The 72,089-nt window shown below is 43.3% G+C and overlaps 1 protein-coding gene across 1 annotated transcript; it reads right to left on the bottom strand.

Moving 5' to 3' along the window:
* Positions 1 to 45,842: 45,842 nt before the first annotated feature.
* LOC119253263 (class I histocompatibility antigen, Gogo-B*0103 alpha chain-like) lies at positions 45,843 to 48,924 on the bottom strand. The gene is made up of 4 exons (XM_037520855.2): positions 48,687 to 48,924; positions 48,187 to 48,462; positions 47,658 to 47,672; positions 45,843 to 47,231 (listed from the first exon to the last, which is right to left on the bottom strand). The coding sequence occupies exons 1-4, from the start codon at positions 48,922 to 48,924 to the stop codon at positions 47,149 to 47,151; spliced, it is 612 nt and encodes a 203-aa protein (XP_037376752.1). The 3' UTR covers positions 45,843 to 47,148.
* Between the last annotated feature and the right edge of the window lie 23,165 nt (positions 48,925 to 72,089).

Genomic DNA, 72,089 nt, shown 5'->3' with positions numbered 1-72,089 from the left:
TTATCAATGCTCTACTGCAGGCACACGTGAAAGGTTAATAAAAGGTTTATTTACAAGGGAAAGGGAAATGAGGAAATGTACAGCTCTGGGAGAAAAGTGGGAGACAAAGTTTTAAATGAGTCCTACCCGATCCGCCGATCAGGAATCCCAAAATGGCGCTCTCAGAGTTGGCCGCCAGCCAGGAGCGGTGAAGCCAGGAGGCGAGCGATCGCGAGCCAGAGAGCGAGCAAGGCCCACGTGTTTGGTTTTTATATCCAACCTGGCTGCCCAACTCCACCCTCAGGTCCCAGCCACCCTCCCCTTGGTGGTGATGGGATTTGTCTTTCCCAATGTCCTGATGGCTTTAGTCTGGAGTGGGGGTGGAGTCCACAAAGCCTGTATGAGATTATCTCAGGACATCCTTTCCCCCTAACAAGAGCAGTAATACCTAAAATTAATGCAGCAACAAACCTTTTTGGGCGACTTAAACCTTGTTCAACCAACTGTAGAGCATACATGCCCGAATCATCATACCAGGTCTTATTTAAATTTACAGGAAGGACAACATAAGGAGGCTGATGAACAATGACGAAGGTGGTGGGGCCAATGGTAGAGTTAATGTAGTTAGTCAAAATACAATCAGTACAATTGACATGGAAGGCTTGCCTTGTATATTGAATATGTAAAACACCCTTGCCTTGAATAAGGAGAGCAAGGGGAGGTCCCACACAGGCAGTAATGAGAGAGACATTGTTGATACCTCTAGGTCTTTTAAAAAACACTTTGCCTGTGGCTGCAAGTACTTTGAATAGCTCAGGATACATATGAATGCCTTTGACTGTCTTAACAAAAAAGGTGGGTGTGATCCATCCTCCTGAATACCAAAGAGTAATTATTTCAGGGGGAGGAATAAGACTATCAGACCAGTTATAGAGGGTCAAGCGGTGAAAAATCTTTCTATAATCAGTAGGGAATATACCGGAATTAGGAGCAGCACCATGAGCAGAGAAATCATAAACAGTTGTATTGGAATTTTTGGGTAAAAACTGAAAACCTGCAGAAGGAACCACCGTGGAAATCCCTGCAAATGATTAATTTTATTCCACGGAGTATATTTGGAAGAGGATGAAAAGGAGCACGTAGGTAAGTTAGATGGGGCAGGAACATGAACAACAGTGCCTTGATAGTCAGTTTGTACAATAAGCATGATTTTAAGTATCCAAAGATCTTTGTGCTGAGTTTTAGGATTTGGAGAGTCAGCTATGAAACTTCGATAATTGAGGGGAAGACAACCATCGGGAATATAATTAACATTAGTACCAAAACACATGGGAGCAAAGGTCAATCTACCATGAAAAGAAAAATTATGATTAAATTTATGAATAATAAATGAATTTGAGTCTCCTCCTAAGAGATCAGTATAATTGGTGAAGACGCGAAATGAAGGGAAACCCCAAGGTGTGGGGTGTAGAATCGGAGGATCAGGGATACATGCCCAATACTGGGATGCAGAAGCAGACATCACCTGGCATAAGACAATCGCGAACATAGCCAAGAGCAAATTTTCAGGGGTCATAGCAAGATGTCGTCTTTCCAGGCTGAGCTGAGCTTGATAGGTAAGAGATTTAAGCTGTCCCCATGTAGGAGGGCGATGTTATTGGAGAAGGAGGCCGGTTGTCTCGGCGTGGAGGTGGTGGAGTCGAAGATGAAGACTGGCTCTCTCCCCGTTCGTTGAGACGCAGTCGCCGCATAGGAGGCACCAGAACATCAGATGAAGGTGTCGGAAGGGATTTACGTTTGGGGTGGGAGGGTGGCGGAGTCGCGTCGGACATGGTGCCAAATGAGTCTATCAGGAATACAAATTGGGGCGTCAGAGTCCTGTGGAAAAACACAAGCATAGCCTCGCCCGCAAGTTAACAGCACATCGGGTCCCTTCCAGGAACGGGTCAATAAATCTTTCCACATAACCAGTGCCTTTGGGTGGGAATTGTCAGGATTCCAATGTTGATTAGCTGGAGAAATATCGTGAGAATTGCAATTCAGGTAATTAATAACAAAGAGAGCATGGTTTAAAACATGATGTGCTGAGCTATATTTATATTCAGAATGCTGTAATTTAAAAATCTGGGCTTTCAAGGTTTGGTGGGCTCTTTCAACAATAGCTTGTCCTTGAGGATTATAAGGAATCCCCGTAGCATGAGAAATTTTAAATGAGGCACAAAATTTCTTAAAGGTGGCTGAAGTATATGCAGGAGCGTTGTCTGTTTTAATAGCCTTAGGTTTTCCTGCATAGGCAAAACAAAACATTAAATGCTGAGACACATTCTTAAAGGTTTTTCCCATTCTAGCTGTGGCCATAATTAAATGGGAAAAAGTATCCACAGCCACATGAACAAAACTGAGTTTTCCAAAGCTGGGAACATGAGTAACGTCCATTTGCCACAAGTCATTTGGCCTGAGTCCCAGGGGATTTACCCCCATAGGCAAGGAATTCTGAGTAGTGGGGCACATGGAACATTTCCGAACAATGTCCCTAGCAGCCTCACGAGTTATATGAAATTGCCGCCATAAAGAGGCTGCATTCTGATGATGTAAGGCATGATCAGCAATAGCTTCTTGCACCGTGAACACAGTGTCTTTAGTCAATGCATCAGCCAAATCATTCCCCGCAGTTAAAGGCCCAGGTAGTTTAGAATATCCTCGAATGCGGCCCACATAAACTTTACAAGATCTGTTCCTTATCAGGGTTTGTAGCTCCTGTAGATGGGGAGCAATGGTGGTTTTATTATCAGCAATGATAGCAGTCTCAATATCAGGAAATAGACGGACTATTGTAGGGTAAGGTAAAAGGTATCAGGCTTTTCTGCCCTTCCGCCATCAGGATAGATGAGAGAGCCCTGTGATCCTGGGTGCATGCCTGATGGCGGGCACCTGAAGTGGGTCCAAGTCCACCTGCGCTAAAAGACTGATATATAAGGGTGGTGCAGCAGAGTGCGGGGTGGTGGTAGTGCGGTGTCGAGGGTGGAGGAGTGGAGTGTACGAAGGAGTGTTGGAGCGACTACAAACCACAGCGAAGAGCATGTGGCTGCTAAAACCGTTCATAAACCTGCTCAGAATGGGTTGGTTGCTTTACAACTACATATTGGGAATCAGTAAAAAGATTAAAAGGCTGTTTATGCAGAATTTTAAAAACCTCTACAACAACTATGAGTTCAGTTTTTTTGCGCTGATGTCTCTAATGTTTGAATGAACTTCTGTTGGTCATTGATAACATAAGCAGCTCTTCCATTAGATGACCCATCTGTAAACACAAGGGCAGCCGGCTGTGGTAATGGCATTGTGCTAACAATTTTTGGAAAAATAAATGTCTGCTCCTTTAAAAATTGAAGAAAGGGGTCAGCAGGTAAATGATATTTTATTTCTCCAGTAAAAGACTGGATCGCAATCTGCCAATCTTCATTGAGCTGTAACAAGGTATCAAGCTGGTTCTTTTTATATGGGATAATGAGAGAATGAAACTCTCTCCCAAAGAGCTCCAACTCCGCTTTCTACCTTTAATTATTAAAAGGGAGACGAGAGTAGCATAAGCACTGACAACCTTTTTTGCAGTCACTGGAAGGTGAATCCATTCCAAAGGACCATTTTGCTATAACACTCCAATCGGAGTGTGAGAAGTGGGTAAAATTACATACTCCCACTGTTTGGTATAATCCAGTCTCGGTAAATGCTGCTTATTAATAGCTGTTTCAACTTTAGAGAGAACTTCCTTTGCTTCAGGAGTTAGTTGGCGGGGAGATTTAGGATCAGAGCTGCCCTGCAAAACATTAAAAAGAGGTTGGAGATCAGCAGTAGTTAATTTTAAACACGGTCTGACCCAATTAATGTCTCCAAGGAGCTTCTGAAAGTCATTTAAGGTACTTAAAGAATCAGTCCGCAGTTGTAACTGCTGAGGAGAAACAGTCATAGTTCTAATGACCCGTCCCAAATAGTTAAGTGGAGGGTCAGTTTGAATTTTTTCAGGCACAATAACCAAGCCAAAATTCTTCAAAGAGTTAGTTAGAACAGTCAAGGCTTGGTGCAGTAAGGAATACTGAGAATGACTAATTAAAATATCATCCATATAATGAACACAATATATTTGAGGAAACTTATTTCTAAATTGTATTAAAGCACAGTCCACAAATTTTTGACACAAAGTTGGGCTATTTTTCATGCCCTGAGGTAAAACCGCCCATTGAAACCTTTGATAAGGACGTTTGAAATTGGGAGATGGAACACTGAAAGCAAATCTCTTACAATCCTGGGGGGGCAAGGGAATAGTAAAGAAGCAATTCTGTAAATCAATCACAATAACATGATCTCCCTTGAGAATAGCAACAGGAGATGCCAATCCTGGCTGTAAACCTGCCATATCTTCCATAGTGACATTTATTGCTCTCAAGTCTTGCAATAATCTCCACTTTCCAGATTTCTTTTTGATAACAAAAATAGGAGTATTCCACAGACTATTGGAGGGCTCTATGTGCCCCTTTGCCAATTGTTCCTCTATGAGGTTTGTTACAGCCTCAATTTTTTCTTCTTGGAGGGGCCATTGCTCAACCCACACTGGCTTGTCATCTTTCCAGGTGATGGGATCGGCTGTAATTTTAGCAATGGCCCTTTTCATAAATTTTGGTCATACCCTAGTCCTTGTTGTGGCTCTCTTGGAGCTACTTCAATAGGAAACACCCTTCCTTCCTGGTTTTTACCCAGACCTCGGTCTGGGCTAAAACCCATTTGTAACATTTGACCAGTAACAATCTCACTAGGACTTAAAAGAAGTACTCCATTTGTGACAGGATATCTCATCCCCAGAAGGTCATAGGCAGATATGGGATGATGTACGGTTGAAAAGTACCTGAGGTTTCTCCATCAGTCCAAGTCAGAATCTCAGAGCTTTTTGCCACAGTAGAGGCACAGCCTACACCGACAAGTGTCGAGGGTGAACTCTTAGTTGGCCAGACGGCAGGCCAGTCACAGCCAGCAATACATGTAACATCTGCCCCCGTATCAAGGAGGCCTTCAATGTCGGCTCCCTGAACCTTAATAGTCCTAACAGGCCTAGTATCTTTGATTCGCTGAACCCAAAAAGCTGCATCATTTGACCGCAAGCTATGGTTTCCCTAGCATATTAGAAGCAACTTTATTACCCACGGATATTAAAGGTAAAAGGAGCAGTTGAGCTATTCTTTGTCCTGGGTGAATTTGTACAGTCTTTATAGGGGGTTCCAACATGATTTTTATTTCTCCAGTAAAATCAGAATCAATGACCCCAGGTACAATTTTAATGCCCTGCATGGATGTGGAACTACGGCCGATGACAATCCCAATAGTGCTAGGCGGGAGAGGCCCATACACTCCAGTGGGGATTACAATACATGATTGTTCAGAATATTGCTGAGGTGGTGGAACGCAAGTCCAGGCTTGCATTGCTTGAGTTGGCGCGGGCGAGATTTGAGACTGTTTGCTGTCCTGCTGAAGGGGTTCCCCTGTTATTTGAGGGGCCTGGGTCGGGCCCGCACCCAGTTTCCCGACTGCCAAGTCTTTTTTGGTGGAGCTACTGGGGAAGCACCCGCTAATTGTTGGTCATTACGTGGCAGTAAAAACCCATTCTGGTGAAATTTAGACCTACAATCTCTCTGCCAATGAAAGCCCTTATTGCATCGTGGGCATGGAGTCCTTGGAAGATTAGATCTTAAAGGGACTCCAGTCAGTGACGAGGGGTTGATTTTACCAGGGCAATCTGCTAAAATGCCCGGGCTGTCCACAGGAAAAGCAGGACAGGAAGCATTGGAATTTAGATTATTATTTGACTCGATTTTGGCTGATTCAATGACTCAAACCTTTGTAAACTAGTCTGGCCTTTAAGTGTTCCTGCTATAGCCACTCCCTGTAGATATGCGGGGGTAACATCTGAGCATACCCTAACATACTCATTAAGATCACCTGTCTTCTTTATAGGTCGAATTAGGGCCTGACAAGGAGGAGCGGCATTATCAAAGGCTAGCTGTTGAATTAAAATTTCAGCAGCTTCACTGTTAGAGACAGTCTTGTGGACAGCATCCATCAATCGAGAAAGAAAGTCTTTATAGCCTTCCTCTGGCCTCTGCTTAATACTAGCCAGACCTGACGTCTTTATGTTGGATGTTGGTAATTTTTGCCAAGCTTTAAGTGCCGCGTGTCATGCATAAGGCATAGTGCTGTGACAGGTAGGGCCACCTGATTTTGGGGAGTCTCCCACTCGTCTTCTCCCATCACCATCTCAAGGTCAACCTGATTTCTTTGCAAACTGCTCCTATTATGTTATTTTACTAATTGCTCAGCCTCGTCCTCATAATTTGCTTTCCACAATAAGTACATACCACCAGGAAGAGTGGATTTTACAGTCTGGTTCCAATCAGACGGGGTCAGATATTTACTGGCTATAGAATCGAATAGCTGGGAGACATACGGAGAGTCAGGTCCATAAGCGGACACGGAATGCTTTAATTCTTTTAAAAGTTTAAAAGGGATAGGGTCCCATCAAGCACCATCAAATTCATCACTGGCATATTGGACGGGGTAACACTGAAGAGTGAAGTCTCCCTGCTCCTCTGCCTGCCTAACAGCTCTGGCAAATTTTGCCTCACTTAATCCCTTTTGTTGCATTCCACAAGCAGGAGTGAGTGCTGAAGACCTCTCAACTGCTCCGATAAGCCGAGGTTGTGTTGATTGAGCCTCTTTTTTGGCCACGTCCTGCACATATCTTTTAACAATATTGGTTAAGTCAAGAGCAACCATAGAGTCCTTATCCTTATGGGACAGAGATTCATAGGGCGGAGCAGTTGCTTCTTCAAATGTAACTTTCTCAGCTTTTTAAAATATTATTTCTTCTTCCTCAGACAAGTCCGAGTCGTCTTTTTGAACCTCACTAACTAATTTTTCTTGATCCTTGTAGTTTAACTTTGGGTCATCTTCCTTTAACGTGATTTTCTCAACCTGGTCAGGCAAGTGTTTTATTTTAACGTCCTCCACCTTTTATGATGTCAAAAATTGTGTTTCTTGTAGTTTAGCATTTATTTTCTGGAGTTCAGACCCTTGATCTAGCATATCTTTTAGCAGTCCCCACAGAGAAAAGGCATCCACAGGGACCTTTTCAGGCCCAAAGGTCGAATAATATGTGGACATTTCCTCTCCTACCCTTGCCCATGTCTGTACATCAAGAGTGCCGTCCCTCCGGAACCATGGACAGCATGTTTCTACAAAGTTTAAAAAGGACGTCAATTGAGCATGGGAAGTTTTTATGTTTCTTTTACTAAGCGTGTACTTAATAATGTCTATAAAGAGTCTTCTTTCTTTAGACTCAATATGGCCCATAACTTCTCAAGATAAGACCCCCACTTGTCTGGTTCTGAATTACTGCTCTTCTCACTCCGCCTATCTCTACGGAGGGCCCCGGTACCCTAGAGCAGATCCTAGCCATTACCCGAAAACTGAGCACGATAAGACTTACCTGTCAGGTCCCTGTTCATGCACCACCTGTTGCGAGCCAGCCGCAGCAGTCTGTGTGTCAGGGGTTCCTGAAGGATGGGAAGGCGTCGGCGCAATTGTAGAGAAATGATAAGGGAAGGGGAATGAAGAGACTCAGACACTTGATCAGGGTGCTGACATCATCCTGCTGAGGGTCTCAGCAGCCCTTTATTTATACATTTCAAGCAAACCGTGAGTGCATAAGCATATGCATTAAGGCAGGAAGATAACAATCTTCACATCATTCTCAAGAATAGTCAAGTGTCTATTTGCCCACCTGCAGAGGTCATGACATTTATTATTTTTTGATTTAAAGAAGGCACAGTTGCTCAACAAAAGTGTTCTTAGAGTAGTCATTTACCTTAAACAACCAAACAGTCATTTTATTACTAGCAAAAAGCTTACTCTACTACTGCAACTAACATTTCTATGTTTGCCATAGTGAAGGTTTAACTAAGGGCTAGGGGAAACAAAGGCAAGAAGTTATCTGGGGGAAGGGAGACAAAGGGATTTTTTCTAACTAACCTACAAAGTTTAGACTAATATATAGCCAAATGATTAAAGCAAAAAACAGAAGGCTTTTATTTAGAAATCATCATCTATATTGTTTTAATATCCATTCGGTCTTAAAGAACCAAGGGCCTGGAGGGCGTTAATGCCAGGCAAGCCGCACTGACTCTTCCCTAGCCCCCAGCTCTCAATTAAGGGACGAATTCTCCTAATCTAACAAAAGGGTTTTCTACCTACTACTCCCCTACTTATCTAGTCAGCCTAGTTTCTGTATCTAACTTTAAGATTAAGGGACAATTCTTTTTTTCTGTAAGATTGCTGATTGTTGTTTTAAGGAACTACAAATATTTCATCAGGGGCAGGGTTGGAGATGGTACAGCTTTTGATTTTCAGAATGGTTAACATGTGACATATCAGTTGTTATAACATTGACTATTTCCAAGTGCATTATTTGTGCTGCCATGGTTATTAGCTCAACCAGTCATAAAATTGCTGTTGACTTATTCTTGAATGCATACTCTAACAGCTACCATACCAATTGTCACATCCAGGGGGGTCAGCCCTAAACAAACAGGAAGAATTTAGCAGGAGTCAGCTATGGCACCCCCTGGCTCATTAGGAATTTTTTTACAATTGGAGCATGGATCACGTCTACCCCCAACTGCTATCTTTAAAGTAATAAAATTTCCTTCTCAATTAGCCCTTGCCTCAAAAGACTACATCTCCATATTAAAGACTTGGCCAAGGGATGTTTATAGCCTTTTGTTCCCAGAAGTTTTTTCACTTGTTAATGTAAGGCCAAATGTTGAATTACTGCCTTTTGGCAGAGAAGGACTAATTTTATAAAAAATGTAATATTTGTATCATGCAGTGCCATTTGCCATCAAATTGGTTATTCAGTAATTGATCAGTATTTACAGTTTTGTAACAGGGTGGTGTGGAACCAAGCTTAGCCGAGGTTTCACCATTTTGTATATCCTCCACCTTGATATGTTAGTCCTTGTCCAGCCGCATTCCGGAGATAGTTTCAGCAGTCACAACCCTCACTCCACTTGGTGACGAAAAAGCAGACCACCCCGGCCGCCAATGAGGGCAGTCCTATCCATAACTGGGACAGCATCTCTAACCGTCCAATCAGTTTGAAACTGTAACCGCGCGTGCCAAAATGCCTTTGTAGTAGCCAGTGAGTAATTGCCAGCTTCTTGCAAAGTTCGCGCCACTCGCGACCCTATAAGATACCCCTGCTTCCTCTGTTCGGGGCTCTCGACCTCTGCCGTTGCATCGGTGTGTGTCGAGTGCCCAGTCTCGAGCCCGTAATAAACTCCCTTTTGCATTTACATCAGCTGTCTTTGGATTCTTGGAGGCTATGCTCGCCGAGTCTGCTGATCTTGGGCACAACATTTGGGGGCTCGTCCGGGATCGGCTAGCACAGACCCCAACCACCAAACAGCTGAAGGGAGCCATTAAAGCGCGCAGGTGAGTGGTGAGGTTTTAGTCTGCAGACCTGTAGTATTGAGTACCTGTATTTGTATTTTTTGTGCTCAGTACCTGTGGAATTGTTTGCAAACCTGTAGAAGTACTGAGTACCTGTATTTGTATTTTTTTGTGCTCAGTACCTGTGGAATTGTTTGCAAACCTGTAATTTTGGTAGCCAGACGCTTAAGTGGACGCGCTGGTAGGCGTCTTGGCGTGGACCAGGGGAGACGTCCCCCGACCTCCTGAATGGCTATCCCCTGTGGGGCAGCACTGGGGTAGCATTTGTATGGGGCCCATTTAAAAAATTTGTTTTTTGGTTCGTTTAGTGTGTTTGTTATTCTTAAAACTTTGGTGTTTGTCTCTACCCAGGGACCTCTAATTGGTTATCCATACCCCTTGTGGGGCAGCACTGGGGCAGGTTCCCCTTTTGGGAAAGTTAAAAAAAAAACAACTAATTTTGTTTTGTTCCTGGTGTTTGTTGTCTTTGTTGCGTTTGTGTGTTCGTAACCATGGGTCAGGCAATGCCTACTCCACTGTCTTTGGACACAGTCAAGGCAAAAAGTAAAATACTGGGGACTAAAAAGTCACCACAGCTGGCTGGTAAGAAACGCTGCCTCTGATCTCAACAAGCAGCTGCCTGGACATTTTCTCCAGTGTTGAGATCACTGGTATATCTCTGCTGCCTTCCAGCTGTGGGGAAATTAGTCTGTCCCTTTGTCCACCTTAAAAAAAAAAAAACAAAAAAAAAAAAACTGTTGTTTACTAAATTGTAGTTTCTCTGTGTTTTTGCAAATATTGGTAAAAATAACTGTTTCTTAAAATTAGTGCACGTGGCAAAAAAATTTCAAATGAAAATTAAGAGATCTCTTTATTCTTGCTTTTTGCCTCCGGAGAATTAATTATAAATGGCGCCTATAAAAAAAAATCCTAAAGTTTGAAATTGCGATCTAAAATTGTAGTAAACAAAAGCTAATTCAAAATTTAATAGTTTAGAGCATACATGCCTTAAGGTTTAAGTGTTAAAAAAAAAAATTGGTGCTTTGCTTTGTTTAAATATGTTTACTTGTGCTGTACGAAAAAAAATAATAATTAACCTGGCCTATGCTAACAAACTTACTTCTAGGCTTTTATCTAAACTTCTCTTGATAAGATCTTGTTCCAGGAAGACTGATCTAGTTGTCTTTTCCCCTTGGAAAAAAAAAACAATATATTCTCCCAGTAAAGGACTAGACTTCCTTGCAAAATTCAAGGTAACATCTAAAGCCATATGGACAAGTTACTGAAAAAATGTATATAGTATTAGGTGTCTATTTTTTTTCCTTTTCTTTCTTGCTTTTGTCAATCTATCTGTAACAGGGTGGTCCCCAGGAAAGGGGAAAATTCCAGGTTCCCTGCCCCACCCAAGGGAGGGAGGAAGAAAGCAGGATTAAAAAAAAAAAAAAATCCAGAAGGAGACCTGGAGGAGGCCCATGGAGCCTAGAGACACGTGAAGAAACTGCGCTTGCCTTTTGGCTGTGGACTGGGTAACACAGATGTGGGTGAGACCCGTGGGGAGGAGACAATGGCAACTTTTACCTTGATTTTAATTTTGCTCTTTTCCTTCCGAGCTTGTCTGGTTGTTTCTAACCCTTTCCTGTGGGTCCTCACTGGAAGAGGCCTTAAACTTGTGGCAGGCTTTGGGACCTGGCTTGGGCCAATCCCATTTGGACAGAGTTTTACCCACGAGGGGACAGAGTTTTACCCAGTTTGGTGCTTAATTTAGAAACTAGATTCTTTGCCTTTCCTGTATTGTCTCCTAATTGTATTAAAGTTCCTTCCCATTAAAGTCTTGCATGTTTTGTGTTGATGCAGCTGATGGCAGAACCTATTTAGAACAGGCAGGTTTGGGGGTCTGGGCTGCCCCTCTCCCTGCCCTGTAACGTATCTAGTGCTTGCCTAAGGAAAAAAACTTGGTATATAAAATTGTTACAGTGGCAACTCTGAAGTTGACTTAAAATTCCAGTTCTAAGGAAAAACTAAAACTAAACTAAGGTTTTGCTAAGTTTAATAATAAAAATTTGCTAACCATTTACTGAACTTTAAGGTTTACATTTTGTTCCTTATTGTAAGGAGACTAAAGTTTAATGTCATCTCAACTAAATTTTTAATTAAAAATGTGTCTAAGTTGTGCATTCTAAAGAGATGATAAACAGCTATTATGGTGTCTTACATGCAGAGATTAGAAACTAGGATGTAATAATTCTGAATACAAGTAAAGTGAAGGTAATGCCTTATAGTGTTGTGCGTGTTTTAACTTCTTTTCCCAGGAGTCCTGTATCTCTGTATTTTGGCCTTGACTCTATAAACTGTATAATGTTATAATTGTTTTTAATAGTCTGGACTCTGGTTAAAAATTAGTATAAAAATTTTAACTTCTTAAGTAAATCTAAAAATTTCAGTTTTGTATTTTATGAAATCCCTTGCCTTTTTGGTAATACATTGCTGGATTTTGGCAATTGCCAGCTTCTTGCAAAGTTCGCGCCACTCGCGACCCTATAAGATACCCCTGCTTCCTCTGTTCGGGGCTCTCGACCTCTGCCGTTGCATGTGTGTGTGTCGAGGGCCCGGTCTCGAGCCCGTAATAAACTCCCTTTTGCATTTACATCAGCTGTCTTTGGATTCTTGGAGGCTATGCTCGCCGAGTCTGCTGATCTTGGGCACAACAGGTGGTCCCCAGGAAAGGGGGAGGTTCCAAGGTTCCTGTCCCACCCAAGGGAAGGTGGAGCTGAGCAGGGAGAGAAGAAGCTGCAGAGGAGACTGAGGAAGGAAGGAAGCAGGATGGAGCCAGAAGGAGAACTGGAGGAGGCGCATGGAGCCTAGAGACACGTGAAGGAACTGTGCTTGTCTTTTGGTCGTGGACTGGGTGACACAGATGTGGGTGAGACCCGTGGGAGGTGACAATGGCAGCTTTTATCTTGATTTTGATTTTGCTCGTTTCCTTCCAGGCTTGTCTGGACCCTTTTCTGTGGGTCCCCACTGGAAGATGCCTTAGACTTGTGGCAGGCTTTGGGGCCTTGTTCTGGGCCGATCCCATATGGATGGACTTTAGCCATGAGGGGACGGGTAACTTTGGGTGCTTGATATAGAAATGATATTCTTTGCCTTTCCTGTATTGTTTCCAAATTGTATTAAAGTTCCTTCCCATTAAAGTCTCATATGTTTTGTGTTGATGCGGAGGATGGCAGAACCCTACATAGAATAGGCAGGTTTGTGGGGTTTGGGCTGCCCCTCTCCCTGCCCTATAATAGTTTTACTTTTAAATGTGTATTTTAGTAATGGTAGAAACTAGCCATAAACAAATGAGGAGAATCTTGGAGTCAGCTAAAGAGATTCCTGATTTTTCAGAAATCTGCCCCATGCCCGAACTTTTGTCAGACATGAGTAGCGCGGCTCCCAATAGGTACGGGGGAACAGAGCTCCTCCAATTTAGGAGGTCCCCAGTGCTAAAAGGACAGTGCGACCAAAAGTACCCAGCAGGTCGCCCTTGTTCATTCAAGCCACCCATCGGCAACTGGCGAAGAGGAAACTGTCCTGCTACAGGGCGATCCTTCCTGCCAAAATGGGTGCCACTTCCAATGTGGGGAGGAGACACCATTGCAGTTTCCTCCCTGGAGGGCAATGGAGGCTGTGAAGCCTCAGGATTCTGCGCAGGAAGGGCCTGGTCACGTGGCGAAGGCCTTTTTCCTGAAGTCTCAGGAGTCTGAGTGGGAGGGGCCTCTTCACGTGGAGAAGACCTTTGTCCCGATGTGTTTAAGGTATTTAGCAATGATACTCCTCCTCCTCCTCTTCTGACTCTGCCCTTCTGCAGTCCTCATGGGAAGGAGAAGGTTTATCTCTTCTCTGCGCCATTAGCCTAGCCTTCGCCTCCGCCATATCCAATTTATGGAGGGTGGCCTGTATCTGGTCCTGCATACTTTTAAAAGCTGACTCAAAAGTCTGATTTTGTTGTTGCACTTGATACTGCATGCTTTGATAAGCTGACTCAAAAACGTTATGATTTTCATCCCTTATACTCTTAATAGTTAAATCAAAAGCCTGATTTTGATGTTTCATAGCTAAGTTAAGAGCTTGAATTTGTTGCAGCACATTCTCAGTATGTGAAGTAGAACCTCTATTTCTCATAGAAACAAGAATGTAGCAAATGGCACCTATGCACATTACCAAAAAAAAACACCCAGAAGCACAGACTGCAAAGGGATGGTTTGGAAACCACACACATATGTATACAAAAGTAAAATCATGTGCCATACACTAGGTTTAATCCAATTATTTACACTTATCATTCTGGTGGTAATATTTAACGGAAAAAGGCTACTTAAATTCAAGGCCAGAAAAAAACTGAAAGAACTCAAGGTAGGGATAAAACCGCTGAAGTTCATGGTTGAGGCCATGTTTGTGTCAAAACCACACCCACAAGAGCCGGATGCACGGGGGAACAGACTTTTCAAGACGTGAAACAAAGATTTTCACTGCGAGTCCTGCAGACCTAGTGTGCTTTATGGTGACCAATGCAAGAAAAATTATTTTGGGCTTGTCAACCACGGGTGAAGCTTGGAAACCACGTTGGGTGCCAGCTGTTATAGGGCAGCCCCAATATTGAACGGGTTCCTGGCTGTGGGTCCTCACCCGTGTGCTTAAAAAGGACTTATTAATACTTCACTACAGGCATACACAAAAGGTTAATACAAGGTTTATTTACAAGGGAAAAGGAAATAAGGAAAATGTACAACTCAGGAGAAAATAGGGAAATAAAGTCTTTAATGCATCCTACCCGATGCGCCAACCTGAAAACCCAAAGTCACTCTCAGAGCTGGCCGGACGCTGCGACCTGGCCGAGAGCCAAATGGGGGACCCCTCCAAAGCCCACGTGTCTGCCTTTATACCAACCTGGCTGCTTAACCCCACGCTCAGGTCCCTGCCACCTTCCCTTTGGTGGTGATGGGATTTGGAGTTCCCAGTGTCTTTGGCTTTGGCCTGGGGTGGGGGTGGAGTCCACAAAGCCTGTATGGAATTAGCTTTGGGACATCCTTTTCCCCCTTACAAGTCCACCATGCTCCCCTTGTTAGGGGAAAAGGATGTCCTGCGCAAACTCCATACAGGCTTTGTGGACTCCACCCCACTCCATCAAGACACTGGGGACTGCAAATCCCATCATCACCAAAGGGAGGGTAGCGAGCATCTGAGGTGGAATTAACCAGCCAGGTGCTCTTTTTGGAAATATAAGCATCCATGTGGCCAGGGGTCACTCTATTGGCCACGAGGCATAGGCTATTTGCAGGCTCGACGGGTCTTTGGGATTCCAGGTCAACAGAACGGATAGGACGCATTTATGAACTTATCTTCCTCTTTTTCTCCCTGAGCTATTCATTTCTCCATTCCCCTTCCCTCGTAAATAAACCTTTTATCAACCTTTTGTGTGTGCCCACAGTTTAGCATAAATAAGTCCCCTTTAAGCACGCAGGTGAGGTCCCACAGTCAGGCAACCCGTTTCATATCGGGGTTGCCCTGTATACCCTCTCTGTTTTCTACCCCCCCAAAATATAAACTGGTTGCAAACTACATTTCACACACAGGCCTGCCTAGGGCTCAGTGTCACCAGTCAGAGACTGTGGCCTGGGGCAACCACCAGACTAGACTCCAGCTCTCTTCAGAAACCTGAGGTCAAAATAGAACTGATGAATGGGCTGGGGTGTGTGGGGGTGGGGAACCGGCAAAAAAGTCCTGGAGAGGGAAGAGGAGGAGCAGAGGTGGGGAAGAGAGCACAGCATGTGTGGTGAGACTATGGGTCTTTGCTGTCAAGGGAATCCAGTGACCACAGCTGAGGGGAGAAGTACTGTGTTGTTTAAAAAGAAACAAGGATGTAAAATAATGACATGTTATTAATATTAGGGGGAAAAAAAGAAATCTGAGATCAAGAGGGAAGACAAAAACATAAGAAATTCTGTTAAAAATCATACAATCTCACGTGTTATTTATTTTATTTTTTTTAAAATGCTTGCCATCTGTCTTTTTTTTTTTAATATTTATTTATTTATACAAGCACTGGGTACAGTCAGAAGCGCGGGAGGGTGAGAGAATTCACCAGAGCCAGAGCGGGGAGCAGAGCAGGCAGAAGGACCGAAGTACACCGCTGAGGGGAGCAGCGGGCAGCAGGAGAGGTCTGCGCACCGTGTGGGACACTCCTCTGTTGGCAGCCGGGCTCGAACCGGCGTTGAGGCTGCAGGCAGCTTCGCAACCCAGCGCTCAAACGCTGTGCCACAGGGGAGGCCCTCATGTGTTATTTAAATGTGTTATTTTCATAATCTGTGTAATGTTTGTACATATTTGTTAGCTGAGTTGCATTTTCATGAGATAGTATTGAAAGGATGAGTGATCAAAAGAATTGAAAGCCCAAGCTTCCAACCCGCAGCCCTGAGGGTCTGTGAAGCAGCAGGGCTCCCAGACAGAAGCAGGGCCATCCTGCAGCTCCTGCCTGGGGGCACCAGAAAGAGGGGCTGTTTGGTGGGGGAGGAGCCCAGGGGCCAATGGAAAGGCCACCAGGCTTGTCCCCAGGCTCTGGGGACAAGAGCCTGTTCCATGAGGCTCTGCTGCCCACTTGTGGCCAGTGCAGGGTGAACACTTAGGGAGGGAAAGGAGGATGCAGTCAAGGCAGCTTGGACATGGGGACAGGAGAGCAGGAAACACACACACACACACACACACACACGCACGGGGTGGGGGGGTGGGGAGAGAGAGAGAGAGAGATTCCGTGCAGGATTCTAGATATAAAAACAGATGAAATGAATCTGTGGGGGCAGAAGTCAGGTGAGGACTGTCAGGTGGCAGCTGTGAGAACAGGAAGGACACCAGGGAGGGTCCTGGATGGTGAGGCTTAACCACTTGCTTATTCACTGACTGAAGACTGAGCTCTCCTTTGTGTTCATTCTTCAATAACAAAAAACCGAGTTCCCACAGGGAAGCCCAAGACACAGTCAGCATCTCAGTCCACACAGGCCTCACCTTTTGGTCTTTCCCACAGGCTTCCCAATCTCACAGCTGCCCTGAGTCCTGAGAGGGTGAGGGGGTCTCCTCCCCTTTTACTGGAACACACACACACATACACACACACACAGACACACCTGCATCCTGAAACCAAAAGAATTTCTCTCCTCGAGACCCTCTCCTTTACCCCCAGCCATCCCATCCAGGAAGAACTCCCACCAGCATTTGCCGAGGACCAGCCTCGGCAATCTGGATGTCAGGGGTTCCTGAAGATTGGGACAGCGTCAGCGCAATAGAGGAATGAATTAGACACATGCAATGTCTTGTGTTAGTATATCTCTATCCGAGGGTCTCAGCCAGTCTTTATTTATACCCCAAGGCAAGCAGTGAGATCGCATTATCATGTGCACAGAAACAAAGCAGAAACAATCAGAGCATTCTTTTCCCTTATTTTTGTTGCTAGGTGCCTTCTGCAAGAAGGCAAACTTCAAGGTTAATAGATAAAAAACTAAGCCTTACACTAAAACTTATCATTTCAGTTAAACAATTACCTAAGACAGTTGATAGCCATCGGTACACTCCTATCAGCTAAAGCCTAAGCATCAAAACTTGTGACTTCACAGCAAACACATCCTTTACTAATGATAAAAAACCCAAGTCAAACCTTATACATTTTCTAAATAGTTACATAAGTTTGAATCTAATTACCAAAACTCTGTAATGCCCCATTGGATCAAAAGACATGACACACACCTTACTTATTTATGCTTAGTTTTTCAGAACAACAGAAGGAAAAATTTCATGCATAGTAGCTAAGGGTAAATCTTAAAAATGACAAATATCCCATCATAGGATCCAGAAGAAAAGTAGCACAACCAGGAGAGACGCATGTCCTTGGCTGTGACTGGAGTGTCCCCTCCAGGGCTCATCCTGACACTGTGCAGGAGGCCAAGGGACATGCTCCTGGGGTCCAGCTCCAGGTCACACAGGAGGGCACATGGGGGATGGGGGCCAGGAAGCAATGATGAGTGGGCAATGTGCACAGTATATACCTGTGACTACTCAGCTACTTACACACGATTCACACACATTTGAACAACCACACAACACAGTTGTATGTTTTTTAAATATCAAGAAGCTCTCTTTACACGTCTTCAAAACAGACAGCACCAATCTTTGTGTCTATATTGCTTATTTCTCAAGTTCAGTCACAATTCAATTTTATGTGTTACCCAAAAAATACATCATAGACATAAGGAATTCTTCAGCATCTGGATTCCTCAGCACAAGCTCAAGTTGGATAAACTCCAGTTAATTTAGGACAAGAATTCATAGCTCATTCCCTTCCTTGTCCAAAGAATATGAAAATGCCTTGAAATATTTTCTTTATGAAAAGAAAAATGATGTCCCATGGTAACATTCTTCCTGCCCCAAACAGGTTCAAGTCAGTCAATTTTACCATCTGTGGCCTCAGCACGAGGCCTGACCTGACTGTTCTCACAGCCACGGCAGTAAATGGGTGATGGAAGAGTCCACGCATTCCACTATTCAGCCCCACACTCACACAATGTATACACTACTTATTTTTAAATATCAAGAGAAGCTTCCTTTACAAGTGAAGAAGTGCTCACCTTTCCCCAACATGAGGGGACAGACAGCCCCAATTTTTGTATCTAACAGGCTATATTAGGTATTTTTCAAATTTGCTCACAATATCCTTATCTATTCAGTTTTTTTAAAAGATTTATTTATTTATGTATACAAGAACTGGAGTACAGGCCAGAGGTGCGGGGGGTGAGAGGATTCACCAGAGACAGAGTGGGGAACAGAACAGGTAGATTAGGGCCACTAAAAATGGAGCTGCCATAAGATCCCGGCAATTCCACTACTAGGGATCTATCCAAAGGACACAAAAACAGTGATTCAAAAGAGCACCTGTACACCTATGTTTATTGCAGCACTATTTACAATAGGTAAAACCTGGAAACAACCCAAATGCCCAAAAATAGATGACTGGATCAAGAAGATGTGGCATATATACACAGTGGAATATTATTCAGCAATCAAAAAGATAAACTCATGACATTCGCAGCAACGTGGATGGATCTAGAAGGAATTATGCTCATGAAGTAAGACAGAAGGAAAAAGAAAAATATCGGATGGTTTCACTTATAACAGGAATATAGGGGAACCAAATAGACATCAGTGTAAAAAAATAATAATAACAGTACAAAACACAACAAAGCAAAAACAGACAATTATAAACCAGAGACATCCTGCAGGATAGGGGGAGAGAGAGGGATGAGAGGGAGGGAGGGAGGAGCACAGGGGACTGTGGTGAGGGTGCACGGGTGCCTTGGGGAAGGAAATTCTATGGGGACTAAATCTGAAGGGGAGGGGGAAAGCAAATATTTTTTAAAAATTTAAAAAAATGATAAATGCTAAAATAAACAAACAAACAAACAAACAAATAAATAAATAAATAAAAGAACAGGTAGATTAATTGAAATACACTGCTGAGGGGAGCAGCGGGCAAGACAGGAGAGGTCTGCTGTACTATGCAGGTAGCTCCCTGGTTTGGGATAGTAGTTGGCTGCAGTGGCTACAGATAGCTTCATAGTGCTGTGCTTAAGCCCTTGTGACACCAGGGAGGCCCCGTTATCTATTCCGTTACCCGAAACTATATTATAAACATAAACTACATCAACTTGTATAAAATCACAAGGGAAGATGACAAATGAAGACAATGGGTAATAAATACAAATTAACACACACAAGAGAAATTGTTAAAACCATTACAGTCTCTTTATAGTCACACACCATTATGACATCTAACTCCCCCACTCCCCCTTCTCCATCTTCTCCTCCACCAGAACCATGTCAGTGTCCCCTGGGGGAGGATCACACCTTCCTCCCTGCAGGTCTGGGGCTCAGGATCCTGCTTCCTCTGGCAGCTGTGGTTCCCGTGATCAAGTCAGCACAGGGGTCCGTGGAACTCAAGTTCCAGCTCCCCAAGTCACCCCGAGTCTGAAAGTCTCCTTTTCATTCTCATTTTAATTCCCAAATGGTGTTTGATGATACAGTTAACAAGTTTGTCTTTTCCCCATTTCCTGCAATTCCCCCTTATCTAGCATTACCAGGATGAATAGCTTGTCTTTCCCATTTGTTGCAGCTTCCCCCTCTCCTTGAGAAGAAAACCAAGCTGGTGACCACCCATCTCTGTGCTGACACCTTCCCCTTCCCTTAAGATGGATGAGTTGACACCCATCGGCCTCTGTGAAGACCCCTCCCCTTCCCCGTCTCTTTCCCCCTCCCCTTGATGAACACCAGCTGTCGCCCATCCATCTCCCTGTTGAGCTGGCGTCCACTTGTCTCTGTGCGGACTCTTCCCCTCCCCTTCGCGGACCCCTACCCATCTCCCCCTGTATAAATACCCCTGCCCACTGCCAGAGAGCAGGACGGTGGTCTTTCGGACATGAGTCTGCCGCCCTCCTCATTTGTCGACAAATAAAACCGCTTTCCTTTTCCTCAAACTCAGTTTCCTTTTATTGGCTGAGGGAAACTGAGGCCAGCATTCGGTAACAATTTTGGCGAGCCAGCCAGGAGGTAGATACCACTTTGGCTCTCCCAACCCCAACTCTGACTTCCAAGGGACGGAGCTGTTGCCCGCTGCAGCGCACCAGGGCTCACCTGTCCATGCTGGTCTGTGCTGTCAGAGAGGGGCCTGGGCATCCCGGGTGGCATCCTGACCCTCCTGCTGAGAGGGAGCGCCCTCTCTCCAGGAGGATGAGGGAGAGTCCCAGCAGCTGCCGGAGTTCTTTTTCCTCCGGGGAACTTCCCAAGTCCTCCTCGGGAGAGGCACAGCTCTTCTCTGCACCCTGGATTTACCTTTGAGGAGATGGAAACTGGATGGAAAACCGCGGTCCCCTGGCGTTTGGTGTAAGTTCCCCTGGCGTGCAAGCCAAGACCTTGGCCTTCACACATTCGGGAGGAATCTGAGTCCCCTCGCAGAGGGAGTTCAGGTCTCCTCATTTGGGAGAGAGTCTATGAGTCTCCCTCAATTTGGAGCGCTCTTTGGTGTGTTAGGCCCGGTTGAGTGGGAATTGGGAAACATTTGGTATTTTTTACTTGATGTCTATTTGGTATCTGGTATTTTTAGTTTCCCATTTGGTTTTTGGAAGCCAGGGATTTAGTTAAACTTGTGAGAGGCGCCGTATTTGTTTCATCTGAAAGCCCCATGGGGAAAATATTAACTAAGTAGTCGACCTGTAGCTACAAACCTATGTCTAAGAAGCAACCCCTATCACGGTTTCCCTGCAGGAGCCCAGGAAAACTGATTGTGGGGAACATGTTATAGAGCAACCCCGATATTAAACGGGTTCCTGGCTGCGGGTCCTCACCCGCGCGCTTTAAAGGGACTTATGAATACTCTACTACAGACACACGCAAAAGGTTAATAAAAGGTTTATTTACAAGAGAAAAGGAAATAAGGAAAACTGTACAACTCAGGGAGAAAATCGGGAAATAAAGTCTTTAATGCGTCCTACCCGATCCGACGACCTGGAAACCCAAAGTCACTCTCAGAGCTGGCCAGACGCTGTGAGCTGGCAGGGAGCCAAAATGGGGTCCCCAAAGCCCACGTGTCTGCCTTTTATATCCACCTGGCTGCTTAACCCCACCCCCAGTTCCCAGCCACCTTCCCTTTGGTGGTGATGGGATTTGGAGTTCCCAGTGTCTTTGGCTTTGGCCTGGGGTGGGGGTGGAGTCCACAAAGCCTGTATGGAATTAGCTTTAGGACAGCCTTTTCCCCCTAACAATTCCCCCCTTTCACTTTTTGCCACCATTTCCATGGTGATGAAGATAGAATATATGGACGTGGGGATGCAGTTTCAGATGAACATTTTTCAGGTTCCAGTGTGAAAGAAACCAGTCTCTCCAGGTATTTGTCCATTGTGGAAAGCAAAAGTCCTCTACTCCAGGAAAAAAATAGTTCATCAGTTCAAGCCAAAAAAAAAAACATCTGGAGGCATTAGCCAAAACAAGACAGCAGATATGTAAAAATCACAGGAAAAAAATCTTAAAATGGTTCAACTGATGTAAAACACAAATTTTCTCAACCTTGATCCCAAATTTTTAACAGCATAGCAAAAGTTTGCAAACTAAATCTACTTTTAAACCATTTTTCCTATTTTTGCATAAAATCACAGGGCAGAAAATAACTAACAGCAATTTTAGCTGGCTTTATTGAAATACTCCATACAGGATCAGAGCGAACTGGTGGCATCCAGTCGATGTATGCTGCAGGTATAAAGTTGGTCTCATCAGACTCCACCTGGGCTTTCCTCTTCTCGAGGGTACCAGGGCATTTTCGTTGGCCGGGTTGTCCAGTCCTGCCAATGGAGGCAAGCTTCCTCACCTTCTTTGGAGGTCTCTGGAACCCTACAAACAAGGCAAACAGGTTCTCCTCTTCTTGGTTCAGCTCTTTTTCAACTTTTTGGAAGAACTCCACACAAAGCCACACAATCAAACTCATGTCCAATTTTTTTGTTTAAGCAGACAAAATCCCTATGGAAGTTATGCAAAAACAGACTCTGAGATACATAGCAAAAATTACTACCACTATGTGTATGCTGTGTTGGTATCAAGGGGAGAGAAAATGTGACAAGTTAGCTTTGCTGAAAAAAAATTGCAACCTTGCTGCAGATCCTGGTTACTCAAAACAAAACAAAAACTTTGTGGATTCAGGACAGAATGCATAAAAAAATTACCAGTATTATGTCAAAGAAAACTTAGTAAATGTCAGGTGTAAGCAACCCCTATCACGGTTTCCCTGCAGGAGCCTAGGAAAAACTGATTATGGGGAACAGACTGATTTTTTTTTTAACACGAGAGCCAGGCAATATACTCTCCTTTTCCACATTTGCTGGCTTGCCTGTGAGCTCCTTTTATCTATGCTCTGCTAAAACCTTACCCTGACATTCAGTGTCAGTCCAGATGCTTTGGCTTTAGGCAACCTGTCTTGTGGACACCTCCTTTTCAGTTTTTCTATTCTTGTCCTCCATCATACTTACCTTACATTTCCCCATTTTATGCAAATAGCTTTGTGAATCTGATCTTTGTGCCTGTGTAAGGAATTCAAGCAAGTATCTGGAATCAGGTCTTGGATAATTTAAAAATTTGGTATTTTTCTGCTTTTTATGTTTTAGTCAGACACCTAACTCAGTATTTACCAGTCACTGTAAAAATTGGATGTAAAGTAAGCTGAAGAGAGTGTTCTCCACTTTAAGGAGGTGTTTTCTTCCTCTAAATTCGCAGGCTTTTTCTGATCATGTGCTGAAACTTCTGGGATCAGGCTCAGTTGGTTTTGTCAAGATTACTTTGGACTTTCTAGTTAGCTATAAAGGAAGCTTGCTAGTTGGTTGGAAAATTTCTAAACTTCTTATTGACCATAAAATTTCAGGTTTCCTTGAAAATCTAAGTCTCTTAAAACAATCACTTTACTAATCAAACTACATAGTGGGTTTCTGTAAATAATATTCCTTATCAAATTTCTAGTAAGAATCTAAGAACAGATAAGCTGCCAAGTAAGATCTTAATCTGCCTCTTCTGTCCTTCTCGTGGCCCATGTATATCTCATGGCCCATGTTCTATCTTTCTTAGGACCAGGCCTCATCCATGAGGTCAAACAGAAGTTTTCTATGCTTGTCTTTAAAAATGGTTCCAATCTTGGGTTCTAGAGGTTTTAAAATGATTAAAATGGGATGTTTATTAGAACATGTAAGAACTTTAACTTCCATCTCTTATTGGAAACCTCCTATTAAAAAACAACAACAACAACAGAACTTAGATGGCTATATCAACTTAACTTGAAAACTTAAGTTGTTTTAGGAATTAGTCTATTTTTGTATTGAAAAGGGATATAGTTTTGGTGAAACTGTCTACCCATCCAATATCTCTTCTAGGAATTTAAAGGAATATGTGGCCTTAGAAAACTGATAGGGAATTTTATGCTCCACTTTCTTTAGAACCTAAGGGGCATTCTTACAAATATAACTTGAGAAATGTTTTCTTATCTGAAGGAGTTAGTAAGAAAGGATATTAAAAAGCAAATTAATAATTCTCAGTGTTGTCAGAAATATTGGTAAAATAACTATCTCTAAAAATTAGTGCAAATGGCCCAAAATTCTAAATGAAAGAGATGTCTGTGTCTATGTCTTTGCCTTTATGTTTTTTGTCTCTGGAGGGTTGCTGTGTTAAAAATCATTATAAATGGCGCCTATATAAATTCTAATAGAAAAGAACCCAAATTTTGAGATCGCGATCTAAAATTTTTGGTAAACAAAAACTAGTTCAAAATGTAATGGTTTAATTAAAGCACATATGTCTTAGATTTATAATGTTGGGAGTTAAAAGTTTTATTGTATGTTAAATGTGTTTTAAAAAGTTTGGAGTGATCAAAAGAAAAAAAAATATATTGACCTGGTCTATGTTAACAGAGATAAGTGTGGTTTTGTTTATACCTGGACTTCTTTTTGATAAAATTCTCTTCTAAAAAGACTGACCCACTATTTCTTTACCTTGAAAGAAGTACCTTTGTTCCCCAGGTAAGCACCTTAATTGATTTTTCCTTCCCTTGTCCTAGCCGAAGAAAAAAAGAAAAACCTCTGGTATATAAAATTGTTTCATTTATAACTCTGCAATTTGAACTTCCTATCCTAAGAAAAACTAGAGCTACAGTTGGTATCTCTGTTCTTCTTATCATTATTTAAATGGTGGTATATTTTTCCTATAAAACTAAGGATTTACTAAGTTTAATAACAAAAGTTTGTTGACTGCTTGATGAGCTTTTGGTGTATTTTTGCCTCTTATAGTAGGAAAACAAAATTTTATTGTTATCATCTAGGAAAAAATAAAACATGTGGGCCTCCCCGGTGGTGCAGCGGTTGAGCGCTGGGTTGCGAAGCTGCCCGTGGCCTCTGCGGCGCCGGTTCGATCCCCGGCTGCTCCCCGGCCACCAGAGGAGGGTCCCACATGGCGCGCAGACCTCCCCTGCCACCCGCTCCTCCCCTCAGCAGTGTACTTCGGTCCTTCTGCCTGCTCTGCTCCCCGCTCTGGCTCTGGTGAATTCTCTCACACTCCCGCTTCTGACTGTACCCAGTGCTTGTATAAACAAAAACAAACAAATAAATAAATAAAATAAAGCATGCCTCTATAAAAAAAAAATAAAATAAAACATGTGTTTATGTCTGAATTATCCAGTACAAAGAAATAATAGCATAACAGCTCTAACAATGTCTTAAAGTGAAAAATGTGAGGCTTACCTGTTAATTAGCTGAAGTTATGTTGGGACAAGGTCTCAGAGTGGACTAAAAGTTTCAGGAAATGACTGATGGACTTTCTCTGGCCAGGAGCCTGACTTGTGTGCCCCAGATGACCAGATGATCTCTTGGGAGTCTCCTGCTTCTATACTCCCAGCTTGCTTTAAAGTGGGAATGTGCCCCTGCTGGGGCAATGGATGCTGTGTTGCCTGATTGCTGGGGGCTTGGACTTTGGAAAAAGATCTCTGAGCCTGTGGGCATAAATAAAGACAAAAGTCTTCTATAACAGTCTTACAATTTAAAAATTAAAAACTAGAACGTTGTAACTAAATGCAAATAAAGCGAGATTGTGTTAAGATATGTATGTAAAATATATGTTAAAGTCTGAAAAATTTAGCGTCAAAACAAAATAGCTATCTTGGAAAAAAAAAGGGTTGTTGAAGCTTTGCAGGTCTGAGAGAGGTATCTTAGAAAAAATGCTATGTGCTAGAATGACTCGCTTTAGGAATATTCAAATTTATTATCAGTGGTGTACTTACGTAAAACCAAACTTTAATTTCTTTTCCATTTGCAGTAAAGGCTCAAATATTCTTAAACTGCTTTTACTAGTTCTTGATGACAAATTAAAAACTGTTTAGGTAATCTAAAATCTTGGTTCTCTTTTACCCTCGTACTTGGTAAACTGAAAAATATAGTCCTGTCAGCATTGTTGAGCACTGTGAAAATACATCTACTTTTAAAAACCTCTAGTTATCACTCTGGGTACCTTAGTGTTGTTTTATAAAAATCTGTATATATTATTAAGCCTGTGACAAAACTTTTCTTGGAGTCAAATTTCAGAAATGGTAAAGTTTTTTTTTTTGAATCAAGTAAAATTATTTGATGCGTCTTAGGACTCTTAATAAATTATTTTCCTTTTAGCAAAATGCTAAAATACGTTGGACCAATCTAGAAATGTTAAAACTTCATAAAAAATTGTCATTGAGGGAAAAAGTTATGCCTTTTCAGCATATATAAAATTGATTAAAGTGTTCTAAAATATATGCGATTTTTAAAACCTACCATGTTCTGTTATAATATTATTGGATGATTCCGATTATACTGAAATATATATGTGTATGTGTGTCACAAAATTGAGCAAACATCCTTGTCTTTTACCTTAAGCCATGATTTTAGGTATGGTCATTTTTGAGTTTTTGTTCTTTCTAAAATTTATATGCTGAGCTTTGTCTTCAGAAAACTCACAAAAAGAGACTAACGATATAGATATGTTTTGGAACTGAAAAGACCTACCGAGCCTATAAAAATTGGATTTATGAAAATTACCAACAGAAGATGGAGACTTACTATATGGAAAGTACACTGAGGAAGATTTGAATAATATTTCATGACTTTTAAAAAATTAGTTTTTAATGTTTTGGATTTTTTGGTCTCTAGAAACCTTGTCTTTAAGGTGGGCTATGATCTTAGCAGTGGCAATTTGCATCTTTTTATGAACAAGCTGAAGCATTTGCTTTTCTCTTGTCTCATCCGAAAAATTTATAGGAAATATTTGTACTTCTCAGGACAATGTCTATCTTTGCATAATCTCAATAGGGAATTTTATTTATTTCTCCTTAAGCTGGTAAATTAAACATGTTTTGTTACAAGGCTTTCATTGAAATTCTTCTGGGAATAAACTGTGCTGAGCTGAGAAGAGCAAGCCAAGAAGAGCCTGTCACCTTGCTTACTGGGTTCCAGAGACCTCCATGAAAGGTGAGGAAGCTGCCTCCATGGACAGGACTGAGGAAAACCCTGGAAAAAGTCCTGGGAACCTTGAGAAGAGGAAATCTCAGGTGAAGTTTGGTGAGACTGTGACTTTGATAAAGCCGGCATGGACTGGATGTTAAAAAGCTCACGCTAAGGCCTGTGGAATTTTCAACGAAGCCAACAACACTCTACTTGTTTACTCTGCCCAATGAGTTTATGCAAATATAGGGAAAATTGTTAAAATTAGATTTGATTTACTATTTTACAGAATTGGGATGACAGTAGAGAAAAATTATGTCTCAGTAATTATTTATATTATTCTCTGGTCCTCTCCAGTGAGGGCTATAGCTTTAATGTCATCATCTTGAGGAAGAGAAAAAGTAATCCCTCTTACATTTAGGACTCCGCTATGTTGTATATCTTGTCGCTGCCACACCAGCACCAAGACCTAAACATCATGTCAGGAACTATGGCACCAGTAAGTGCAGGTCTTCCATAGTAAACCCCCACCACGACGACCCTGTTCAGCAGGAAGCAGCCAGATGACACGATGCCCCTTTTCCCATAGAAATGGAAGGTCATAACTGAGAGTGGGGATTATGATACAGTTAACAAGTTTGTCTTTTCCCCATTTCTTGCAATTCCCCTTATCTAGCATTAACAGGATGAATAGCTTGTCTTTCCCATTTGTTGCAGCCTCCCCCTCCCCTTGAGAAGAAAACCAAGCTGGTGCCCACTGGTTTCCTGCAGACCCTTCCCCCTCCCCCTAAGGAAAACAAGCTGGCGAGCACCCTTCTCTGTGCTGACACCTTCCCCTTCCCTGAAGATGAATGAGTTGACACCCATAGGCCTCTGTGAAGACCCCCTCCCCTTACCCGTCTCTGTGCTGACACTTTCCCCCTCCCCTTGATGAAAACCAGCTGGTACCCATCCAGCTCCCTATTGAGCTGGCGCCCACTTGTCTCTGTGCGGACCCTTCCTCTTCCCCTTCGCGTACCCCTGCCACCTCCCCCTGTATAAATACCCCTGCCCACTGCCAGAGAGCAGGACGGTGGTTTTTCGGACATGAGTCTGCCACCCTCCTCATTTGTCGACAAATAAAACCGCTTTCCTTTTCCTCAAACTCAGTTTCCTTTTATTGGCTGTGGGAAACTAGGCCGGCGTTCGGTAACAAGAGGCCAGGTGTGGAGAATTAGAAACTTGATCAGGTACCTAGATGTAGAGGGCAGGGATTCTTGCTACAGAGGTTTAGCAGGATTTTTGCTAAAATAAGTGGATGCAAAGATGAACGCAGAAGCTCAAGACAGTAGCCTGGTTAAAATGGCTGCTCCAGGGGCCTCAGCTGATTCAGACTGATGGCAACATTAAAGTGAATTTTTAAGTGGTTTTCCTTTTTAAAATTTCATAGATTTCCACCCTGTTTTTTATTATTTCTCTTCTTCTCCTTAGTTTAGGTACACATTGGTTTTCTGTATCTAGTTTTGTTTTTTGTTTTTAAGATTTATTTTATTTTATTTATTTATTTATACAAGCACTGGGTACAGTCAGAAGCGCAGGAGGGTGAGAGAATTCACCAGAGCCAGAGCAGGGAGCAGAGCAGGCAGAAGGACCGAAGTACACTGCTGAGGGGAGCAGCGGGCGGCAGGAGAGGTCTGCGCGCCATGCGGGACCCTCCTCCGGTGGCCAGGGAGCAGCCGGGGATCGAACCGGCGCCATAGAGGCTGCGGGCAGCTTCGCAACTCAGCGCTCAACCGCTGTGCCACCGGGGAGGCCCTCAATAGTTTTTATTGCCAATTAGTTTTTATTCGTAACTCATTTAACACTGTTTGAGTTCCAACTTCATAAATTTGAGAAGGATCAGACTCTTATTATTTTCTTCCAAATTAACTTCTGCGTACTAAAATCCTGTTCCTCTATTGTTCCTTTGTGTATGCAGTCTAATGGAATCTCAGTTTCCACATAAGAATGTGCACATGTCAATTATATACTATGAAGCCTTTTTTTAAAAAAAAAAGATTTATTTGTTTATTTACTTATACAGTCAGAAGCGCGGGAGGGTGAGAGAATTCACCAGAGCCAGAGAGGGGAGCAGAGCAGGCAGAGGGACCGAAGTACACTGCTGAGGGAGCAGCGGGCGGCAGGAGAGGTCTGTGCGCCATGTGGGACCCTCCTCCGGTGGGCGGGGAGCGGCCGGGGATTGAACCGGCGCTGCAGAGGCTGCGGGCAGCTTCGCAACCCAACGCTCAACCGCTGCGCCACCGAGGAGGCCCCTATGAAGCCTATTTAAAAGCATTTAAAATTATAAATGAAATTTTCTTTCTAATCGGTAAATCAGTAACTTTAATACTTTCACCTAACTACCAGAATATGACTATTATCTATCTATGAAAGAAGTTTATATATGTTTATAGTATATATATATATATATATGCTATCTCTCATCCATTCTTTATAAATTACTATAAAAGGAAAACATATCTGGATTATAAAAATTAAATAAAAACTTATATATACCTCTATATTATCCTATTAACAGATATAGGATCATGAATATAAGAGATCATTTTAAAAGAGACTTTTTAAAAAGATTTATTTATTTATGCATACAAGAACTGGGGTGTAGGCCACAGGTGTGAGGGGTCAAAGGATTCACCAGAGACAGAGTGGGGAGCAGAACAGGCAGATCTACTGAAACACACTGCTGAGGGTAGAAGCAGGCAAGGCAGGGGAGTTCTGGCGGGCCCTGTGGGTTGCTCCCCGGCCTGCAGGGGATTGAACTCCTGCTGCAATGGCTGCTGATAGCTTGATAGCACTGCCTTTAACCCCTGTGTCACCAGGGAGGCCCCATTTTAAAGTAATATCTAAATTTTAAAATAGCATAAAGTGACAATTAGGAAAGAACAGTTTTAACCTGCATAACTTTACACATTAAAATCCCACAGTATTTTACTATTGTAATTGCTATTCAATGCAGGCTATTTCTATTATTCAAAAGCATGATAAACATGATGCAAACAATTAAATATAAATACAAGCTAACTGTTTCAACTGTTGTTACTGGGAAGATAACAGATCATACACCACTTCAAGCCTGGAATAATTGTGTAGACACACTGTGTAGTTGGAGATTGAGTTTTGGGATGAGGTACGTTTGACATGGGTAGTTTCTTTTCCAACAGCTGTGCCAATACAGAGACAAGCTGATCATTAAAGAAACTTCTTGGCAAACCACTTCTTGTTAAGTGGGGAATGCAGAATGCTTGGCATCTGTAATTGAAGTAATTTGTAAGAAACCACATTATTTAGCCAGCTGTAACATCTAATATTTCATGATTAAGATTATAATCCATTAATCAATTTATAGACACAAATACATTATTGTTCAAAATAAATAAGAATTTAAAAACACTCAAATCAATAAATATAATTACAACAATAGTCTGTTCCATTCATTTGTCTTCCAGATGTTTGGTGAAATTACAGCAGCCTGGAGCCAAACAACTAACACCATCTTTAGTTTTGTCTATTGTAATAAAATGTGTTAATGAAAAAGTGCAAAGATAGATAATAGAAATTAATGTACTGTGACATAAAATTTGGCTTGAAAATCAAGGCAAGTACAGTAAAAGCTAATATGTTTAAATGAGCATTGCATAATGTATATCTAACAACTATAAAAATCATTTTTATTGAAGTATATCTGCAAATCATACAACATGAAAAATGACAGCAATATGCTCGAGACAGACTAAGTCTAGTCTATGGAAATAAATTTTGATCAGTATTTAAAAGTTATTCTGGATAATCACAGGAAACGGGAGTTTAAAACTATCTGCATATACTCTATTTTTTCCAGTTTGTATCCAAGTATCATTAAATCTAACTCTAGTATTGTAAATTATTATACTCAATTCCTTTATAAAACATCATTTTGATTCAAATAAAAATAAACCCTCACTATCACTTACATAATAGGATACATAGGTGTACACAGACAGTATATCGTATATGGTATAAGAACAATATATGGTATAAGACAGTATATGGTATAAGAACACATTATACAGTATATCATTTGTATTGTTTTAAATAGTACATTTTAAAATATGCTCACTTACCAACCAATAAATCTTAAATGAATTAGGAAAATGTATAACAAATTCAGTCCTATATTTAAGATTTTTCAAATAAGCACATTATGATTTAGTATCAAAAATACATTTCTTTACTCTTTTTTTTTCTAATTACTGGAAAAATTAATGAACATCAACATAAGCATTTGTTGGAACTAAATTAAATAACAATTTGAGGTCATTGCTTCTATGAAATGTTCGAATACAGTAAACAAAAATCGTTGTTATATTTCAAAGTAAGGATATCTCGTTTTGAATATTGAGCATTAAAATTGATGGCAAATTGAATAATACCCTTTTTTAAAAGATTTGTTTAATTATGCATGCAAGAACTGGAGTGTAGGCCAGAGGTGCAGTGGGTAAGAGGACGCAACAGAGTGGGGAGCAGAACAGGTGGATCCACTGAAATCCACAACTGAGGGGAGCAGTGGGGAGATAGGAGAGGTCTCCTGCCCTCTCCTGTGTGAGTCAGCTCCTGGGCTGGGGATCAAACTCCTGAACTTGTGCCTCAGTGTCTGGTGAAAGCTTCATAGCACGGCGACTTTAACTCCTGCACCCCCAGGGAGGGCCCGAATAATACAATTATAAACCAGAATAAACTAGGGTTTGATGGGTTAATTCTACCAAACTTTAAAATTTTTTTAAAGGTTTATTTATTTATGCACACAAGAACTGAGATACAGGCCAGAGGTACAGGAGGTGAGAGGATTCCGCAGAGACAGAGCGGGGAGCAGAAAAGGCAGACTGACTAAAATCCACTGCTGAGGGGAACAGCGGGGAGACAGGAGAGGTCTGCTGTGCCCTGTGGGTAGCTCCCTGGCCAACCAGGGATGGAACTCGTGCTGCAGAGACGGCCCATAGCTTCGCAGTGCTGTGCTGAACCCCTTGTGCCACCAGGGTGGCCCCACTTTTGAAGACATTGTACCAATTCTCTACAGCTCTCTGAGTGTCTTTCTGACAGTAGAAGGTACATGAACGCTTCAACATATAGAAGCACCCACATACACACACATGTACAGGCTCACATGCACACACTTGCACAGACACTGTGAAATGCACATACACCTAAAGAACAGAGTGCAAATACCTAATGACATACTCATTGGCAGCTCTGCGCCACTTTCCTATCTCACTGTGCTATCACCGTGTGATCCACCTGACTTCTAAAATTTTCTAAATGCTTTCTAAAATTTTCTAAATTTTCTTAAATTTCCAGTGCTGAAATATATGTCATTTGAGTTAAGAAATTAATACAGTTACACAAAATGCAGCTCAGGAGGACTTCTTATTTCTGGTAATGACTGTTAGGACATTTCCATCAAACACATACTGAAAATAATGTCTGTTGGTGGCATTTACCCTCCTTAAGAACACAAAGATTTCAGATTTATCAAGGGCTATTATGTGAAGATTTATCCTTATTCTGTTTGAACCCAGGGTCAGAACCTGGTCATGTCTGCAGCAGTCTCAGGCCCAGCCTCTGTCATCACCTCCTCTCTCCCCTCGTCTCCCTCCATCACAAGAGCAACATCAGGAGGAATTTTAAATTCAACTTAATCACATATGGCTGCCTGGGCTGGAAGTGGGCGCCCCTCACTAAGAGGACCCAACCCTCACTCTGGATGTTTCCAGGGGATGTGACCACACTGAGGCCTCAGCCCCCTCAGCCCTGAGACCCTTCCTCACTGCAGCTCCACAGCAGGTGCCCTGAGGCAAAATGTTTATTTTCTTTCATTTTTGCCTTTTTGTCCTGCTTTTATTGTTTGCTTGGGTTAACATTTTCTCCCTTCCCCACAATTTTCTATTTCACATCATTATAATGACAAAAAATAATAGAACTTTTACAGTAAAAAAGAAAACACTATGTCCAGTCCCGGTAGCTAATGTGGTAACAACACTCTCTTTCTGCCTCCTCTTCCAGTGGGGACCAGGACAGTCATCCTGAGCACAGCGGTGAGCAAGGGAGGGAGGGAGGTGGGGGAACCAGCCTGGGTTTATCTGAGATCCTCTCCCTGCTGCACATGGAGGGTGACCCTGGGGAGATGGGAGAACCCCAGAAATGAAAAACAAGCATTTCACCCTAACATTCTAACTTTCCCTTCCTCCAGGAGCTGAAGTAGACTCTGCTCCATCTCTCCCTCCCTTCCTGGACTGTGGACAAAGGCTCAGCTCAGTAACTGGGGTGACCTGGGGTTACCTGCCTCTGGGCCTGGCCAGCAGGGCACACAATCCTCCCTCCTCGCCTGTGTTACTCCTTCTGTTATAGGGCAGCCCCGATATTGAAAGGGTTCCTGGCTGTGGGTCCTCACCCGCGCGCTTAAAAGGGACTTATTAATACTCCACTACAGGCACACACAAAAGGTTAATAAAAGGTTTATTTACAAGGGAAAAGGAAATAAGGAAAATGCACAACTCAGGGAGAAAATAGGGAAATAAAGTCTTTAATGCGTCCTACCCGATCCGACGACCTGGAAACCCAAAGTCACTCTCAGAGCTGGCCGGACGCTGCGAGCTGGTGGAGAGCCAAAATGGGGAACCCCCCCAAAGCCCAAGTGTCTGTCTTTATACTCACTTGGCTGCTTAACCTCACCCTCAGGTCCCAGCCACCTTCCCTTTGGTGGTGATGGGATTTGGAGTTCCCAGTGTCTTTGGCTTTGGCCTGGGGTGGGGATGGAGTCCACAAAGCCTGTATGGAATTAGCTTTAGGACATCCTTTTCCCCCTAACACTTCCAGCTTTGTTCTGAAGTGGCTGAAGCCCACGGAGGAAGTGACCCCTGGGAAACAGAGGGTGTGCCAGCCTGGAGCTCCCTGACTCCAAAGGAGACTAGCCTGGAGTGAGCATTAGAGGAGGGGAGAGGGAGCTGTGGGGGGCGGGCAGGGGTGGCTACCCCCACAGCCCAGCAGGGTCCCACCTAGGTTCCTTACATCTAACATGAGAATATTCCCAAATCCCTTCCTGTCTCCAGCTCCCCTGCTGCCTCAAGTCCTATTCCAACCTGCTTCTCAATGGAACTGTACTGATGGGGTGTTGCCTGACACTCTTCACTCTGTGGGATTTGAATTCATTTATGCTGGAGCTTGCAATTGTCCTCCCATTGCCTTATGTTGAGTGCCCCATCTCTCCTGTCACACACACACACACACACACACACACACACACACTCCCCTCTCCTTGGGAACCAGATCCTCACTCAGCACTGGGGGTTACTCTGACCCTCTGTCTCTGGTCCCCTCAGAGCCGCCCTCTCTGCAGTGTCTCTACTCAGCCGGGTCTGAGCAGCCCCAGGAGTCCCTGCACCTCCTGCCTCTGCCCTTGTGGGCAACCAGCCCTTCACCCTGCATGACAGTGAGCAGGTGAAGACGAAGTCCTTAGGTCAGTGATGGATGGAGAAGACAAGTTTTTTTTTTCTCTTGGTTTGAAATAGTATTTTTATTACTGTATATTTTGAAGTAACACTTGTTTACACACTCCACATACTCAAAGTCGGAGACTCACCTCCTCAGATGCAGGTTCCCTCACCCCCCACCTCCAATGCCCCCAGAGTCTTCCCCTGTGTCCTCTGGGCCTTCTTGCTCCTTTTGCTCCCCACCCTCAACCCCCTCTGATGCCTCAGTTCTGCTGCCAGACTCCAAGTGTTTGGTTAGGTTTTATCTGTTCCTTTGCTGGGTTTCTGTATATTGCGCACATGAGTCCTGTCATCTGGCATTTGTGGTTCTCCTGATTTATTTCACTTAGCATACTTTTACCCATTTCCATCCATGTTGTTGTAAATTCAAGATTTCATGTACAGGCCACAATAGTTCCCATCATCTATTTTATGCACAGACTGTTTCCATAATTTGGCTATTGTAAATATTGTTGCAGTGAGCACAAGAGTGCACATAGCCCTTGAAAGGAGCTTTTGCATTCTTTGGATAACTCCCAACGAGTAGAAGCTGGGGCCTCTGGCAGGTCTATGTTTAATATTTTGAGGAAACTCCATACTGTTTTCCGTAGGGGCTGGATCATGTCCCACAATAGTGTATGAAGGTTCCTTTCCCCCCACACCTTGCCAAAACTTGTTGTCTCTGGTCTTGTTAATATGAGCCCCTCACAGGTGCAAGGTGGTGTCTCATTGTGGTTCTGATCTGCATCCCCTAATGACGTATGATGGGAGCATTTTCCATGTGCCTGTGGCCATCTGCATCTTCTTTGGAGAAGTGTCCACTCAGGTCCTCTCCACATTTTTGATTGGGTTGTTTTCTGGGTGTTGAGTTATATGTATTATTCGTATATCTTGGATGTATGATGTGCAAATTATCCCCCCCCCCAGGGTGTCTTTTCATTTAATGACAGTTTCCTTTGCTGGATAGGAGCTTGCAGTTTGATGTGTCCCCACTGGTCTCTCTTTGCTTCTGTTTCCTTGGAGCACAGACAATATTGAGGGCAGTGAGTCTACTGTGTAGGGCACAATATGGTGTCCACGTCATTGCACATTTGTCTAAAAGCACGGACACCACCAAGAGTGACCCCAATGTGTGGCCGCGGGCCATGAGAGATGATGATGAGCAGGTTTATCACGTGACAGACATGCCACTCTGGGCTTAGCATGTGATTAGGACATGATGCAGTTGAAGGGGTTTTCGTAGGATTTGATTTTGAAAGTATTATTTCATGAGCACAGAAGAAAATCTTATATCAAGAATTTCCATAGCTAAATGAATAACCCCCTTCCCACCATAGCCCTCCAGTGAGCCAAGTCACCTGCTCAAAACCAGTTAGAAGTTATCATTTCTCTTTCCAGAAAAATGTATCTATGCCCACATCTAGTTACGAGTGTATAATATTGTATAAGAGTATAAGACAGAGTTGGAGAAATGATTGTAAATCAGATCATGTATCTGATAAAGGACTTGTATTCAGAATTGATATTATAAACGAAGTCTTACAACTCAACAATAGAAAAAAAAAATGATCCAATGCAAACAATGGGCAAAAGACTTCACCAATGAAGGTTACAGATGCCAAATAACTGTGATGCTCAATATCACAGGTCATTAGGGAAAGAGACTAAAAACAACAGTGATGCCACTGCATGCTTATTGGAAGGCAAAAGTCCCCCTAAAATGGGCCACACCAAGTGCTGACTGCAGCAACAGGACATGGCAGGATAGGATGACCCAGTCACTAGGAGGGTCTGACAGTATCTTTTAAAGCCAAACACAGACCGACCATACAGTCCAGGGAGCACTGTCCCTGCTATTTACCCAACTAATCGAAAACTTGTATTTGCAAAACTTGCAAAAAGATACCAAACCAAAAACTCTGCACAGAAATAAATGTTTGTAGCAGAACCCCCACTAAGTGCAAGCTGCCCATAGTGACTTCCTTCCAAAGACAATAACTAAAGAAAAACAAAAGTGGATTTTTGCACATTGGATGTGTTAATGGAGAATGGCCTCAAAAGGAGGCCATTGTGCCTGAGCAGCTCTGCTCACAGGTGTCATCAGCAGAAGAAAGTTTGAGAAACTGTCAGCCAGAGGCACTTAGGAGACATGGTTGGAACTTCATGTGGTGTCCTGGGTGGGATCGGAGCATGGAAAGAGCATTAGAAAAATTAATGAAATCCAAGTACAGTGCAGAGTTTAGTGAAAGTGCATCAAATATTGCTTCCCTAACTGCTCAAATGCACTGTGGTCATGTGAGATGTTAACAATTGGAAATGATGTGGGTCATACAGGAACTCTACTGCCTTTGCCATGTCTGTAAATCTAACAGTATTTTTTAAAATGTTTTTTGAAATTAAATTTTAAATTAAAATAACATTTAAAAAAATAGCCCTCAACAAACTATAGTTTGTGGAAGGAAATCATACAAACTATATATATTTCCCCAGGTATTGCATTCAAGGGACTGGAGAGAGACTGGGAGAAAAGCTGGAAACCTCACACACAGGGCAGGCTCCGGAGCCTCCTCTCCTCTGAGTCCTGCTTCTCTGACTCCTCACAGAGCATCTCAACCCCAGGACCCTGCCCTCCAGGACCCCCAACTCTGCCCAACTCAGACCCCGCCCCGTCCTGGCGGCTCCACCAGAATCCAGAACAGCGCGGCAGCGCCCCCATGTGGCCACAGGGCTGAGCACAGGAGACCAGAGCTGCCCTTTTTTCTGCTCAGCCAGGCCCTCCCCAGGCTCCCTGGGCTCCCAGGGGCAGGACAGGGTCCACTGCCACGTTAGGGGCCCTCAAATTGACCCCCTAGTGATAAACTATGGGTACAGGCCTCAAGGAAAATCCAGGTGTCTAGGTCATAACAGTTGCTCTCCCAGGTCTGAGTCCCCAAATTATAGTTTCCCTCAATCTTTTTGGATGGGAACTTGGACTCCAGGGATGAAAGTTCCTCTGCCTGAGCATCAGCCCTAAATTCTCCATCCCTAGGGTCGGGGAAGGGCCAAGTAACAGGCTCTCAGGCTCAGTTCTAGACCTTTTGAGTCTTCATGAGCATCCAGGTTGACTGCTGTGCTCATTGAAGTGGGGGCTCCCTGGTCTCCGTGTCTTCTCCATGTGGGGTCAGACTGTGCAGTTGGCTCTAGGGGGGTGTCTGCTCCGATTGGTCATCACTGTGGAATCTGGGGTTCAATGCTGCTCCTTTCTCTTAGTCATCTCTTTCTGGGTGATCCTTACCTGCTCAAAACTGTAAATATCATTGACATCACATCACCTCCCAGATCTCTTTCTCACCTCAGACATTTCACCTGTGCCCCAGACTAGTCTGTCCAACTGCCAACATCACTTTCAATTCTAATGGATCTGATTCAACTTTCCTAAAGTGAGTGCTTGGGATGCCCACATATGGGTCTTCTGGGTCTTCCCCATGTCACTGAGGTTCCACCTGTCTGCCTGCACAGTCTGAGACACTGAGTGTCATCCTTGACCCTTTCTCACAGCCCAGCAATAGGAAACACTGTAAAGTCCATGTCTAAATGTTCACAGTCCTGTCACTTCCTGTTAATTTCCCTGCTCACCCAATTAAGCCATCAACCTCTCTGTCCTGGGACCTGCACTGGCTTCCTCCATTTCTCTTCCCACCGCTCACCCTTCCATGCTGCACAGCAGCCAGACTGAGGCTACCAGAGAGAAGTCCCACAGGTGTGTATCTGTTCAGGTCTTGTCACCCTACATCTTACTCAGAGAGTGAAACCCTCACAACATCCTCAAGGCCTGAATGATGTGGGTGCACACAGATCCCATCTCAGTTGGCCTCTGCTCAGTCCTTGGCCTCCTTGCTCATGTCAGTCACACAGACACATTCCTGCTTGGGCATCTGCACTGGAGGTTGTCCTGCCTGGACTGAACTTCCCTGCACATCACATCCTTGTGGGCAATGTGTCCATCAGACTTTTTCTCAAAGGTCACTTCAGTGAGACCCACACTGACCACACTGGGAAGAAAACCAACCTGTCACCTTTTCACATCCTTTACCCTTTATCCTTCTCACATCCTTCTAACCAGACACACATGGTTTACTGTCTGGTCTACTGTCATACACAGTCCCCAGCCTCCCCTCCCCACTAGGACACACTCTCCACAGGCATCAAGTTGTTGTGCGTGTTTTTAGTTCATTGAGGTTTCCTAGTTGCATAAACAGTCAGTCACACATCTGGTGCAACAATTATCAGTTGTGTCATCAGTGCAGAGTACCTCCCTGTTGTAGAGACAGTGTCTGTACTAATGTGACACATTACGCAGGTGTATTTCTTTTGAAAAGGGGTTTGTAGTTTTTTTTAAATATTTATTTATATTTGCATAAAAGAACTGGGGTGTATATCAGAGTGCTTGGATGGGGTTGGTAAGAGGATTCACCAGAGAGAGTGGGGAGCAGAACAGGCACATTTAATGGAATACACCGCTAAGGGGAGCAGCGGGCGAAACAGGAGAGGTCTGCTGCACCATAAGTGGGTATCTCCCTGGCTGGGGATTGAACTCAGGGTGTAGAGGTGATAGCGCTGAGACTTAACCCCTGTGCCACCAGGGAGGCCCAGGTTCCTAGGCTTATGGGTCCTATTTTTCAGCCAACTATGATGGTAACTGACTCCATCAACCCATGGGTCTCGATTAGCACCAGCACGGGGGTTACTACATTTAAGGTCAGGGTTATGGGGAGAAGCTGTAGAGAAAAATAGAAATCTATCAGGAACTTATCTAAATCCATCAGGAAATTATCAAATTCTCCTCTCTGTTAATATCAGGATTTTGTTGGAAAAGATGGAAAGAATAATCTGAAAAAAAGTCCTAAATGAGGCCAAAAATCAGATGAGTCTGCAAATCCATCTCACCAGACTCCTGTGTGCAGGGGACACCCTTGTGGGCCTTGTGGGAACAATGACAGATGCTCCTGCTGCTGTTGAGACAGGGACCAAGAGGACATGTGGCCTTGTCTCTAAACATCAAAGAGAATGGGCATAAAGAAAAAAAAAAAGAAACAAAAAACAAAGAAGCAAGTAGGAATCCATAGGAAGGCTAGACCCTGAGCTGAGCCTGGGCTGACCCGGCCACACAAGCACTCCCTGCCCAGACTACACAAGGCCAGGTGGGGTCTGACCCTGTGATCACAGGCCTTGGTGGCACAAGGTGCTACTAAAGGACAAGGACAAAGGAGCGGAGAGATGACCCCTGAGGAGTGACCACATCAAAGCCCACGATGCACTGAGCACCGACTGGACACAGGCCCCGTCCCCCTCGGCTCCTCACAGCCTCTCCTGCCCCCACCTGCAGACTCAGCACAGCAAACACATGATTCTGAAAGGTTTCCCATTCATTTCATCTCAAATTTTAGGAATCATTTTTATTAGCCCACCAAACCCATCAGGCAAGTTTACAAACAGTAATTTCAGAACTCACTTATTATTTCACGGCGGAAGTAGTTATTATTCTTGAGGAAAACACAAAGACAGGTAGACACAGACTAAGCTGGTTCTGCTGGAACAGGGAAATCATGAAGGAGAGACACAGGTCAGCATGGGTGGGGCCTGGTGGGCAGGGCTGGGCCAGTCTTTCCCCTCCTCACATTATCTAATAAGAACAGAAACACATTCTGATGCCTTTTGCAGCAAAGGAAATCAGAGGTCACAAAGTGGGGATTCGAAGAAATCCTGCATCACTCAGCCCCAACAGGGCAACTGGCTAGAAATCCTGCATCACTCAGCCCCAACAAGGCAACTGGCTCACACTGTGAAGGAAATGAATCATAAAAGAATTCAAAGTGGGCCTCCCCTGGTGGCGCAGGTGGTTGAGCACTGCACTGTGAAGCTCTCCAGTCTCTGCAGAGCTAATTTGATCCTGACTGGCTGGAGAGGGTCCCACATGGCGCAGCAGAACTCTCCTGTCTTGCCCGCTGCTCCCCTCAGCAGTGTATTTCGTCAGTCTGCCTTTTCTGTTCCCCGCTCTGTCTCTGGTGAATCCTCTCACCCTCCCGTGCATCTGGCCTGTACCCCGGTTCTTGTATAAATAGATCTAAAAAAAAAAAAAAGAATTCAAAGAAACAGGTAAGTGTCAACATTCTCGATAGTCCACCACATCCTCAGAATGTCCCCCTCACAGTTTCCCCAGAACCTGGTTCCATCCTCTCTGCCCCAACCCCTCCCACCACAGGCCTCCAGGGTCTCACCTTTAGCAGCTGTGAGAGACACATCAGAGCCCTGGGCACTGTCGCTGCCTGGAGGAGAACAAAACAGAACCTGGTCAGAGCCATGAGAGATGAGACCACAGGAGGGACTTATGTGGGTGACTCCCCCATGGGATCCTTCTACACTGTCCCCAGGGGCTCAGGGATAAACCCATGATCCACACTGTAGCACCAAGAATGGCACAGTGCAGGGTCTCTATGACATGAGCAGAATTGGAAAGGCGAGGCATTCTGGAGTCCTCGGTGGCTTTTTCAGGCATTATTTGGCATTTTACCAGGTACGTGGCAGGCAGGGGTTCTGGGGGGCCGGGAGGCTGGCAGGCGTCCCAGGCTCTGTGAATCTTCACTCTTTACTGGTCTCTCTCTTGTTCTCCTGGTGATTCTGTTCCCCAACACCTCCCTTATAAGCCCTGTTTCAGCCAGCTGAATCCCACCCACATATGCCCACACCCTACTCCAGGTGCCCTCTATCAGGCAGGGATCCATCATTAATCCTAATGGCAAGAGGAAAGAAAAGCCTGACAATCATTTACCCTACACACACTGACCTGCAGCCTGAGTGTAGCTTCCTCCTTTTCCTCCTGTGGGAGGGAGCATCATAGGAGACCAAGGAGGAGTCAGGCTATGAAGCCCTAACGGACTCCCCAAGTCTGGACCACAGGGAAGTTTCCAGAACTGTGACTGGACACTTAGGACAAGACCAGGAATATGAAGAGAGGAGATGAGAGGGGACTGGACCAACTGCCTCCTGGGTCTGCCCTCAGCAGGGACCTTCCCCTCTGCCATTTACCGGAATCAGGGCCCCATCACCAGAATTATCAAGGTGAACAATGTGACTCATTGTATGGACGGGAAGGGACACAGTGCAGGTTTTCTGATCCAGCAGACTGGGTAAAGGAGGAGTCAGAGTCATGGAGCCCTCACTGGCTTTTGCAGGCTTTTATTGGGATTACCAGGTACACAGCAGGCAGGGGCACTTGGGGGCCGGGAGGCTGGCAGGCCTCCCAGCCCCCAGCAAGTCTTCACTCTGTCTGGGCTCTCTGGTGATCTCTGCTGCTCTGCTTTCTCGTGGTTCTGCTTCTCAGCTTCTACTGCTTCTCTTCTCTTGGCTTCTGCTGGCGGTCCCCGTGACGCCGCCCTTAAAACCTGGTCTTAGCCCAAGTGAATCCCATCTACATATGCCCACACCCTACTCCAGGTATCTGCCATCAGGCATGCATTCAGGACCGCAGGGTTCTGTCATCTATCCTAATGGCCGGAGGGCAGAAAAGCCTGACACTTTTTACCTTACCTTACAGTCCACTCCCTCAGGGTTTTCTGCCATACAATCTACATATACACAATTTTGTTTCTTAGCAAACATAAACAATGCAGCATGGCCCACAAAAACAAATACATCACAATGTAACAACAAAATACATAAAATACAACAGAACACAAATCCAGGCAGGGCACACCAACCTAGTGGCAAAAGACAATTATTGGCACCAGCAGATGAGCCATCAAATCTGCTGCCGAAGGCACTGCTCATACGAGGAAGGGAAAATCACTCAGACATCTGTTATATGCCAGGAGCCGTCAGGCTTCCTGGCCTTCTCTGGCTGTAGTCTCGGCTACAAGCCACACACAGCATCCACCCCCAGGATGCACTCACTCTGGGATTGGCGATTCTATTCTCTTTGGGCTAAACCGCCCAGCCCTCAGGGTTTCTGTCTGCAGTCGCTCCAACTCTCGGCTTTCATAGCCACCAATGCAACACACAGACCCCTGCACTCAGGACAACCCACTGCACAAGCACATGGGTCGGGGATCCAAACTCTACATGCGGCCTCTCTCAGGTCCCCTCTTCGGCTTGGGCTCCACCCCAAGCCACGTTCCCCACCCGTCCCCCAAGGACGGGTTCCTCAGCTCCTCACCCTCACTCAAGAACGAGCAGGGCATCACCCACAGGTGATTTTACGAGACTCACTGGCCTTCCTCAGCTTACTTAGTGCTTAACAGCCACTCAGGGCTTCCCATACTTAGCATCAGCACCAGCTTTTGCCTTCTCAGTTGGCTTTTCTCCTCTGCCTGGCTGCTGGGCATACACAGGCTGCTTTTGGCCATCAAGGCCCACTAGCCACCCCCAGATTCCCATCTCCTGGGGTGTACAAACGAAACTGTTCCACCCCCGGGTCCCAAAACATATCAACAAGGTCCTCCGCCTTCTGGCAGGATTGTCAGTCCAACTCCATTAATCCAAGTCCATCAGGCATCTCCCTGCATCAGCATTGGCGAGCTCTGAATCGTGGTCCTTTCTTTCCCCAATGATTTTGCTGCCTCAGGGGTCGTTGGCTGGTCCTCTCGGGCTGTCTCCTTCAAGCGAGGTCTCGTCCTGTAGCTCTCGGACCTAGTCCATCTCCTGTGTCACCGTGACACCTTCAGCATTGTCAGAGGCGAAGTCTGTTACTCCTTAGTCCCTTCAGGTCTTCGGAGGGTTCCATACCCGTCTGCATGGATCATCTTGCCGATTTATGCCAATTGTAGAGGGCAGGAATGGACACAGTGCAGGTTTTCTTTGATCCCATGCAATGGGGTAAAGGAGGAGTCAGAGTCCTCAGTGGCTTTTTGCAGGTTTTTCTTGGGATTACCAGGTACACAGCAGGCAGGGGCGCTGGGGAGCCGGAAGGCTGGCAGGCCTCCCAGCCCCCAGCAAGTCTTCTCTGTCTGGGCTCTCTGGTGATCTCTGCTGCTCTGCTCTCTCGTGGTTCTGCTTCTCAGCTTCTGCTGCTTCTCTTCTCTCGGCTTCTGCTGGCATCCCCGCGACGCCGCCCTTAAAACCTACTCTTAGCCTGCTGGGTCTCCAGCTTGAAGTCATGTCAGGAATCTCAGAAAGGAGAGGACGGAGTTGGTGAAATTTTTTCTCTTTCTCTCGGAGGGCTGAGGGGAAGTGGAGCGAGGTAGGAGTGAGGAAGACACAGATACCTTATTTCGTGCAAGTATCTCCTGCTGAGGGTCTCAGCGGGTCTTTATTTATACCTTAAGGTGAGCAGTGGGATTACATCAGTGTAAGCATTGAGGCAGAACAGAAACAATCAATATATATTTTCTCATGATCATGCAAAGACTCCCTAGGTCTCACACCTAAAGGGCAATTCTCTGGTAACCTTAAGAACAATTAGTTTCCTAGGTACAGCTTATTTGCTAATATGATCAATCATATATGACAGCACAACATTTGTCAGCAATTAAGCTTTCCCAGTTATAAAGTGGGTGTAAAATTCCTATTCTATATTCAATTACTAAAATCAATCTATCTCCTAGCACTCAATTAACTCGATTAATATATTGATTACTTCAGAGTGGTGTGAAACAACTCATCAAATTTAAGTAAGTTCTACTGAAGTCTAACTCCTAACTAGAAATTCTGAACCTCCACACGGCCTGTGAACTATTGACCTCTTGCAAACACCAGGAAATGTACTGCTGGTGCAAACATGCACCCCCCCCTCCACCTCCCGTGTCAGGCCATGGCTTCCAAGCACAGTTGGTTCAGGGCAGCTTGTTCTCCATAGTTCTCAGGGCCAGAACATTTCTTTCCTAATTATACCTTGTAAGGGCAGGACAGGACCACAGTGCAGGTTTTCTGATCCCATGCAGACCGGGTAAAGGAGGAGTCAGAGTCCTCAGTAGTTTTGCAGGTCTTTTATTTGGGGTTCACCAGGCATATGGCAGGCAGGGGTGCTGGCTGGGGGGCTGGGAGGCTGGCAGGCCTCCCAGCCCCCAGCAAGTCTTTATCTGGGCTCTCTGGCGTTCTTTCTGCTGCTTCTCGGCTTCGGCTGCTGCTACTGGTGCTGCTGGCGTCCCCCCGAGACGCCACCCTTAAAAAGCACAGTCTTGCTCAGCTGAATCCCATCTACCTATGCCCCACACCCTATTCCAGGTGCCCGCCATCAGGCATGCATTCAGGACAAGGATCCATCATCTATCCTGATGGCGGAAGGGCAGAAAAGCCTGACATTTTCTTTACCCTACAGTCCACCCCCTCAGGGTTTTCTGCCATACAGTCTATACATATATATACAATTTTCTAAGCAAGCAAACAATGCAGCCATGGCCCACAAAAGCAAATACATCAAATATAACAAAATACAATATAACAAAATACAACAGAACACAAATAAGTCCAGGCAGGGCACCAACCAAGTGCAAAAGACAATTATTGGTACCAGCAGATGAGCCACCAAATCTGCTGCCGAAGGCACTGCTCATACGAGGAAGGGGAAATCACACACGGCATCTGCTATAACACACCAGGAGCCGTCAGGCTTCCTGGCCTTCTCTGGCTGTAGTCTCGGCTACAAGCCACACACAGCATCCACCCCCAGGATGCACTAGCTCTGGGATTGGCAATTTTATTCTGTTGGGGGTAATCGCCAACCCTCAGGGTTTCTGTCTGCAGTCGCTCCAACACTCGGCCTTCATGGCCACCCATGCGACTCACAGACCCCTGCACTCAAGCCAACCCACTGCACAAGCACATGGTTGGGGATCCAAACTTTGCATTCAGCTTGGGCTCCACCCCAAGCCACATTCCCCACCCGTCCCCCAAGGACAGGTTCCTCAGCTCCTCACCCTCACTCAAGAATGAGCAGGGCATCACCCACAGGTGATTTTACGAGACTCACAGTTCTTCAGCATACTAAGGCTGCTTAACAGCCGCTTAGGGCTTCTCAACTTAGCATCAGTACCAGCTTTTGCTGCCTTAGTTGGCTTTTCTCCTCCACCTGGCTGCTGGGCATGCACAGGCTGCTTTTGGCCATCAAGGCCCACTGGTCACCCCCAGATTCTCAAAAAAAAAAACAAACCATAACCTGCCAAGGTCCTCCGCCTTCTGGCGGGATTGTCAGTCCAAGTTTATCAGTCCATGTCCATCAGTTGAAGTCCATTGGCCTCTCCCTGCTTCAGCAACGGCCTGCTGCCTCAGGGGTCATTGGCTGGTCCTTTCCGGTGTCATTGGCTGGTCCTTTCCGGTTTCGTTGGCTGGTCCTTTCCGGTGTCGTTGCCTGGTCCTCTCGGGCGTCTCCTCCATGAGAGGTCTCGTCCCACAGCTCCGGACCGTATCCACCTTCTGTGCCGCCATGGCACCTCCAGCGTCATCACAGGCAAACAGTCTGTTCTCCTTACTCCCTCCAGGTCTTCGGAGGGCTCCATACCCGTCTACATGGATCTTGCTGACTTACGCCAATTGTAAGGGGCAGGAACTGGACCACAGTGCAGGTTTTCTGATCCCATGCAGACCGGGTAAAGGAGGAGTCAGAGTCCTCAGTAGTTTTGCAGGTCTTTTATTTGGGGTTCACCAGGCATATGGCAGGCAGGGGTGCTGGCTGCCATATGTCTTTACTCTATCTGGGCTCTCTGGCGTTCTTTCTGCTGCTTCTCGGCTTCTGCTGCTGCTACTGCGGCTGCTGCTACTGGTGCTGCTGGCGTCCCCCCGAGACGCCACCCTTAAAAAGCACAGTCTTGCTCAGCTGAATCCCATCTACCTATGCCCACACCCTATTCCAGGTGCCCGCCATCAGGCATGCATTCAGGACAAGGATCCATCATCTATCCTGATGGCGGAAGGGCAGAAAAGCCTGACATTTTCTTTACCCTACAACCTTTTGCATTATTTACTTTCTATGATACTAATTCAAGTGCAAGAATAACAAATCAATTAATGTCTAGGTCTGAAATGAGTTTTCATATGCCAATTAATGACTAACTTCTGCATTAACCAAGAACAAAGAGGAGAGATTTAGCAGGCGTTGCCGTGGAGACTCCCTAGTTCAGATCTTCTTTGGAAGTGCAAGAACTCCCCTCTTCTGGGAAGTACAACTTTCCCTCTTCGGGGGAGCACAGGAACTCCCTGCTTCTCGGGAGTCTCCCCCAATGCCTGGATCATGTCAAGAGACAGCATGGGAGGCACAGCCTGCCGCATTAGCCCAGGTGAATCCCATCTACCTATACCCACACCCTACTCCAGGTGCCTGCCAACAAGCATGCACTCAGGACCACAGGGTTCCGTCATCTATTCTAATGGCTGGAGGGCACAAAAGCCTGATACTTTTTACCTTACCCTACACTCATTTTCAAAAATGCTTTACAAAAGAGGGTTAGCAATCAGCTCCCGACTGGGCAACACAAGTGTGTGGATGGTTGTAGGGTAAGTAAAATCCATATCAGGCTTTTCGCCTTCCCGCCATTAGATTAAATGCATGCCTGATGGTGGGCTCCTGGAGTAGGGTGTGGGCATGCATAGGTGGGATACACCTGGGCTGAGACTGCACTTGTAAGGGTGGCGTCATGGGGACGCCAGGGGAACAGCAGAACCACCAGAAGGAGAACAAGCAAGAGAGCAGTACCAGCAGAGAAGCGGAAGCTACTGGAAAACACAGGACAGTCCAGAAAGAGTGAAGACTTGCTGGGAGCTGAAAGCCAGCCAGAGCCTGCCAGCCTCCTGACCCCACCACCCCACACCCCTACCTTTCCTGTACCTGGTAAACTCAACAAAAGCCTGAAAAAGCCACCGAGGGCTCCAGGACTCCTCCTTCACCAGAACTGCTCCTTCACCTGTCAGCTTGGGTCATAGAGAGCCTGCACTGTGCTCATCCTCCCCTTACAAGGGTACTTCCCATTACCATGTAGGGCTAGTTCTACCTGTGGCCTCAAAGCCCCCAGTGGACATGATCCCCCCACTTCCCTCCCTATCTGAGCGCTTCTTCCTCCACATCACAGCTGCACCAGTGCAACTCCAGTGAGCACAGGTCCAAGGAGACCCAGGCCAGCAATGATGTCCACGGCGGAGTTGGGGGCTGACTCAAGGGATCTGGAAGGGAAGGGGAGACCCTGAGCCCCAGGCCTCATCTTGAACCTCTGAAGGTCTCCAGAAGGGCTTCTGATGCCCCTGAGAAGCTCTGTGCCCACATGTCCTTCCTTACCCCAAGTCAGGACTCGGGGTTCCAGCAGCCCCTCATGTTGTACATGGCATGTGCATCTCTGCTCCTCTCCAGGAGGCACCACCACAGCAGCCCACTTCTGGAAGGTTCTGTCCCCACCAGGCCGGTCTCCACCAGCTCCATGTCCTGGGTCAGGTCTTTCCCATCACACTGCCAGGTCAGGGTGATGTCCGCAGGGTAGAAGCCCAGGGCCCAGCATGTCAGGATGACCTTCTGGTCAAAGTTCGGGAGGCGGGTCACCTGTGTCTTTGGGGCCTCTGAGGAGAAGGGTGGAACTTACACACTCTGGGTTTTTCTCTCATGGATCCTTAAGAACCCCCCTGTGACCATCCTCAGAATGGACAGGGCAGTGGGTTTGGAAAGAGGAAGCGCAAAATCTAGAAACCAGCCTGGTCTGGTCTTAGAAAGTTCTAGAATTAGGGAGACAACTCTGGATAGGAGGACGCAGCTCTCTAAGGAGGAGAGCACAGACGTTTGCTCCTGACCTGGGGACTCAGAAAAGCAGGAGTCAGATCAGAAAAATGTCCTCAGACCAATAACAACACCCTGAGAGAAAAACTGGTGGTTCCCAAGAGGGCTGCAGGGTCAAAAGGATCCGTGAAGGGAGATTCCAGGGCTGGTCTCCCCTCAGGCTCAGGAGACACTGGATTCCCTAACTGTTCTGAGGAAAAGTGGGGTCCTCTGGGGAGTCAGGAAACCCAGGGGGGCTCCTCCCCCCCTGACCAAAGAGGGGGCGCTGCTGTGACCCTGACTCCACCCTCCCCGCCTTGCCGGCCTGAGTGGGGTTGGGAGACCTCGCGGCGCTTCTTACCTACGCGGTGCAGCGTCTCCTTCCCGTGCTCCAGGTGTCTGCGCAGCCACTCCGGGCACTCCCCCTCCAGGTAGTTCCTGACGCGCTCCGCCACTCCATCCGCCTCCCACTTGCGCCGGGAGATCTGAGCGGCCGTGTCCGCCGCGGTCCAGGAGCGCAGGTCCCCGTTCAGGGCCAGGTAATCAGCGCCGTGGTAGGCGGACTGATGGTACCCGCGGAGGAGGCGCCCGTCGGGCTCCATGTCGCAGCCAGACAACCCCTGGAGGGTGTGAGAGCCTGTCCCCGCCCCGTCACCCCGCGTCACCCCGCGGTCACCCCGCCCGCCCCCGCCGGGAATAAACCGAAACTGACGCGGGAACCTCGCGGGGAACGTCCAGGGGCTCGTCCCGGGTCGAGGGTCCGGCGGGTCCCCCTGCCTCGGGGGACGCTCGGGCCGGGGTCTGGGGTCCCCGCCCGCCCGCGGGGGTGGGGTCGTGAGCGCCCCGGCCCGCCCCGCTCACCGGCCGCGCTCTGGTTGTAGTAGCCGCGCAGGACGTGCAGGTTCTCTGGGAACGCCAGTGCAGCGGCCTTCGCGGTCCGCGTCTCCAGCTCCCAGTACTCCCGCCCCTCCCACCCCGCCCAGGGCGCCGGCGCCTCCATCCTCGGCCCCGCCGCGTAGCTGTCGAACCGCACGAACTGCGTGTCGTCCACGTACCCGATGGCCATGAAGCGGGGCTCCCCGAGGCCGGGCCGGGACATTGCGGTGGAGAAATATCTCAGGGAGTGGGAGCCTGGGGGCGGGAGGGAGACCCGGGCTGGGGAGACGGGGCGGGAGGGGAGGGGGCTCCTGAGACTGAAATGGGGCAGCGGATGAGAAGGCTGGAGACTCAGGGGGGCAGCTGGAGGCTGAGAGGGACAAAAAGGGTCAGGGCTGGGTGGGGTCAAGGGGGACAACAGGGTAAGCAGTGGGGGAGAGGAGTCTTTCCTGGGTCCTGCCCCCCCCCCTCCCCGCCCGCCCGGGGTTCTTCTACTACCTGCCTCCTCAGTGGCCTTTTCTCTCTAGAGCCCGCACTAACCCGCCCAGGTCTCTGTCAGGGCCAGGGCCCCTGTGAGCAGCAGCAGGAGGGTTGGGGCCTCATGACGGGTGCTCTTGAGGTCTGGGGAGAACGAGTCCAGACTGGTGGCAGCTGTAATGTTGATTGGAGTCTTTGGAGACCTCCAGGCAATGGGGAGTGAGAACTGGGGGTGAGTCACCAGTATTCAAAGGAGGTCTTGACACCTGTTATGGAAGAGAGATGTGAAACTGTGGGGAGAGGATCCCCAACAGTAACCTTCCCTGCCCCCTGCACAGCCCACAGGGCTGAGACCCTGAGAACCACACCAGATACCTGGGACTTTGCCGCCCCCGCCTCTCCTGCTCCAAGGCCATTGTCACACGGTTGCCTTCCTTAGTCCGGCAGCGATTTTTCAAGCTTTTTTGTTTCAGGATCTCTGCAGTTTTACAAATTAGCCAGAACCCAGGTATAAGTTTAGGAGGTTATAGCTCAGTATTTACTACATGAGGAATAAAAACAATTTAAAGATATTTTTATTTAATTTAAAATAATATTAATAACCCAATGTGTGTTCAAAGTGCCTTAAAGAAATGTGGATATTTAGGGCCTCCCCTGGTGGCACAGCATTTGAGCACTGGGCTGCAAAGCTGCCCGCAGCCTCTGCAGCATCGGTTCGATCCCTGGCCGCTGGCGAGGGTCCCACATGGCGCACAGACCTCTCCAGCCGCCTGCTGCTCCCCTCAGCAGTGTATTTCGTCAGTCTGCCTGTTCTGTTCCCCGCTCTGGCTCTGGTGAATTCTCTCACCCTCCCGTGCTTCTGATTGTACCCAGTGCTTGTATAAATAAATTAAAAAAAAAAAGAAATGTAGATATTTAATGAAAATAATCAGGGTCTGCCGAAGACAGACCTCGGCAAACTGGGTGTAAGGGGTTCCTGAAGGATGGGACTGCGTTGGCGCAATTGAGGAATGGATCAGACAAGTTGATAGCCGCCAGTGCACTTCTATCAGCTAAAGCCCAAGCATCAAAAGATTCTTCTATTCTGATGGTCTTCAGCCAGAGACCAGCTGCTTTTTGGTTATCAGCTAACAGTTTTCTACCTAGAAACTTCTTAACACAATGAACTTCATTTAAAAACTTTCCTAAGAAACTTCTAAAAAAAGCAAAAGAAGGACTTACTATAATCGTTGTCCTGAATTGCTTGTCAGGCATGTTCATGTATAACAAACTCTTTCCCATTGTCAGGCAGGCCAAATTTACAGTGTTTAATTTTTAAGCAGGTATTTATTTGTGCCATTTACTTACAGTATTCTATATGTTTAATTTATTGCCCAGTGTACTTTCCAAGAAGTTTTTTCTTATATGACCAAGAACAAAAAACAAAGGGATGATTAAAGGTTATAGACTAATCTTTAGCACCATGGTGTGAGGCACAAGGAATCTTCAGCCCCACGGTGTGAGGCTCTTTTTCTTAGCTGCTTGCCAGTGTCTTATCTGGCTGGGGCTGTAAGGCCCCCGCAAAGGTCATGAGTGGATCTTTTACAGCTGACATTTTTGCAGTTATTTTTCTTCTCTGTCTCACTAGAGGCATGTTGGATTGCCCTAGTTTCTCCTGCATTTACTCTTTGTTTTGGTGGGTCAATGAAAAACTATATAGCCGCTCTGAAATATGTGAAAATAGCATTTTAAGTGCTTTTCACATAATTGTGACTAATTTCGTTCCACTTCTGCAATAAATTGAAACTATATAAGTGGTGGTTTTTCAAATGTTATTTGCAAAGTGAATGGTAGAACAGTATCATTGAATGTTTTCTATTCTGTTATATTAATTCCATAGGCCTCTCTTGATTATTAATCTTGTACTAATACGTGACGTTAAAAAGTGATGCATTGTCTTACCAGGTTATATGATCTTTATGTTAATTATTCGAGAATCAAATTTTGAAAATCATACGTTTCATGTTCCAAAAATCCCCAAAGAAAAGTAAGCGGCTACTGGAAGTTGTCAAGTTTATAGTGATGGGACACAATTTTCCACTATCTGGTTTTCACTTGGAGCTTGTACTTTATCAAGGCAGTTAATTACTATCAGTTGTCAACTGTCACTTGATTTTCTTAAAGGGATAGATCATATCCATTTTCTAGAAAGTGTGTACAGATTAACCAAATCTAAATAATGATAGTTTTTGTCATTCATCCCTTCAAGTAAAGATGGTAGTACCCCCCTCCCAAAAGGTCTAATTCTTCTTATATAAATTAGTTTCCTTGGCACATAGTACTTTGGATTGTGGCAGAAGTGACTTATATGTGCTTTATGTCATCAGAAACTGGGTTTACTTTGTCTCCAGATTCTTTCTCTCAGGCCTGAGGAGATGCTCCCTGCTTTCCTGAGCCTCCCTAGCTAGGACCCCACAACTTTTCATCCTGGACAAGGTGGTCTCTACCCACATCCCTGCTCCCTCCTGTGCAGCCCTTCTCCTCTGGGCTCAGGTGCTGGCCCTGCCTGTGGAAGGTTGACAATGATGGTCATCTCCAAACTTGAGGCCTCATTTCAATGCTTTTCTGTTTCTCATTGTTAACAACAGCTCACAGTGTTTTTACTCCCTCCTGGTCTGAAAATGCTTTGTAACATTTTTATTTTATTTAATTTTTTTTAAAGATTTATTTATGCATACAAGAACCGGCGTACAGGGCAGATGTGCAGGAGGGTGTGAAGACTCACCAGAGACAGAACGGGGAACAGAACAGGCAGACTGACTAAAATACACTGCTGAGGGGAGCAGCGGGCGAGCCAGGAGAGGTCTGCTGAGCCATGTGGGTGTCTCCCTGGCCAACCGGAAATCAAAGCTGCGCTGCAGAGGCTGAGGACAGCTTCACAGCGTTGCACTCAACTGGCTGTGCCGCTGGGGAGGCCCAACATTTTTATTTTTATAGTGAATACAGTTTATGTCCTAAGAACTATACCACATATATGTGTATACACACACACACGCACACACACACACATACACACACACACCATAACCAAAATAAAGCAGATCTTCTAAATTTTGAATGGGACGGCAGGTGGTGGTCGTCAGGCTCAGCGCAGAGCTGAAGGGCTGGGCTCTGTGTCTGCTCTGGACAGGGCCCTCACAGTCCTTCCTCCCTCCTCAAGATGCTGTTTTCTGTGGGGCCCATGCAGGGTCTCCCCCTTCTCTACTGGGTGTGGGCATTCATTACTATATTGTCAGTTTTAAGAAGATGGTCTTGGGCTTCCCCGGTGGCGCAGCGGTTGAGCGCTGGGTTGCAAAGCTGCCCGCAGCCTCTGCAGCATGGGTTCGATCCCCAGCTGCTCCCCGGCCACCGGAGGAAGGTCCCACAAGGCGCGCAGACCTCTCCTGCTGCCCGCTGCTCCCCTCAGCAGTGTACTTCGGTCCTTCTGCCTGCTCTGCTCCCCAATCTGGCTCTGGTGAATTCTCCCACCCTCCCGCGCTTCTGACTGTACCCAGTGCTTGCATAAATAAATAAATAAATCTTTGTATAAATAAATAATCTTTAAAAAAAAAGAAGATGGTCTTATATCTCATATGTATTTCATATTTTCCGCTCTTTTCAGTGGGAAGGTGTCTATGGCAAAATCATTCAGTGACAAGATGGCGGGTCCTAGAGTAGAGGCTCAGAGCCTGAGAACATGTGACTGAGGGGGATCTGCCAAGTGTTTGATAGTGTCAGGTATTGTGTAAATTATTTTTGATAATAAATGATTTTGATAATAACTAATATTTGCTATTCACGCTTACCCAGAGGATTCATAAATACTCAAGAACATACACAAATACATAAGTTACATCATTCTTAGTCAACCAAGTCTCCTCTACTCTGAACCCCTGTAGTCAACAACTTCTCATTTTCTCTCCAAAAAAGTCTATGTATGCATTGATGTGTTAGGTCTGTAAAAGAGCTTGGGCCACAGACCAATGGAAAATATTTGCAAAATATGGCTAATGTAATACATGTTCTAGAATATGCATGGAACCCTTATAATTCAACAAGGAACAAATAACTTTCTAAAACTGAGCAAAACTCTGAATAGTTTCCAAGGACCTCATTGATGGCAACTAGGCATATGAACAGAAACTCAATGTCATATGTTGACATATGTAAATGCAAGTGCAAATTGAAGCAACATGGACACGCTATGCACACCTATTATATGGCCTAAATCCAAATCCTAGTATAGCAGCCCCCCTTTATCCACATGGGATGTATTCCAAGACCCCCAGTGGATACCAGAACCACCAATAGTATGGAGCCCTCTATATACAAAGATTTCCTGCACATACATACATATGATACATTTACTTTATAAATTAGGTACTGTGTGATTAATAACAATAACATTAAAACAGGACAATCAAAATCACAACAATGTAATGTAATAAAAGTTGTGTAACTGTGATCTCTCTCTAAATATGAAAAAATTTTAACTTAGTTTAATTTCGGGAAACTGAAGCCTTGGAAAGTGAAACCTCAGATAAGGGGACACACTATGCACCAGGTGCTGACCAGAATGGGGAGCAATAGGGACCCCCATTCACTGCTGGAGGAAATGCAAAATGAACAGTCACTATGGAAGAGATAATAACTAATTCTTATTAAATGAAAAACAGATTTACCCTAAAACCTGAGTAAATCACTCTTCTGGGTATTTACCCAACTCACTTGAAAACTTTTGTTCACACAAAAACTGCACAGAAATGTTTATAGCAGACCACCCCTTAAGTGTGGGCTCCACATGGTGACTCCTTCCAACAACCGCTGTGTGGAAAGGGACACAGGAAATAAAGAACTTCCCAGGGAGGAAGTGGAGACCCAACCTCAGCCAGGTGGGGAAAGTGATATCATCAGTGAGTCAGGTGCAGGTGACTCTCCAGGGTGCTGTGCTGAGAGTGGCCCTTCATGTTTCTGTTTTTCACCCAACCCCATCACTCCAGCCAACCAAACTCAAATTTTTTCTTTGATTTCTTCATTAACCCAATGATCTTTCAGTACCATGTTGTTAAGTCTCCATGTAGTGGGCAATCTCCTTGCTTTCTTTTCATGGTTTTCTAGTTTGATATCTTTATCATCTGAGGAGAGACTTGGTATGATTGCAGTCTTCATGTATTTTTTTTTTAACATTTATTTCTACAAGAACTGGAGTACAGGCCAGAAGTGTGGGAAGGTGAGAGGATTCACTAGAGACAGAGTGGGGAGCAGAACAGGCAGACAGACCAAAAACACTGCTGAGGGGAGCAGCAGGTGAGACAGGAGAGGTCTGCCGCACCATGTGGGTTGTTCCCTGGCTGGTTGGGTATCGAACCAACAATGCAGAGGACGTGGACAGCTTCACAGCACTGCGCTCAACCCGCTGTGCCACTGGGAAGGCCCAATCTTGTATTTTTTGATGTTTGTGTTGTGACCCTTTGTGTGGTTCATCCTGGAGAATGATCCACTAATATTTGAGGAAAATGTGTATTCAGGTTTTTTTTTTGAGGGGGTAGCAGTGTCCTATAGATGTTCCATGTGGTCTAGATTTTCTTTAAGAGCGATTGCACCCTTGCTTATTTCCTGTCTTGTTGCTCTGTACCTTGGTGAGAGTGCAGTATTGAAGTCTCCTACCACCTATGTTTTCAGAGCTAATAGTAATTATCTAATGTATTTTGGTGCACCCTCATTTGGTGAGTATATACTGATGAGTGTTATGACTTTCTGCTGTATTGTCCCCTTGATCATTATATAGTGTCCTTTGGTGTCTCTTGCCACCTTTTTAGTTGAAAGTCTGTTTTATCTGCTATAAGTATGGCTACCCCTGCCTTCTTTTGGGGCCATTTGATTGTTTGTAGAATTATTTTCCAAACCTTTACTTTCAAGCTTGCTGATCTTTAGAAGTTAAGTGTGTTTCCTGGAAGCAGCAGGAGTTTGGGTTCTGTTTTGAATCCAACATGCTACTGGTGAATTTAGTCCATTAACACTTAGATACATGGAGGTCTCTTATTGCCATTTGGCGATACTGTGATTTTCTTCACTACCATGTTTAGTTCTTCCTATTCATTCCTCTGTTGGTTTAGATTTTAAGGCTTCCTGTAATATTTCTTGGAGTGGGGGTTTAATCATAATGAATTTCTAAGATTGTGTTTTTATAAGAAGGTCCTTAACTTTCCCTCATAAAGGAAGTTGAGCTCTGCAGGATGAAGTGTACTTGGTTCTTTTCCACCATGTTATTGACATCATTCTCTCAAACCTAATAATTTTAAAAGGACATCAATAATATAACATATGTTCGCACACAGTGCAAGAAATTCAATAACTAAAGGAAATATGTGAAACTCACAAATACATAGGACGCATTTACGAATTTATCTCCCTCTTTTTATCCCTGAGTTATTCATTTCCTCATTTCCCCTTTCCTTGTAAATAAACCTTTGATTAACCTTTTGTGTGTGCCTGCAGTTTAAGTCCCCTTTAAGCACTTGGGTGAGGACCCACAGTCAGGCAACCCATTTTATATTGGGGTTGCGCTGTAACAATACCAGAATAGATCAAGTTGTCACAAGAAAAGGAAACTGCAGGCCAATATCTCTTATGGATATAAGCTCAAGAAATACTCAACAAAATATAAAAAATCCAATCCAGCAAGATATAAAAAAATTATGTGGAATAACTGTGTAGAATTTATTCCAGAAAATAAGCCTGAGTTAACATAAAATTCAATTACTGTAATACACCAAACCAATGTAATAAAAAAGAAAACCTCAAGCTTATTTCAGAATGCGTTGTAAAGGATTTACAAGAAGAGCCTGGCAAGTTGGCAGCAGAGTGAAGATACCAGGCTCACCTCCTTCTTATATTCACACTAAATTACAGAAGAACAAATTCATAACCACTGAAGGATAAACCGACATTTGCAGCATGTGATGCACAAAAGTCCAGCAGAGCGGGTGTGAGGAAATCTTTAATTGAACTGTGTGTGCAGTGATACAGGGAATACAAATCATAAGGGCCTTACAGGTCTTCACAGAGACCCTCCACAGTGGCTTAACCCACTCTGGGGACTTTGGAGATCCAGCACTGGGGACTTTGGAGGGGGTGCCCAGAGCTGGCCTCCAGGACAGGGGGTGCACTATTGGAGAACCACAGAGGCAGGGTGCAGAGTGATGACTGATGACACTGATGCCCCCAATATAGAACAGCTGGAGCCCCAAACTAGAGAGAAGTGCCAGGTGGATTATTTGTAGTGAGAGGTTGTGATACTCTAAACCACAACCATCACTCAACCTCCTTATTCCCCCTACGCACCAGCTGCCCACCTTCCCATACCCCTATTCTCCAAACCCCCTCCCACCTGTTCCAAACAGGGTCAAAACACAACTAAATACATCCACTAAATGGCGTTTAATATCAACTGGATTTTAACCCAGGAGAAAGCAACCCAGGCTAAAGCTGTGCAACCTTAAGCTCAGTTTGTGTCCAGTGCTGAGTTAAGTTCTCAAACTTAGCATAGGGGTTGAGGTTAGCATAAGTCTGTTCAAGATATTTAGGGTGAGGGTTGACCTAGAGGATGGATCACTGTGGACCCCTCCCCACAACTCTGGTACCTACAGCTCAGGAAGAAGCTTGAGTCCCTGACATTCACTGGAGCTGATTCTTCAGGCCTCCTGCCCTGGGTCCTTTTCTATTACTCCTTATCAGTGACAATTCTCCTGTCTTCCGAATAGGTACGAAGAGGGCAGTCTGCAATTTAGCCCTGGTACCTGCTATAAACACTACAATGAGGAGACAGAAGAACAAATCACAAATGATGGAGCAAACAACCAAAACCCTGAATTAAGCCTCAATCCAGCAGAACTGTGGCATCTGCCTGAAGAGGAGCTCAAGTGAACAGTTATAATAACACCACTAAACTTGAAAAAAAAATTGCATGATGTAAATCAGGAACAGAATAAAGACTGAGAAAATATGATACTGTTACAGTTAGAACCAGGATCAAAAATATTAACAACATATTAAAAAATACAGGGCTTCATAAAAGACTAACAAGAGTAATGGAGAAAATTAATGAACTCAAAAAGGGTAATATCAGAGAAAACACAAATAAAACAACTAGTGAAAAAAAAATTAAATGAAAATGGTGTAAGATCAGGAGAGTGTAGCCCCTGAACCATTCTTTTTTTTTTCCCAAGTCAATGCCAATAGTTTATTATTAAATCCGTTAACAGAAAAATAGCAGTGAATTTACATTAAAAAATCATTTTACATCGGGGAAGGTTTTTCTGAGTATGGTTGTGATGCTAGAAACCATAAAAGCTATGGTAAAAATAATTCATACAAGTTTTTTAAGTCCCTATTGCAAAAATCATTAAAATTATAAACAAGATTTGAGGGAAAGGGACTAACTTGGAAAACATATTTGAAACTTCTGACAAGTGGTTATTATCTAGAATGCATAATGAGCTACTAAAACTCACCAAGAAAAAGACAACCACTCCAACAAACAATGTGTGAATGATATCAACCAAGTCACAAAGGAAAGGCAAATGGTCATTCATTCAACCTATGAGCATCTATTTGCCAGGCACTATTCAAAGTTCTATTCTAGGTTCAGCAAACAAAAGAAAGTAACTTCCTGTAGGTAAAAATGCTCTAAGTAATAAAATTTCAAGCACAAGCCAATTGCATAGTCACTCAACTAACAAAGGCAAATATTAAAAAGAGATTTCAGGAATTGAAAACCTTCACACATCAGCAATGGAATTTAAACTGTTACACTAATGTATTGGCATTAAATTTGGTTAAATGTTTATTTTAAAGGCTCACTTTTCATTTTTTTTTTATTTTTATTTTATGTATTTTTTACATCATTTTTCATTTTTGTACAATATATGCATTTTTTGGGAGAAAATGGTTATTATTACATTATAAATGTTTACAAGTATGTTGCATGGATATACAGAGGAGACACTTGCAACTGTTAACACTTGTTATAAACAATTCTTTCCTTCTTTGAGTTTGAAAATATCCAAGGCTTTAGTTTAGAGACCATGGGAAATGAATGATATGAAGCTGAAATTAACCTTCAGTTGAAAATGTTCCATAGTAACTCCACCACAACTTTATTTTTCTAATCTTAAATCCATTAAAATTGATGTATTTATCAAATTACTCAATCATAATTCCAGAAATACAAATTAATATCTTACATGAATATTCATTTAAAATATCCTTGTATATGAGAAAATATTCAGATTTTTTAATTAAATATTTTTCAATAATACTTCTTTACTTCAATATGAACTCATTTTCATATGCCCTTTCTTTTTTTTAAATTTTTTAATTTAAATTTTATTTTTATATTCCCCATACAATTACAACCCCCTTATTTTGACCCTAATCCCTCCTTTCCCTGCTCCCCACCCCCCATAGAGTATCTCTGGTTCATAGTTGTTTGTTGATTTTGATATTTTCTTTCTTACAGTTTTTCATTTTCCTGGTCCTTATTTAAGTTTTCTGGATTCCTGTCATGAGTGAGACCATCTGGTATTTTTCTTTTTCTTTCTGGCTTATTTTGCTGAGCATGATCCCTTCCAGCACCATCCATGTTGCTGCAAATTGCATGTGTTTATCTTTTTTGAATTCTGAGTACTATTCCATGGTGTATATTACCACATCTTCTTGATCCAGTCGTTTATTTTTGGGCATTTGGGTTGCTTCCATAGCTTAGCTATTGTAAACAGTGCTGCTATAAACATAGGGGTGCAGGTGCTCTTGGAATTGATGTTTCTGTGTCCTTTGGGTAAATACCTAGGAGTGGAATTGCTGGATCATATGGAAGCTCTATGTTTAGTATGTCAAGAAGTCTCCACACAGCTCTCCATAGTGGTTGGACCAGTTTGCATTCCCACCAATAGTGCAGGACAGTATCTTTTTCTCCACAACCTCATCAACATTTGTTGTTGCTAGTTTTCTTAATATGTGCCATTCTCACTGGTGTAAGATGGTATCTCATTGTAGTTTTGATTTGCATTTCCCTGATTACAATTGATGTTGAACATTTTTCCATATGCCTGCTGGCCATTTGCATTTCCTCTCCTGAACCATTCTTGTTGGAAGTTAGGGACCTCACGATTCCCCTCTGGAACTGAGAGAGGGTGGGCTCCACAAACAAAGGTGAGCAGGACAGCATGCACACAGAGTAAGGCTGCTGCAGGCCCCAACACACCGTTTTGGACTGAGTAGAGACAGGCAGAGATCCTCCATTAAGGATCTGAGCACTGGGAGAGTGCAGCCCCTGCATTCCCAGTGTTGGAAGCCAGTGACCTCCATGATCCCTTCTGGAACTGAGTAAATACAGAGGGAGGGGTTCTTCAGCACCCATCAACATATCCACAACATCACTACCTTTGTGGAGTGATAACAGTGCTGAACTCGGTCTGGCCACCAGTTCCCAAATACCAGAAGAAGCACCCAAAAGTGATCCCTACAAGAACAAGCGGTACAATGTCCCAATGCATAGAACAAGTTGGAAAACAAACATCAGGGAGAAGGGAAAAAAACAAATAACCAAGCAAGTCCTCAGGGCAAGAATATACCACAAAAAGAAAATCAGCCACCAGTACTCAACAATGATGACTTGGAAGAACTTCTCTGCCTTCCAGATGGAGAATTTAAAATTGTCATGATTAAAAAACATAAAGAAGATGAAAAAGGTAAAGAATGATATGAGAAATATAATTAATGAATTAAAGAATGAACTTGAGACCTGAAGGACAGAATTGAAAGAAACAAAGGAAGATGTAACCTATGAAGCCAACTACAGCCACTGCAGCATGAATTTGATCCCTGGCCAGGGAGCAACCCACATGGCAGAGCAGACCTCTCCTGACTCACCCACTGCTCCCCTCAGCAGTGTATTTCAGTCAGTCTGCCTGTTCTGTTCCCTGCTCTGTATCTGGTGAATCTTCTCACCCGCTGCACCTCTGGCCTGTACCCCAATTCTTGTATGCATAAATAAATAAATCTTTTAAAAAAAATCCAACCTTCTTCTGTCTCAAGGAAATACATCTATCAGTGAACAGAAGATTTAAATTGAAATGTTAAATAAGAAAATAACAGAATTGGAGAAAGCCATGGAAGTAGAATAGGCCTAGTGGGAGACTGAATCAGTGAACTGAAAGATGGAACTGGGGAAGACTCAAGATACAAAATGATAGGTATAAAAGGAAAAAAAAATAAAGAAATACTTCAAGAATTATCCATGAGGAGAGGAAATATACAAATTCTAGGCATCCCAGAAGGAGAAGAGAGAAGGTAACTGAAAAATTATTTAAATAAGTAATAGAAGAAAGCTTTCTGAACTTGAAGAAGGAACTAAATACACAAATACAGGAATCTAAGAGAATGCCAATCCACCTACATGAAAGGAGACCTACAGTGGGGCACACAGTAGTGAAACTTCTCAGTCAATACAAAGAAAGAATAATAAAACTGAAAAGGGAGAAGAAACAGGGAGAAAAGGGAGAATCAACCGTGCACTCAGTTGTTAAATTTTCTTAGTTTCCTATAATCCAGAAAAGTTACTCAGCCTTTCTTGACCTTGATATTTTGGAAAAATAAAGATCAATTTTATGTGGAATTTCTTTCAATGTGTATATGTCTTATGATTGGATTCAAGTTACAAGATTTGGCAGGGATATCATGTTGGAAAGGCGTGGTGATAGTTTGTCCTGATATTTGTGAAGTTAGCATAACCACTTATTTAAGGTAGTCTTCACTAGGTTTTTAACCATAAAACTACTATTTTCCCCTTTGTAATTAATTACCTGGGGGCAGATATTTGGAAGGTATGCAAATATACTGCTCCTTAATTTTTCCACTTAGACTTTAAGCATCTATTGATGATTTCCTAAATCCATCATTTATTTTACCTTTATTGACTTTCTACTTTAAGGATTAAAGTCCTCACCTTTCTTAGGTAATTAATCAACTAATTTAATATCAGTATTGATATGTGGATATTTGTTTTATTTAATGTGTTATAATTCACTACGGTCATTATTTTAATGCTCAGGATGACATCTTTGGCCAGCAGGAAGCCCATTAAGCTTGTTTCTGTGTGGATTTTACATGTCCGCGTCAGTGTTTGAGTACTTCCTCAATTTCCAGAGTTGAAAGACACTCCAGGCTTATCTTGGACTTTCCCGGCTGTAGACAAGTCATTTGCCAAGAACTGTTGGTTTCTTTTAATGGAGAATCATATGCAGAATCCAAGAACTTGGTACTACATGTGCTATTGCTACTAATGTGTAACTGCTTCTAGGCCCTTTTAATGGACAGAGTTGGAAAATATGTATATATGTGCATACATAGAAATTCATATATGTGTATATATTTATTTGTAATTTATATATGTATAAATATAAAGGTATACATGTACATAGGTGCATATATACACATATGCCTGCAGTTATTTTTCCATCTATCTATTAAAAACTATGGTGCAAGGGGTTAAGACGCAACTTATGAAGCTATCCACAGCCACTGCAGCACAATTTTGATCCCTGGCCGGGGCTACCCACAAGGCATGGCAGACCTCTCCTGCCTCGCCCACTGCTCTCCTCAGCAGTCTGTTTCGATCTGCCTGTCTGTTCTGTTCCCCCTCTGTCTCTGGTGCATCTCCTCACACTTTACACCTCTGGCATGTTCTTGTATGCATAAATAAAAAAAAAATCCAGTTCTTGTATGCATAAATAAATAAATCTTTAAAAAAAAACAACTATGATTTCAACCATTTTCTATCACACTCAAATACCACAGAATATATTGCCATTTTATCCATTTCCTCATGGAATTCCCTTTTCAGTGGTAGGAATCTGACTATGACTCCATTATCATTTATCTACATATGGATTTGAATCCTTTCTCTGCTGCTTTACAAAGGGTGTGACCTTGAACAAATATTGAACTTCTCTAAACTCTAACTTTCTTATCTTCCATAAGTTATAATTAATTTCAGGGGCTTGGTAGTTTTTAGAAACGTAAATAAAAAATAAATAGCAATGGCTAGCATATGATAAATATCCAATAAATGTAATGCATTGTTATTATCAATATTATTATTATTTATAAATATTGTTATTGTCATCTTATTAGGCTTCATATGGTCTTGCTTGATATTCATAATATATTTGAAAGTATTATGACTTAAGTAGGACAATTCTTATCTAGAATACAGGTATTCCCATTTCTTTCCAGGGTTCCTTTCGCAAAACTCTTCTCTAGTAGTTTGTAATAGGAATTAGAAACATCTATTTTGTTAATTATACTTAACAGAGTACATACATTTTCTTTGTTTTTTAGTGAAAAAAAAAGAAGAGCAACCACAGACATGACTGCAATCAAATTTCAACTCATGTCACTGTCTCTTTTCCACAAGTTAGTGGTACTGCATTAATAGCTGTCAACAGACTTGATTACCCAGTGCTATTAGGCAGCTGAGAATAATGAATTTAGGTGTCATCATTTCAAACAAGAAGTATAAAAATGTCCTTCTCAATTAAGTTTTGAACAGGTAATCCATATTTACTTTTAAATATCCTACTAACATCTAAAAGTCTTGAAATATAAACACAAATTATTAGAGTTTTAGGTCTCTGTAAAGGGTGTTAAGAACATAATGTTTTATTAACATTCTAACCACTGTGTTCCTGTTCCTTGCATGTCTTGACAATTCTTCTCTTTACTCCTTTACTTGTGATTAATTAGAAGTAGTAAATATAGCTTAGCTTTAAAATTGCACAGCTCCTTTATTTAAAGCTGAAGTCTACTTTTTCCACTGACCTTTATTTGTATCTTGTGATATATCATATAGTGCTTGGAACTGGGACCACAGAGTAAAAGGCATAACTTATTTTTTTACCTAGTTCATAATCTAGTAAACACAGCCTGCGGAAGTACTTGCAGAAAGAATTGTAATAGAGGGGCAGCCCATTTTGTATACTGGAAATGTTCTACATGTCCTAATAACTGCTGTATTATTGGGGGAACGCAAGACTCTGACTGTGAGCAGAGACCATGACTTAACACTCTTATATATCCAATGCCTAATGCATTATAGCTCCTCAAATAGCTAAATGTGGGGGAATAAACAAATACATAAATCATGAATAAATGAAATATTTCATAGTGTAGGATAAGGGGGATCCAACATTCTGTTATAGAACAGGGAGAGGGGCAGCTGAAACCCCGCAAACCTGTGTATTCTAAATGGGTTTTGCCATCCGCCGCATCAACACAAAACATAGGAGACTTTAATGGGAAGGAACTTTAATAAAACTAGGAAACAATACAAGTAAGGCAAAGAGTTTAGTTTCTAAATGAAGCACCCGAAGTTACCCATCCCCTCGTGGGTAAAAGTCCATCCATATGGGAATGGCCCAGAGCAAGGCCCCAAGCCTGCCACAAGTCTAAAGCATCTTCCAGTGGGGACCCACAGAAAGGGTCAGAAACTACCAGACAAGCCCGGAAGGAAAAGAGCAATATTAACATCAAGATAAAAGCTGCCATTGTCACCTCCCCACGGGTCTCACCCACATCTGTGTCACCCAGTCCACAACCAAAAGACAAGCGCAGTTTCTTCACGTGTCTTTAGGCTCCATGTGCCTCCTCCAGGTCTCCTTCTGGCTCCATCCTGCTTCTTTCCTTCCTCAGTCTCTTCTGCCACTTTTTTTTTCTTCCTGCTCAGCTCCACCCTCTCTTGGGTGGGGCAGGGAACCTCCCCCTTTCCTGGGGACCACCCTGTTACAATTCCACAAACACCAGAGAACTCCTACATGGAGGTAGTGAGGAAACTAAATAATAAACTCTGGTTTCTCAGTGAGTTAATGCAAATAGGGTTTTAGCAATCAAGATTCGTTAGCTTTTTCATGCCAACCCACTCTCAAATAACAACTATAGACTCCAAAAATTGAAAAAAAAAATACAATAACATAAAGACACACTAAAGGAATTAAAAGAAATGGGAGGGGGGGTAAATTTACATCTGAAAGAAGTTAATGGCACCAGGTAGTTTTCCTGTTTTGATAAAGTCTTTTGTTTGAGTTTAGGCCCTAGTTATAGATTGGTTGGTGATTACAATTCTGATGGAATATAGTTTTATCTAGAATATAGTCTTATTAGTTCAGAGAGCCATAGGATACAGTGTAGGGAGACCACACAGCTGGAATGTGAAGAGGGAAATTCTCAGAAGGAGACAGTTTTGGGCACAGTGGGGAGAGGGGCATTCTGTAGGTGTGTGCCTTCCAAACCTCTGGCTGGCCCAGCATGTTTGCCTTCTCAATGTGCAGGCAAATGCAATGCTTTGGGAATTTTTGTGGAATTCCTGCAAATATTTGTTGTATGTTTAGCTATAATATGTAAAATGTTTATATAGAACGATATGTTAGATGGAATAGCTTTTAACTGGGTGAGCTTTAGTACTCTAAAGTAGTGCATTAACAGATTTTTGTTCATTATTATCATCGTTGTTCACAAAGATGTCCATTTTATAAAAAGAACATAATAAAAGGTCTCCAGCATCAGGGCCTCCCTGGTGACACAGGGGTTCAGTCTCAGCACTATCAAGCTATCTGCAGCTACTGCAGCAAAAGTTTGATCCCCAGCCAGATAGCTAACCCACATGGCACAGTAGACCTCTTCTGTCTTATCCTCTGCTTGCCTCAGCAGTGTACCTCAGTAGATCTGCATGTTCTGCTCTCAATCCTGTTGCTGGTGAGTCCTCTCACCCCCCACACCGGTGGCCTAGGCCCCAGTTCTTGTATGCACAAGTAAATAAAAATATTTAAAAAAAAAATCTCCAGTATGTTTGCAGCTGACTACTGAGTGTGTTAGGGGAGGTACCATATTCCCTGCCCCATTTACACACCACCTTGGACTAGGTACCTGGAATGAGGTATGGAGCTGAGTGGTCAGGTAAAGATATATAACCTGGAAGACCAGGGGGAGGAGGGAAGTTGTACACTTGCTTCTCCAGCTTTGACTTGCACCCAGGGGTGACTTGGAGAAGATGTGTGGAGGAGAGACATGTTGGAGACACTTGGAAGAGACAAAGAGGTGACAGAATATGGGGATGTTGACAACGGCAGCCCTTATCTTGATTCATATTTTTATATCTCTCCTTCTGTCCCAGACTTGCCTGACCGATTTGACCCCTTCTTACTATTCCCTGCCAAAAGGCATCATGGACTTGTGGCAAGCTCTCAGCCTCAGCAGCCCAGCTTCAGGCCCACCCTATTGGTTAGGCATTTGCCCACAAGAGAGTAGGTACTTTGGGGTGTTTAATTGGGAAACTTTTATTAGCAATATCCTTTCCTCTCTTCTTTATACACACTAACTAAAGATCTTTTGCACTGAGAATCTGCTTTCTTTTTTATGTGGTGGATGGCATACCCTGCTTTAGAGAGTGCATCCTCGTGGGTTGGTGTCTCTGGTGCCCCTTGATCACAGACTAACAACTGCAGAGTTGTGTTACATGAAAAGATGGAAAATATTTTAATTTTGTTAGAAATATTTACTTGAGGAAGCAAGGAATTTGGCAAGCAAACTTGATATTTAAATGACATTTCCTGTGACATTCCACAGGGCTCAGTAAATAATCTAGAATCTCAACTAACCATTGCAAATTACTATCAAGAAATATTTAGTGTTCCAGCAATGAAGCACATTATTTAGGACTTGAAGGCTATTTTCTCAGAACAGTACCACACAGTTCTAATATGCGCATCCCTGGTAACCTGTCATAGAACAGCTGAAGTATAAAACCATGCTAACATGGACCAAAGAGACTTATCCGGTCACAACACACTCTTTGCTAATCTTTGTTATTGGAGACTCAAGCCAGAATGCAAGGGGATAGACATAAAGTTCCCATTTGGCATGTACAAGACCCCGCTCCCAGCACATCTCTGTAGTTTCATTTCAAGTAAAGGTCCTGTTCTTCCTTGTTTTAGAAGGAAAGCTCTGAAATTGCATTAAAATACCTTAAGTATAATTATGAAATATTTCAAGAGGCCAGGGGTTAAATAACTTTGCTTAACACAAATCTTGATATAAAAGATGACAGACATTCTGCAGGGATGGGGGAGGGAGAGGATCAAAACAGGGAGGGACTAACACAAGGGACTATGGTGATGGTCCTTGGGTGAATTGGTGGTGGGAAATTTTACGGGGACTACACCTGAGAGGAGAAAGCACACATTGTACAAAAACGAACAATGATGTAAAATATATGTAAATAAATAAATTACATATAAAAAAGATGATCTTAATTTAATGGTTGATACATATATCAAACTATACATTGAAGCCAGAGTTTTTTAAAAATACTTCAGAAACCACCAAAAATAGTTAGGAGAAATACTGGAATAGTTTTTATGCTTCTATTTGATATTAGGAGGAAAAACTGGAGATATCTATGGGCCACCTAATCATCAAATACTGGCTCATTCCAGTTAATAAATTAAACATTGAAAAATCTACCTATTAAATGTTAGATTTACCTACCCACTAAAAGTTCACTGAATTTTGATCTTTGAAGACATCACTTTTCTGAAGACAGTATTGAAAGAACATTTCATTTCCGTGGGATTTTTGTGGGTGGCACTCTGGAGATTTTTAGATGTCATTTTGAGGATAACATTCTTGTTGCCACAAATATAATTATCAGATATTAGTTACTAGTTCTTCGAAGAAGTAAATATTGGGGAGGTGTGGGAGAATAAATATGTCTTCTAAAATATTACTATAACATTCAGGATTGACCACTAACTAGAAGGTATTTCTGTATGTTGTGAAACTATGAGTTCACAAAAGAGATTTCAGTATCGATTTTGTCTCCATTAAGTAAATATAAAAAAAAATTGAAGTTTGTGTAGAAAGCTATTCACCAATATTCCATATCTGATTGTTATTTACATTCACTTGTTGAATTTACACCTTAACCCAACCATACACATTTAGCAGGTGTGCATTGAACACTTACATTTCATGGTCAGAACAGAATCAGAAGCCAGGGATACTGACCATTTATTTGAATGAATCTATATCTACTGCCTTATTTTGATTTATAAGAACTATCTGGGAAAGATAGGAACTTTGCTGTGTAGTAATAATAGTTTGTGTAGTAATAATATAGTAATTATAGCTGTTATTTTTGTGAGAAAAATTAATTTCCTATAGTAAAATGTGAATTTGATATTTTAAAAAGAAAATTACAAACAACTATTCTTCATAATCACAGATATAAAAATCCTTAGTTAAATATGGGCAAATTCAATGCAGAAATTTATTTACAGACTGATACATTATGACAAAACTCTTTATCCCAGAAATGCAAGGTTGGTTTTACATTCAGTTGTCGATCAATATTACTCATCATATTAACAGAATGAAGAAACAAAATCACAGGGTCTTTTCAGAATATGAATTAAAAAGCACATGACAACATTAAAAATTCATCCGTGACCAAAAAAAAAAAAAAAACATTCTAATTCAACTAGAATCGAAAAGGAACTTTCTCTACCTGATAAAATGCATTAATAAAAATCTTACAGTTGATATAATGCTCAAGGACAAAGTAGTGTTTTCCCTCTAAAATTGAACACAGGGCCAAGATAACCTCTCTTATAGTTAAAGTGTTGTTCCCTCTCCAATGGAATATGGAAAGAAAATGAAGTAAAAAGGACAATATTTACTTTCATAAAAATTCTTTTTTTTAAAGCTTTTTTTTTTTTTAAAGACTTATTTATTTACACAAGCACTGGGTACAGTCAGAAGTGCAGGAGGGTGAGAGAATTCACCAGAGCCAGAGCAGGGAGCAGAACCTGCAGACTGACGAAGAAGTACACTGCTGAGGGGAGCAGCGGGCAGCAGGAGAGATCTGAGCGCCATGGGACCCTCGCCAGCCTGCGGGGGATCTAACCAGCTAGGCAGAGACTGCGGGCAACTTAGCAGCCCAGTGCTCAGCTGCTGTGCCACTAGGGGAGGCCCACTTACAAAAATTTCTAAGGAATTCATAAGCAATTACTAGCGATAATATAGAAATTTGAAAATGTTGCAGGATTATGACCATATGCTAAGGTCAGTTGCTCTTTTATGTACTAGCAGCAAATCAACTGTTTGTAATGAAATCTTACAAATCCAGTTACAGGGTTAGGTGGAAGAGTATTGGTTGTTTGGTATACATTTGTAGAGGTGTGAACCTATATTCCAAAAACATACAGTGTTATAAATTAATGTTACCTCAATAAATATAATTAAAAACTAAAAAAATTCCATTTTCAAGAGTAATTAGAGAAATCAACACTCTCAGAAATAAATTAAACACAAATATACAAGACCTCCACTCTAAAAGTTATAAACCACTGCTGAGAGAAAAGGAAAACACAAATAAATGGACATATATCTTTTCCTTTTAAAAAAGAATTGCAAAATTTACAGTACCTGAATTCAAAATTTACTAAGGCTGCATTAATCAAGACAGTGTGATACTGGCATAAGTACTGACAATTACCAACAGAACAGATTAGAGTGTCCGGAAATAGATACACCTAGGCAATCACTTAATTTTTAACAAACACAGCAAAGTAATGCATTGGGGGTCAAGGAAAACCTTTTCTTTTCTTTTTTCTTTTTTAATATTATTTATTTATACAAGCACTGGGTACAGTTAGAAGCACGGGAGGGTGAGAGAATTCACCAGAGCCAGAGCGGGGAGCAGAGCAGGCAGAAGGACCGAAGTACACTGCTGAGGGGAGCAGGGTCTGCGCGCCATGTGGGACCCTCCTCTGGAGGCCAGGGAACAGCTGGGGATCCAACCGGTGCTGCAGAGGCTGCAGGCAGCTTTGCAACCCAGCGCTCAACCGCTGCGCCACCGGGGAGGCCCAAGGAAAACCTTTTCAATGAAAGATACAGGAACAATTGGGTATTCAACTGTAAAGTTTATTTAAAAGGAGCCTGAATATTCTTCAGCATTGCTCTTATCCAGCACCACACTCTGCTCTTGTCCTTTTCTAGAGACACATTAATAATGTATGACTACTGATTGGTATCAACAATCAAGACAATGTTTCCACTATTCCAGTGCAATTCCTACTACAGGGATAGCACCTTATCTTTATAAAAAACAACCTTTTAAAATTATTAAAATAACAGTAGTCATTAATAACAGTTCCAGTATTAAAGTAAAAAGTACACAATAATTGTCTATTATCATACAACCCAGGAATCACTGAAATTGAGATGATAATTATAAGCTTCTACAAATGATATCATAAAATTGGTACAGTACCAATTTTTTCACCTAATCCTATTTTGCATGTACTTTTTTATGAGTCCTTGCAATTTTATTAGTTTTGTTTGAATGTAATGTGACAACATTAGCTTTCATTTCAACTTATTCTTTTTTTTTTTAACTTTTCACATTCCCTTTTTTTTTAAATAATAAATTTTATTTTTATATTCCCCCATACAATTGCAAACGCCCCATTCTGACCCCAATCCCTCCCCTCCCGCCCCCCACCCCTCAAAAAGTGTCTCTGGTTCATAGTTTTTTGTTGATTTTGATTTTCACTTTCTTATATTCATTTTCCTGGTCCCTTATTTAAGTTTTCTAGATTCCTGCTATGAGTGAGACCATCCGGTATTTTTCTTTTTCTTTTTGGCTTATTTCGCTGAGCATGATCCCTTCCAGTGCCATCCATGTTGCTGCAAATTGCATGTGTTTATCTTTTTTGAATGCTGAGTAATATTCCATGGTAAATATGTACCACATCTTCTTGATCCAGTCATCTATTTTTGGGCATTTGGGTTGTTTCCAAAGCTTAGCTATTGTAAACAGTGCTGCTATAAACATAGGGGTGCAGGTGTTCTTTGGAATTGATGTTTCTGTGTCCTTTGGGTAAATACCTAGGAGTGGAATTGCTGGATCATATGGAAGCTCTAGGTTTAGTAGGTCCAGAAATCTCCACACAGCTCTCCATAGTGGTTGGACCAGTTTGCACTCCCACCAACAGTGCAGGAGAGTTCCTTTTTCTCCACACCCTCGCCAACATTTGTTGTTGCTAGTTTTTTTAATATGTGCCATTCTCACTGGTGTGAGATGGTATCTCATGGTAGTTTTGATTTGCATTTCCCTGATGACAAGTGATGTTGAACATTTTTTCATGTCTGTTGGCCATTTGCATTTCCTCTTCAGAGAAGTTTCTTTTTAGCTCTTCTGCCCATTTTTTGACTGGATTATTTTCTTTGTTGTTGCTGAGTCTCATCAGCTCTTTGCAGATTTTTGTGATCAGTCCTTTATCATTAGTGTTGGGTGCAAAAATGTTCTCCCAGTTGGTGGGGTTTCTCTTTGTTTTTGTTATTGTCTCTTTTGCTGTGCAGAAGCTCTTTAATTTGATGTAGTCCCAGCTGTTGATCTTTGCCTTCACTATCACTGCTTTGGGTGATGTGTCTGTAAAGATGTCTTTGATGTGCAAATCCCGTAGTGTTTCGCCTATATTTCCTTCTATGTATTTTATGGTCTCAGGTCTTATGTCTAGTTCTTTAATCCATTTTGAGTTGATTTTTGTTTATGGTGTGAGGTAGTGGTCAAGCTTCATTCTTTTGCATGTAGCGACCCAGTTTTCCCAGCACCATTTATTGAACAAACTTTCTTTGCTCCAATGCATAGTCTTTGCTCCTTTGGAAAAGATTAGTTGACCATAAATCTGTGGGTTTATTTCTGGATTTTCTATTCGATTCCATTGGTCTGTATGTCTGTTCTTGTTCCAATACCATGCGGTTTTGATGATTATGGATTTGTAGTAGTTTGAAGTCTGGGAGTGTGATGCCTCCATTTCCTTCTTTTTTTTTCAGTAGAGCTTTGGCTATTCAGGGTTTTTGGTGATTCCATATGAATTTCATCAATAATTGTTCTATTTCTTTGAAGAATGACATTGAAATTTTTATTGGAATAGCATTGAATCTGTATATTGCTTTTGGTAGGATGGCCATTTTAATAATGTTTATTCTTCCAATCCATGAGCAGGGATGTCTTTCCATTTCTTTGTGTCTTCTTCTATTTCTTTTAACAGTGTTTTATAGTTTTCTTTGTATAGGTCCTTTACCTCTTTTGTTAGATTTATTCCCAAATATTTGATTTTTTTTGTTTCGATAATAAAAGGGATGGTTTTTTTGATTTCTTCTTCTTCAGATTTATTGTTTGTGTATAGGAAGGCTACTGACTTTTGCATGTTGATTTTGTATCCTGCCACCTTACTGAATTGATTGATGAGTTGAATTAGTTTTTCTGTGGAGATTTTGGGGTTCTCTATGTATATTATCATATCATCTGCAAATAGTGATAGTTTGACTTCTTCTTTTCCTATTTGGATTCCTTGGATGTCTTTCTCTTGTCTTATTGCTCTGGCTAGGACTTCCAGTATTATATTGAAAAGCAGTGGTGAGAGTGGACATCCTTGTCTTGTTCCAGATCTTAATGGAATTGCTTTCAGCTTTTCACCATTGAGAATGATACTGGCTGTTGGCTTGTCATAGATGGCCTTTATGATGTTGAGGTATGTTCCTTGTATCCCAAGAATTTCAAGGGCTTTTATCATGAATGGGTGTTGCACTTTGTCGAAAGCTTTCTCAGCATCTATTGATATTATCATATGGTTTTTATATTTCTTTTTGTTGATGTGTTGTATAACGTTGATTGATTTTCGGATGTTAAACCATCCTTGTGTCCCTGGAATGAATCCAACTTGGTCGTGGTGAATTATCTTGTGGATACATTGTTGGATTCTGATAGCTAAA

This window comes from Talpa occidentalis, unplaced genomic scaffold (genome assembly GCF_014898055.3).
Source record: "Talpa occidentalis isolate TD23 unplaced genomic scaffold, MPIMG_talOcc4v2.1 talOcc4.2, whole genome shotgun sequence".
In the NCBI taxonomy this organism is placed as follows: domain Eukaryota; kingdom Metazoa; phylum Chordata; class Mammalia; order Eulipotyphla; family Talpidae; genus Talpa; species Talpa occidentalis.
Note: the sequence above shows the minus strand (reverse complement) of the source record. Positions and strands in the feature narration are given on the sequence as shown.

Excerpts from the sequence above, each read along its gene's own strand:
- LOC119253263 (XM_037520855.2), bottom strand. The coding sequence starts at position 48,924 with ATGTCCCGGCCCGGCCTCGGGGAGCCCCGCTTCATGGCCATCGGGTAC. Across the intron at positions 48,463-48,686 it reads CTACAACCAGAGCGCGGCCG|GCTCTCACACCCTCCAGGGG; the intron begins GTGAGCGGGGCG and ends GGGCGGGGACAG.